The sequence below is a fragment of the Lolium perenne genome, chromosome 2, assembly GCF_019359855.2.
Source record: "Lolium perenne isolate Kyuss_39 chromosome 2, Kyuss_2.0, whole genome shotgun sequence".
Lineage (NCBI taxonomy): Eukaryota > Viridiplantae > Streptophyta > Magnoliopsida > Poales > Poaceae > Lolium > Lolium perenne.
In genome coordinates this window covers 99,885,832-99,957,920 of record NC_067245.2, presented here as the reverse complement: position 1 = coordinate 99,957,920, position 72,089 = coordinate 99,885,832, and the positions used below count along the sequence as shown (strand labels likewise).

The 72,089-nt window shown below is 43.4% G+C and overlaps 4 protein-coding genes across 6 annotated transcripts; 3 read left to right on the top strand and 1 right to left on the bottom strand.

The window, feature by feature from the left end:
- Positions 1 to 15,516: 15,516 nt before the first annotated feature.
- On the bottom strand, positions 15,517 to 17,306 carry LOC127333383 (malvidin galactosylase UGT88C3). Its single transcript, XM_051359780.1, has one exon. The coding sequence runs from the start codon at positions 17,249 to 17,251 to the stop codon at positions 15,803 to 15,805; it is 1,449 nt and encodes a 482-aa protein (XP_051215740.1). The 5' UTR covers positions 17,252 to 17,306; the 3' UTR covers positions 15,517 to 15,802.
- Positions 17,307 to 37,639: 20,333 nt separating this feature from the next.
- LOC127333382 (uncharacterized) lies at positions 37,640 to 50,559 on the top strand. Of its 3 annotated transcripts, none has more exons than XM_051359777.2 (8): positions 37,640 to 37,785; positions 38,759 to 38,869; positions 39,082 to 39,149; positions 48,868 to 48,937; positions 49,163 to 49,266; positions 49,348 to 49,452; positions 49,722 to 49,821; positions 49,965 to 50,559. In XM_051359777.2, exons 2-8 carry the CDS (start codon positions 38,786 to 38,788, stop codon positions 50,139 to 50,141), a joined length of 708 nt encoding a protein of 235 aa, XP_051215737.1. In that variant the 5' UTR covers positions 37,640 to 37,785; positions 38,759 to 38,785; the 3' UTR covers positions 50,142 to 50,559. The 3 variants fall into 3 exon arrangements, with proteins under 3 accessions (XP_051215737.1, XP_051215736.1, XP_051215738.1); XM_051359776.2 differs by having other exon boundaries at positions 37,644 to 37,785; positions 38,765 to 38,869; XM_051359778.2 differs by having other exon boundaries at positions 37,662 to 37,847.
- Positions 50,560 to 51,561: 1,002 nt separating this feature from the next.
- On the top strand, positions 51,562 to 54,574 carry LOC127333381 (malvidin galactosylase UGT88C3). Its single transcript, XM_051359775.2, has one exon. The coding sequence runs from the start codon at positions 51,652 to 51,654 to the stop codon at positions 53,119 to 53,121; it is 1,470 nt and encodes a 489-aa protein (XP_051215735.1). The 5' UTR covers positions 51,562 to 51,651; the 3' UTR covers positions 53,122 to 54,574.
- Positions 54,575 to 63,538: 8,964 nt separating this feature from the next.
- On the top strand, positions 63,539 to 64,957 carry LOC127328748 (protein FAR1-RELATED SEQUENCE 5-like). Its single transcript, XM_051355323.1, has one exon. It carries the CDS (start codon positions 63,539 to 63,541, stop codon positions 64,955 to 64,957), a length of 1,419 nt encoding a protein of 472 aa, XP_051211283.1.
- Positions 64,958 to 72,089: the final 7,132 nt, after the last annotated feature.

Below are 72,089 nucleotides of genomic sequence, written 5' to 3'. Positions count from 1 at the left end.
AGAAAGGTATGGAACACTTCCCTAGAAAGAGAATGAAGTTACCTTATGATTCTATTATTAGAACAAATTATGATGTTGATGCTTCGTCTCTTGATGTTACTTGATTCACACTTTCTGCGCCTAGCTGAAAGGCGTTAAAAAAAGCGCTTATGGGAGACAACCCATCATTTTACTTCTGCACTTTATTTTATATTTGAGTCTTGGAAGTTGTTTACTACTGTAGCAACCTCTCCTTATCTTTATTTTATTGCATTGTTGTGCCAAGTAAAGTCTTTGATAGTAAAGCCAATACTAGATTTGGATTGCTGCGCAGAAACAGATTTCTTGCTGTCACGAATTTCGACCTGCCTCTCTGTAGGTAGCTCAGAAACATCTGCCAATTTACGTGCGTGATCCTCAGATATGTACGCAACTTTCATTCAATTTGGGCATTTTCATCTGAGCAAGTCTGGTGCCACTTTAAAATTCGTCTTTACGAACTGTTCTGTTTTGACAGATTCTGCCTTTTATTTCGCATTGCCTGTTTTGCTATGTTAGATGGATTTCTTTGTTCCATTAACTTTCAGTAGCTTTGAGAAATGTCCAGAAGTGTTAAGAATGATTATGTCACCTCTGAATATATGAATTATGCACTGACCCTCTAATGAGTTTGTTTCGAGTTTGGTGTGGAGGAAGTTTTCAAGAGTCAAGAGAGGAGGATGATACAATATGATCAAGAAGAGTGAAAAGTCAAAGCTTGGGGATGCCCCCGTGGTTCATCCCTGCATATTTTAAGAAGACTCAAGCGGCTAAGCTTGGGGATGCCCAAGGCATCCCTTATTCATCGACAACTTATCAGGTTCCTCTAGTGAAACTATATTTTTATTCCGTCACATCTTATGTTCTTTACTTGGAGCGTCTGTTTGTTTTTATTTTTGTTTTTGTTTGAATAAATCGGATCCTAGCATTCTTTGTTTGGGAGAGAGACACGCTCCGCTGTTTTGTATGAACACATATGTTCTTAGCTTTATCTTTAATGTTCATTGCGAAAGTTGAACTATTTCATTCATTGTTATATGGTTGGAAACGGAAAATGCCGCATGTGGTAAATGGTTTAATGTCTTGAATAATGTGATACTTGGCAATTGTTGTGCTCATATAGATCTTGTTTAAGCTCTTGCATCATGTACCTTGTACTCATTAATGAATAACTACATAGAGCTTGTAAAATTTGGTTTGCATGATTGATCTCTAGAGTCTAGATATTTTCTGGTTGAGGTGTTTGAACAACAAGGAGACAATATAAAGTCTTATAATAGTTACAATATGTTCATATGTGAGCTTTGCTGCACCTTTTATACTTGAGTTTGCTTCAAACAACCTTGCTAGCCTAGCCTTGTATTGAGAGGAATTCTTCTCGTGCATCCAAATCCTTGAGCCAATAACCATGCCATTTGTGTCCACAATACCTACCTACCACATGGTATTTCTCCGCCATTCCAAAGTAAATTACTTGAGTGCTACCTTTAAAATTTCTATTCTTTACCTTTGCAATATATAGCTCATGGGACAAAATAGCTTAAAAACTATCGTGGTGAAGAATATGTACTTATGTGTCTTATTTCTTAATAAGTTGCTTGTTGAACGGTAACCATGTTTTCTGGGGACGCCATCAACTCTTTTACCTTTGTTGAATATCATGTGAGTTGCTATGCATGTTCGTCTTGTCTGAAGTAAGGGCGGTTTTCACAATCAAATGGTTTGAGTTGTAGGATAACGTTGCATAGAAAACAAAAATTTTCCTACGGCGAACACGCAATCCAAGCCAAGATGCAATCTAGAAGACGGTAGCAACGAGGGGGTATCGAGTCTCACCCTTGAAGAGATTCCAAAGCCTACAAGATGAGGCTCTTGTTGCTGCGGTAGACGATCACTTGCCGCTTGCAAAAGCGCGTAGAAGATCTTGATCACGATCGGTTCCGGCGCCACGAACGGGCAGCACCTCCGTACTCGGTCACACGTTCGGTTGTTGATGAAGACGACGTCCACCTCCCCGTTCCAGCGGGCAGCGGAAGTAGTAGCTCCTCTTGAATCCGACAGCACGACGGCGTGGTGTCGGTGGCGGTGTAGAAGTCCGGCGGAGCTTCGCTAAGCTACGCGGGCAATATGAAGTGGAGGAGCAAAGCTAGGGTTTGGGAGGGGGTGGCCGGCCACTCAAGGGGGGCGGCCAAGCTATGGTCTTGGGGGTGGCCGGCCCCCTCCCTTGGCCCCTCATTATATAGGTGGATCCCAAGTGTTGGTGTCCAAGTCTTCGAATAAGACCCGAAACCAAAACCTTCCATAGGAGGGGGAAACCTAGCCCAACTAGGACTCCCACCCAAAGGTGGGATTCCCACCTCCCATGTGGGGGGTGGCCGGCCCCCTATGGTGGAGTCCACTTGGGACTCCACCCCATCTAGGGCTGGCCGGCCATGGAGGTGGAGTCCCTTGTGGACTCCACCTTCCTTGGTGGTTTCTTCCGGACTTTTCTAGAACCTTCTAGAACCTTCCATAGAACCTTCCGCGACATTTTATTTCACATAAAATGACATCCTATATATGAATCTTATTCTCCGGACCATTCCGGAACTCCTCGTGATGTCCGGGATCTCATCCGGGACTCCGAACAAATATTCGAACTCCATTCCATAATTCAAGTGCTACCATTTCAACATCCAACTTTAAGTGTGTCACCCTACGGTTCGAGAACTATGCGGACATGGTTGAGTACTCACTCCGACCAATAACCAACAGCTGGATCTGGAGATCCATAATGGCTCCCACATATTCAACGATGACTTTAGTGATCGAATGAACCATACACATATATTACCAATTCCCTTTGTCTCGCGATATTTTACTTGTCCGAGGTTTGATCTTCGGTATCACTCTATACCTTGTTCAACCTCGTCTCCTGACAAGTACTCTTTACTCGTACCGTGGTATGTGGTCTCTTATGAACTCATTCATATGCTTGCAAGACATTAGACGACATTCCACCGAGAGGGCCCAGAGTATATCTATCCGTCATCGGGATGGACAAATCCCACTTGTTGATCCATATGCCTCAACTCATACTTTCCGGATACTTAATCCCACCTTTATAGCCACCCATTTACGCAGTGGTGTTTGGTGTAATCAAAGTACCTTTCCGGTATAAGTGATTTACATGATCTCATGGTCATAAGGACTAGGTAACTATGTATCGAAAGCTTATAGCAAATAACTTAATGACGAGATCTTATGCTACGCTTAATTGGGTGTGTCCATTATATCATTCACACAATGACATAACCTTGTTATTAATAACATCCAATGTTCATGATTATGAAACTAATCATCCATTAATCAACAAGCTAGTTTAAGAGGCATACTAGGGACTTCTTGTTTGTCTACATATCACACATGTACTAATGTTTCGGTTAATACAATTCTAGCATGATATATAAACATTTATCATAAACATAAAGATATAAATAATAACCACTTTATTATTGCCTCTAGGGCATATCTCCTTCAATCTCCCACTTGCACTAGAGTCAATAATCTAGATTACATTGTAATATACCTAACACCCATGGCATTCTGGTGTTGGTCATGCTTTGCCCTAGGGAGAGCTTTAGTCAACGGATCTGCTACATTCAGATCAGTGTGTACTTTGCAAATCTTTACTTCTCCATCTTCGATGTACTCGCGAATCGAGTGGTAACGCAGCTTGATATGCTTCAGCCTCTTGTGTGACCTTGGCTCTTGTGCATTGGCGATGGCACCCATGTTATCACAGTAAATGATTAATGGGTCCAATGCACTAGGAACCACACCGAGCTCTACAATGAACCTCTTCATCCATACCGCTTCTGATGAAGCCTCCGGAAGCCGCTATGTACTCGATTCTGTTGAAGACTTCGCCACCGTGCAATCGCTTCGAGCTTGCCCGACTACTGCAGCACCATTCAATATAAACACGTACCCAGCATTGTGACTTAGAGTCATCAGGATCAGTGTTCCAACTTGCATCGGTGTAACCGTTTACAACGAGCTCTTGGTCACCTCCATAACAAAGAAACATATCCTTAGTTCTTTTCAAGTACTTCAGGATATTCTTGACCGCTGTCCAGTGTTTCATTCCTGGATCACTTTGATATCTGCTAGTCAAACTAACAGCATGTGCTATATCCGGTCTAGTACATAGCATGGCATACATGATAGATCCTATTGCCGAGGCATAGGGGATATTACTCATCCTTTCTCTTTCTTCTCGTAGCCGGTCCTTGAGTATTACTCAAAAAGATGCCAGGTAACATTGGTAAGAACCAGTTCTAACTTTCGTCAATTCTAAACTTGTTTATAATCTTGTACAGATATGTACTACTGTGATAGCCCTATTAGGCGTCTTGATCTATCTCTATAACTCTTGATGCCTAATATATATGATGCTTCACCAAGGTCTTTCATTGAAAAACTATTATTCAAATAACCCTTAACACGGCTTAATAATTCTATATCATTCCCGATCAATAATATGTCATCTACATATAATATCAGGAATGCTACGTAGCTCCCACTCACTTTCTTGTAAATACAGGCCTCTCCATGACACCGTATAAACCCGAAGTCTTTGATCACCTTATCAAAGCGTCGGTTCCAACTTCTTGATGCTTGCTTCAGTCCATAGATTGAGCAGCTGAAGTTTGCATACTTTGTCAGCCTTTGTAGGATCGACAAAACCGTTGGGTTGGACCCTATACATCTCTTCGTCATTGTGGCCATTTAGGAACGCCGTTTTGACATCCATACGCCAAATCTCATAATCGAAAAATGCAGCTATTGCTAACAAAATCCTCACAGATTTTAGCTTCGCTACAGGTGAGAAAGTCTCATCGTAGTCAACTCCTTGAATTTGTCGGAAACCCTTTGCGACAAGTCGAGCTTTATAGACAGTAATATTACCATCAGCATCTGTTTTTCTCTTGAAGATCCATTTATTCTCGACAGCCTTTCGGCTATCAGGTAAGTCTACCAAAGTCCATACTTTGTTATCATACATGGATCCCATTTCGGATTTCATGGCTTCTTGCCATTTGTTGGAATATGGGCTCATCATCGCTTCTTCATACGTCGCAGGGGTCCTCATCATTGTTATCTACAATCATGACATTTAGACAAGGATCATACCAATCAGAGTGGCACGTTCCCTTGTCGATCTGCGAGGTTCAGTAGTTTCCTCGTTCGAAGTTTCATGATCATTATCATTAGCTTCCTCTGTTGCCGGTGTAGGCGATGCAGGTACAACTTAGATCGCGCTACTCTGATCAACGAGTATAGATTCATCAATCTCATCGAGTTCTACTTTTCTTCCAGTCACTTCTTTAGTGAGAAATTCTTTCTCAAGAAAGGTTCCGTTCTTAGCAACAAAGATTTTGCCTTCGGATTTGTGATAGAAAGTGTACCCTATAGTTTCCTTAGGGTATCCTATGAAGACGCATTTCTCCGCTTTGGGTTCTAGCTTGTCCGGTTGTAACTTCTTTACATAGGCTTCGCAACCCCAAACTTTCAGGAACGACAGCTTAGGTTTCTTATTAAACCATAATTCATACGGTGTCGTTTCTCCGGATTTTGATGGTGCTCTATTTAAAGTGAATGCGGCTGTCTCTCATGCATAACTCAAAAATGATAACGGCAAATCTGTAAGAGACATCATACTACGAACCATATCTAAGAGAGTTCGATTACGACGTTCGGACACACCGTTTCGTTGAGGTGTTCCGGCGGTGTCAATTGTGAAAGTATTCCGCATTTCTTTAAATGCATGCCAAACTCATAACTCAGATATTCACCTCCACGATCAGATCGTAGAAATTTGATCTTCTTGTTACGTTGATTTTCTACTTCACTTTGAAATTCCTTAAACTTCTCGAAAGTTTCGGATTTATGTTTCATGAAATAGATATACCCATATCTACTCAGATCATCTGTGAAGGTTAGAACATAACGATAACCACCGCGCGATGCTACGCTCATTGGTCCACATACATCTGTATGTATGATTTCCAATAAGTCGCAGGCTCGCTCCATCATACCAGAAAATGGAGTCTTTGTCATTTTACCCATTAGACATGCTTCGCATCTATCAAGTGACTCAAAGTCAAGTGATTCAAGTAATCCATCGGTATGGAGTTTCTTCATGCGTTTCACTCCAATATGACCAAGCCGAGTGCCACATATAAGTAGAATTATCATTAAGTTTAATTCGCTTAGCATCAATGTTATGTATATGCGTATCACTACTATCGAGATCTAATAGAAATAAGCCATTCTTTTGTGGTGCTCGACCATAAAAGATATTATACATAAAAATAGAACAACCATTATTCTCAGACTTGAATGAATAACCGTCTTGCATTAAACAAGATCCAGATATAATGTTCATGCTCAACGCAGGTACATAATAGTAATTATTTAGGCTTAAAACTAATCCCGAAGGTAGATGTAGAGGAAGTGTGCCGATCGCGATCACATTGACCTTGGATCCGTTTCCAACGCGCATCGTCACTTAATCTTTCAGCAGTTGTCGTTTATTCTTTAGTTCTGTTTCGAGTTACAAATATGAGCAACCGAACCAAGATCAAATACCTGTGTACTAGAACGAGAACCAGTGAAATGAACATCTATAACATGTATATCAAATATACCTTCTTTCTTCTTCTTGACAAGGCCGCTCTTCAGATCAGCCGATACTTGGAGCAATTACGCTTCCAAAGGTGTCCCTTCTCCTTGCGAATAGCACTCGGCATCGGGCTTAGGGCCGTTCTTAGGTTTCATAGGAGGCGTGGCAGCTTTCTTGCCACCCTTCTTGAATTTTCCCTTAGACTTGCCCTGTTTCTTGAAGCTGGTGGTCTTGTTGACCATCAACACTTGATGCTCTTTCTTGATCTCAATCTCAGCAGCTTTTAGCATGCCAAAAAGTTCAGGTAACTCCTTGTTCATGTTACGCATATTGTAGTTCATCACAAAGTTCTTGTAACTTGGTGGCAGTGATTGAAGGACACGATTAATCCCCGATCTGTTAGGAATCACTATTCCCAAGTCAACGAGTTTCTTCGCATGCCCGGTCATGGCGAGCATGTGCTCACTACCGGAGCGGCCTTCTTCCATCATCAATCTGAAGAAATGTTTCGATGCTTCATAGCATGCCACTGCCGCATGAGTCTCGAATATAGCTTTCAGCTCATTCATCAACTCATGAGGATCATGTTGCTCAAAACGTTTTTGAAGATCGGATTCCTGCATCGCACAGGATGGCACACCGAACTTGAGAGTACCGAGTTTTCCGAGTCGCGTAAACAGCTTTTACTTCATCGGATTCATTTTCTGCAGGAGGGTCACCTAGCGGTGCATCAAGCACAAATTGCAGATTTCCGCAGAGAGGAAGATCCTCACATGACGGAACCGATCGGTGAAGTTGCTACCGTTGCTCTTAAGTTTCTCTTTCTCTAGGAACCGATTAAAATTGATTGGGGACGCCATCTCTACAACATATATTTGCAATAGTTTAGACTAAGTTTATGACAAATTGAGTTCAAATTTTAATTCAACATAATTAAAAACCTAAGTGAACTCCCACTCAAAACAATATCCCTCGCATTGTCTTAGTGATCACACGAACCAAATCCACCGCACCTAAACCCGATCATCACGAGAAAAGGTGTGATTTCAATGGCGAACACTCAAAGTGTTCATCATATCAACCATATGATTCATGCTCTACCTTTCGGTATCACGTGTTCGAGACCATGTCTGTACATGCTAGGCTCGTCAAGGCCACCTTAGTATCCGCATGTGCAAAACTGTCTTGCACCCGTTATATGTACTTATTGAATCTATCACACCCGATCATCACGAGGTGCTTCGAAACGACAAGACTTGGCAACGGTGCTACTAAGGATGAACACTTTATTATCTTGATATTTTAGTGAGGGATCATCTTATAATGCTACCGTCGCGATCTAAGCAAAATAAGATGCATAAAAAGGATTAACATCACATGCAGTTCATATGTGATATGATATGGCCCTTTTGTTCTTGCGCCTTTGATCTTCATCTCCAAAGCACGGATATGATCTCCATCATCTTCGGGCATGATCTCCATCATCGTCGGCGTAGCGTCAAGGTCAATGGCGCCGTCTTCATGATTGTCCTCCATGTAGCAACTATTACAACTACTTTGAAATACTACTCAACATGAAATTTAAAGACAACCATAAGGCTCCTGCCGGTTGCCACAATACAATAATGATCATCTCATACATATTCATCATCACATTATGGCCATATCACATCACCAAACCCTGCAAAAACAAGTTAGACGTCTCTAATTTGGTTTGCATATTTTACGTGGTTTAGGGTTTTCGAGAGAGATCTAATCTACCTACGAACATGAACCACAACGTTGATACTAATGTTTTCAATAGAAGAGTAAATTGAATCTTTACTATAGTAGGAGAGACAGACACCCGCAAAGCCTCTTATGCAATACAAGTTGCATGTCGAACGAGGAACAAGTCTCATGAACGCGGTCATGTAAAGTTAGTCCGAGCCGCTTCATCCCACTATGCCATAAAGATGCAAAGTACTCAAACTAAAGATAACAAGAGCATCAACGCCCACAAACCATTGTGTTCTACTCGTGCAACCATCTATGCATAGACACGGCTCTGATACCACTGTAGGATAACGTTGCATAGAAAACAAAAATTTTCCTACGGCGAACACGCAATCCAAGCCAAGATGCAATCTAGAAGACGGTAGCAACGAGGGGGTATCGAGTCTCACCCTTGAAGAGATTCCAAAGCCTACAAGATGAGGCTCTTGTTGCTGCGGTAGACGATCACTTGCCGCTTGCAAAAGCGCGTAGAAGATCTTGATCACGATCGGTTCCGGCGCCACGAACGGGCAGCACCTCCGTACTCGGTCACACGTTCGGTTGTTGATGAAGACGACGTCCACCTCCCCGTTCCAGCGGGCAGCGGAAGTAGTAGCTCCTCTTGAATCCGACAGCACGACGGCGTGGTGTCGGTGGCGGTGTAGAAGTCCGGCGGAGCTTCGCTAAGCTACGCGGGCAATATGAAGTGGAGGAGCAAAGCTAGGGTTTGGGAGGGGTGGCCGGCCACTCAAGGGGGCGGCCAAGCTATGGTCTTGGGGGTGGCCGGCCCCCTCCCTTGGCCCCTCATTATATAGGTGGATCCCAAGTGTTGGTGTCCAAGTCTTCGAATAAGACCCGAAACCAAAACCTTCCATAGGAGGAAACCTAGCCCAACTAGGACTCCCACCCAAAGGTGGGATTCCCACCTCCCATGTGGGGGTGGCCGGCCCCCTATGGTGGAGTCCACTTGGGACTCCACCCCATCTAGGGCTGGCCGGCCATGGAGGTGGAGTCCCTTGTGGACTCCACCTTCCTTGGTGGTTTCTTCCGGACTTTTCTAGAACCTTCTAGAACCTTCCATAGAACCTTCCGCGACATTTTATTTCACATAAAATGACATCCTATATATGAATCTTATTCTCCGGACCATTCGGAACTCCTCGTGATGTCCGGGATCTCATCCGGGACTCCGAACAAATATTCGAACTCCATTCCATAATTCAAGTGCTACCATTTCAACATCCAACTTTAAGTGTGTCACCCTACGGTTCGAGAACTATGCGGACATGGTTGAGTACTCACTCCGACCAATAACCAACAGCGGGATCTGGAGATCCATAATGGCTCCCACATATTCAACGATGACTTTAGTGATCGAATGAACCATACACATATATTACCAATTCCCTTTGTCTCGCGATATTTTACTTGTCCGAGGTTTGATCTTCGGTATCACTCTATACCTTGTTCAACCTCGTCTCCTGACAAGTACTCTTTACTCGTACCGTGGTATGTGGTCTCTTATGAACTCATTCATATGCTTGCAAGACATTAGACGACATTCCACCGAGAGGGCCCAGAGTATATCTATCCGTCATCGGGATGGACAAATCCCACTGTTGATCCATATGCCTCAACTCATACTTTCCGGATACTTAATCCCACCTTTATAGCCACCCATTTACGCAGTGGTGTTTGGTGTAATCAAAGTACCTTTCCGGTATAAGTGATTTACATGATCTCATGGTCATAAGGACTAGGTAACTATGTATCGAAAGCTTATAGCAAATAACTTAATGACGAGATCTTATGCTACGCTTAATTGGGTGTGTCCATTATATCATTCACACAATGACATAACCTTGTTATTAATAACATCCAATGTTCATGATTATGAAACTAATCATCCATTAATCAACAAGCTAGTTTAAGAGGCATACTAGGGACTTCTTGTTTGTCTACATATCACACATGTACTAATGTTTCGGTTAATACAATTCTAGCATGATATATAAACATTTATCATAAACATAAAGATATAAATAATAACCACTTTATTATTGCCTCTAGGGCATATCTCCTTCATGAGTATGCATACTGTTAGAGAAGAACATTGGGCCGCTAACTAAAGCCATGATTCATGGTGGAAGTTTCAGTGTGGACAGCTAATCCTCAATCTCTTATGAGAATAATAACTGTTGTTGAATGCTTATGCATTAAAGAGGAGTCCATTATCTGTTGTCTATGTTGTCCCGGTATGGATGTCTAAGTTGAGAATAATCAAAAGCGAGAAATCCAATGCGAGCTTTCTCCTTAGACCTTTGTACAGGCGGCATAGAAGTACCCCTTTGTGACACTTGGTTGAAACATATGCTATGCAATGATAATTCGTGTTAACCCAAGCTAATTAGGACAAGGTGCGAGCACTATTAGTATACTATGCATGAGGCTTGCAACTTATAAGATGTCTTATACATAACTCATATGCTTTATTACTACCGTTGACAAAATTGTTTCTTGTTTTCAAAATGAAAATCTCTAGCACAAATATAGTAATCAATGCTTCCCTCTGCGAAGGGCCTTTCTTCTACTTTATTGTTGAGTCAGTTTGCCTATTCTTTCTATCCTAGAAGCAAACACTTGTATCAACTGTGTGCATTGATTCTTACATGTCTACCTATTGCACTTGTTATATTACTTTGTGTTGACAATTATCCATGAGATATATATGTTGAAGTTGAAAGCAACCGCTGAAACTTTATCTTCCTTTATGTTGCTTCAATGCTTTTACTTCGAATTTATTGCTTTATGAGTAACTCTTATGCAAGTCTTATTGATGCTTGTCTTGAAAGTATTATTCATGAAAAGTCTTTGTTATATGATTCATTAGTTTACTCATTATCTTCATCATTGCTTCGAATCACTGCATTCATCTCATATGCTTTACAATAGTATGATCAAGATTATGATAGCATGTCACTTCAGAAATTATCTTTGTTATCGTTTACCTACTCGAGGGCGAGTAGGAACTAAGCTTGGGGATGCTTGATACGTCCCAAACGTATCTATAATTTCTTATGTTCCATGCTACTTTTATGATGATACTCACATGTTTTATACACATTATATGTCATATTTATGCATTTTCCGGCACTAACCTATTGACGAGATGCCGAAGAGCCAGTTGCTGTTTTCTGCTGTTTTTGGTTTCAGAAATCCTAGTAAGGAAATATTCTCAGAATTGGACGAAATCAACGCCCAGGGTCCTATTTTTGCACGAAGCTTCCAGAAGTCTGAGGGAGAGACGAAGTGGGGCCACGAGGTGGCGACACAACAGGGCGGCGCGGCCTGGGCCCTGGCCGCGCGGCCTGGTGTGTGGGCCCCTCGTGACGCCCCTTGACCTGCCCTTCCGCCTACTTAAAGCCTCCGTCGCGAAACCCCCAGTACCGAGAGCCACGATACGGAAAACCTTACAGAGACGCCGCCGCCGCCAATCCCATCTCGGGGGATTCAGGAGATCGCTTCCGGCACCCTGCCGGAGAGGGGAATCATCTCCCGGAGGTCTCTTCATCGCCATGATCGCCTCCGGATCGATGTGTGAGTAGTTCACCCCTGGACTATGGGTCCATAGCAGTAGCTAGATGGTCGTCTTCTCCTCATTGTGCTATCATGTTAGATCTTGTGAGCTGCCTATCATGATCAAAATCATCTATTTGTAATCCTTCATGTTGTGTTTGTTGGGATCCGATGGATATTGAATACTATGTCAAGTTGATTATCAATCTATCATATATGTTATTTATGTTCTTGCATGCTCTCCGTTGCTAGTAGAGGCTCTGGCCAAGTTAATACTTGTGACTCCAAGAGGGAGTATTTATGCTCGATAGTGGGTTCATGCCTCCATTAAATCTGGGACAGTGACAGAAAGTTCTAAGGTTGTGGATGTGCTGTTGCCACTAGGGATAAAACATCGATGCTTTGTCTAAGGATATTTGTGTTGATTACATTACGCACCATACTTAATGCAATTGTCTGTTGTTTACAACTTAATACTGGAGGGGGTTCGGATGATAACCTGAAGGTGGACTTTTTAGGCATAGATGCATGCTGGATAGCGGTCTATGTACTTTGTCGTAATGCCCTGATTAAATCTCATAGTACTCATCATGATATATGTATGTGCATTGTTATGCCTTCTTTATTTGTCAATTGCCCAACTGTAATTTGTTCACCCAACATCTGCTATCTTATGGGAGAGACACCGCTAGTGAACTGTGGACCCCGGTCCTATTCTTTACATCTGAAATACAAACTGCTGCAATTGTTCTTTACTGTTCTTCGCAAACAACCATCATCATCCACACTATACATCTAATCCTTTGTTTACAGCAAGCCGGTGAGATTGACAACCTCGCTGTTACGTTGGGGCAAAGTTCTGTGATTGTGTTGTGCAGGTTCCACGTTGGCGCCAGAATCCCTGGTGTTGCACCGCACTACACTCCGCCACCAACAACCTTCAACGTGCTTCTTGGCTCCTCCTGGTTCGATAAACCTTGGTTTCTTTCTGAGGGAAAACTTTCTACTGTGCGCATCACACCTTCCTCTTGGGGTTCCCAACGGACGTGTCAACTACACGCATTAGTACTCGATTAATAAATTTGGTAGATAAACTCTACCTGAGCGTGTAGAACCTCTATCCTCAATAGAGATCATCAAAACTTACAGGTGTCAAAAAAGAACCACCCAACGCTTAGCTCCCCGGCAACGGTGCCAGAAAATAGCTTGATAGCCTACAAGAACACATGGTCATTCGTGCATATTTTCGTGGAAGTATTATTTCCGGTTTTTATATCGTGTCCCAACAAGGAGTGTAGGAGGATGTTTATCTGCGGTGTTTTTGTCGCACCCAAGATGTCACAAGTCTTAGGTGAATTGACTGCAAGAATTAGAATGAAAATAGTGAATGTAAATGATAGTATTTTGGAGTATTGATAATGCAATAAAGTAAAGTGCATAAAAGTAAACAACTAATAAGAAATAAACAAGTTTCTGCAGATGAAAAGGTAGGTGCGGGTGATTCAGTTCATGGTGAGTGAATGTGTCTGGTAGAATAAATGTGATAAGTGAATATGATTCTTCCAATATATATCTGAGAAGGCAAGCAACCCATAAGAGAGAAAGACTCCTCTTGGTAGATTTCATCTTCCTCCAATAATCATTTTGCATGTTACCAAATCCATGGTGCATCTATTAAGGTGGTTAAACCGGAGTAAAGCTTTAAGCTTTGTGGTTCCTTGTAATTCCTCGAGTATTGCTAGATCCTCTTTGATATCGGCAGTATCACTCGGGGGTCGCTGATTCACTAGCACACAAGTTCCTGTTTATGAGTTCTTGAGATCATGCTATATGTGCCCTTAAATTAGATAACAACATTAGGTGCACATAAACATTCATACTCATATATAATCATCTTAATCATAAATTCACAAATAGATAGAATAAAATTGGCACATCACATCTCACTAATCCCCTACATCACCCAGACCAATGGGATCTACTCACACATGGGAGGATAATAACACAATGATATCATAGCAAAGTAAATGGAGTTCATCTCGATATTACCGTAGCAAGCCACAATAGTTGAAGATAAAATCAAATACCAACCAAGATGGAATAGAGGTTTCAATCCTTAATCTTACAAGTATGAATCTCTCTCTCAGCGCAAGTGGGTTGTGATGGACGAGGTGGTGATATTAATGAGAATGATCTTCGGTGGAGTCGAAGATGGTCTTCTCCTTCTTTAGATCTGATCTCTTTTGTTCTGGCGCGAATGGTGGCTATTGCGTTGTGATTCTGGCATCGTTGCCTTCATGAAAAGGGTTTGCTTTGATATGGAGAAGGCGGCGCCATTCAGTACGGGCGGTACGGTCACCCCCGCTTGTACGGGTGCCAGCTAAAGTCCCTGGATCGGATGAATTTGGCCTCTAAATGAAATGTCTTTATTTCGTTGCAATCAACTTATAAATGTTCTCGGATCCTCCAGAAATGACGGTTTCTGAAATACATAATTCAAAAGCAAGGTTTCGTCTGGATTGCGATATTAAGATTAGTTGAAACACAAAATCCAATGAAAACCCAATGAAACCAAGAGATATGTGGTGGACAATCTGTAGTAAAAAGCATCGAAGTTTGGAGCTATCAGACATATTCATTATACGAGACACCTTGTAACCCTAGTTTGGCATAATACAATCTCGGCGATTCGCTCTTGATAATAATATTCGTTGACTGCCTAGTTTGGTTGATCGGTTTGTTGATTCGCGAGTGTCCTCCTTCCTGGAAACCCAAGTCCATCATCATGTGCATTGACAAAGTTAATCCTTTGTCAGTGTCCTTTCATCATTTGTGAGACCTGCATGTTTGTAATGACTACCACCTATTCAATGAAGATCCTTATCATTTGAACCGCAATGTTGGGGATTCAAGTAATCTCTTATCAAATTCCCTTTTTCTCCCGATATATTACTTGCTCGAGACTAGATCATCAATATCATCATACCTAGTTCAATCTTGTTACCGGAAAGCACTCTTTACCTATACCGTAACACAATATCCCTCTAACTAACTCACTGGTCACTTGCTTGCAAGCTCTTTGAGTAAATTCGTTATATCATGTATTTTGTTTTACATATTTTGTTAAAGGAATGAATTAAATGTATTTATTTACTACATAAACACCAAGATACATTGTATTGATAGCTCTTTTATCCTATAAAGGAGGAGGGGATCGTCTATTTTCCTTAAATAAGATATCTTAATTAATTCCTTTCCTTGCTACAGAGTATAATCATAATTAGATATATAGTACTTCCTCCGTACATAAAAGGATGTCTCAATTTTGTAAAATATTCATGTATTTTTTAGATGCATGAATATTTTGATAAAGTTGAGGCATCCTTATATGAATGGAGGTAGTACAATGCATGGCACTATATTTTTTCCTTACTATGGCATACTAAAAAATCATTTCCAATCGTACTATGGCTCATGAACAATTCAACCGGAAACTAGCGTTTAAATCCAATTAATTCTTTCCTTAACATGTCATTTATCATGGCATACAGAAATTATCATTAAAATCCAATTAATTATTTCCTTGCTACGAAGGAGGTTTCCGATTTTTACGTGAAGAACTCAAACTGAACCAATCAAGATTGTTGAGATGGACAACCTCTAAGTTTTCGAAGGCAACAGCCTCTTGGTCGAAGAGCTGATAATACTAGCAGTATGAGATCGAAACAGGAAGTCACACGACGCTCCTTGCACATATGATAAGCTGAACAAATTCAAGCAAAGGGATCACGATGTAGTAGCTAGGTGCGTCTCTCCTGGAGACGCCACGCCGTTGCACTTTGTACCCCTGAGAATTGCATGCCGCAGCCTCTGGAGCGCGGCGTAGGACGAGCCGCCGTCCTCCACAGCCTTCCTGCATGCCGCCTTCATCTTCATGGCCTTTTCCCTCGCCTTCAGACCCTCATCCGACCCGTCCATCAGACATCTCACCGCCCGCTCAAGGTCCTCCGCCTCCACAAAGTTGTTCCCCTTCCTGTCCACTTCCATCGCCACGGCGACTCCCACGTCGGAAACGAGCTCGAACGCGTTGAGGTGCTGCTCTGCGTACAGAGGCCACGGCACCAGCGGCACGCCATGCCACAGGCTCTCCAGCGTCGAGTTCCACCCGCAATGGGTCACGAAGCAGCCAACGGCGGGGTGAGCGAGAATCTCCTTCTGCGGGGCTCGCATCGGCCACACGAGGCCCCTCCTCTTGGTCCTCTCCAAGAACCCCTCCGGGAGAAGCTCGTCTAGGTCTGCGTCCGTCGGGTGGCGCGAGCCGGCGACAGGAGGGCCGCGCAGCGTCCACATGAAACGATGCCCGCTGCGCTCCAGCCCCGTGGCGACCTCGTGCGCCTTGGCCACGTCGAAAAAGCCCAGGCTCCCGAAGCAAAGGAACACCACCGACGCCCGAGGCTGCGCGTCGAGCCACCGGACACAGTCCTCGCTCGACTCTTTGACGCCCAGGTCGATGACTGGGCCAATCGGGTACAGCGGCGGCGCACGTCGTCCTGGGACGCACCGGCCTTGCGCTATCGCCGCGAGAAGCCCCGGCTCGAGCTCGCCCACCGTGTTAATGATGATGCCGTCGGCGTCCATGAAGCGACGGCCGTGGTACACGAACCACGCGTAGTTGGGGCTCTTCTTGTCTCCCAGAAACCCCGGGACAGATCCCGCGGGCACCGGCGGCATGCCCGGGACGTCTACCGCGCCGTCGAACGCCTGGACGACCTCGTCCAGCACAGGCAGGCGCAGGGTGAGCGCGAGCAGCGCGGCAGTGGACGTGAAGTAGACGTACGTGGGCACGGCGAGCTCGCGGGCCGCGTCGATCACGGCGGTGGCGAAGAAGTCTATGACGAGCGCGGCGGCGTCGAGATCCGCCAAGGCGGCCTTGACGTGGGGCGCCTGCAGCTGCATGTAGCGGGACTTGAACTCCTGCAGGTTGCCGGCGCAGTCCGTGGGCGGATCGACGGCGGGGAGGCGGTGGAACCGGATCCCGGACCCGGAGGCCGCGACGCGGCTGACGTGCGCGTCGACCTCGGCAGCCGACTCGGCCGTGGCTGGGCGGATGATCAGCACGGTGACAGTGAGCGCGTCCGATCCGCCGTGGCCGATCAGCCGCTTGCCGGCTTCGATGAGGGACATGAGGTGGCCGGAGCCGGGCTCGGGGAGGAGGAGGACGTTAGCGCTCGGCATTGTATCGGCCAGAGTAGAGACGAAATGTACACACGCTGTAGGCAGTAGCCACTGGACACTGGTATTGCCCAAGTAGAAGGGGCATGTCGCGATATATAGCGACGACGGAATCGTTTCTACGGTATGAGCGTGACTGACAATTGCCGAACAGCGGGGCACTTGGGTAATTAGTAATTTTCTGCGCTGGAATCGACAACAAGATCCGAAACATGGCTGGCGGGCAAGTAACGTACATGTGACAGTAAACTAACGACAGGAGACGAGGACGGTGCACAAGTTCTTCACAGCCGATTGGCTCCTAGCCAGCACGGCACTCGCCTACCTTTCCCAGCAGATTGATGGAATGCGCAGACATGCACGGACCACACGCACTGTGTGGCTGCACCGCAAGTCCGAACGTTCCACACCAAGTCACGACGCGTAGGTCGCCTAGTAGGGGAGGTCTCCGTCCATGGGATTCACGGCCCCGCCCGTGAAACTTGAATGGACTAATATGCGGCCGTGTAACGATCAGCCTGGTGTACTCCTAACTTTTTTACGGGAAAACCTTACGGGATGACGTGGAGGCCACGACCTGCTCTTAGGTGCGAAGAAAAAATAGTGGGCAGTGGAAAAGGAAAATGATCGTGTTTCCCCGGGGGAACGGAGCGTTCCGTCCTCCTCCTTCGCAAGGCGACGCGTGTCCGTGTAGGACCCACTCGTGTGGGTCGTCCATATCCCTGGCTTTCTCCCTCCTTTACCTTATCCCTTTCTAAACTAGTACTCCACAACCGCATAGGCCATGGCGCAGCGCCGCTAGGCCCAAGTTCGTCACCTGTGCCGCGCCCAAGCTAGTCGCCTGCGTCGCGCCGCCGCGCCCAAGCTCGCCGCCTCGCGACGCGCCACCCAAATCCCTCCCTCTCCCGCCTCCTCCTCATCCCGTCGCCAGCACGCCATCGAGCTACATCTCGGCGAGCCGTCCCGCCGCCGGCTTCAGGCTCCAGCACCGTGAGTGCGCTGCCCCAAACCCTACCTCTCCTCCTACTGGCGCGAGCGCGCCATGGCTCCACCTCGGTGATCCGCCCCGCCTCCGACCTCCACCTCTGCGAGGACGCCTCCCCAAGCTGCCTCTCCTCCGGGCGTTGCGACTAGCGGCCCCCATCGTTGCTACCAGCGGCGCCCTGCGTTGCTACTATGGGCGGCATGCTTTGCTGCCAGCGGCGCACGACGTTGCTACTATGGGCGGCCAGGGTTGCTACCAGCGGCGCCATGCTTTGCTGCCAGCAGCGCCCGTCGGCCGGCGTTGCTACTATGGGCGCCTGGTGTTGCTACAAGTGACGCCCGGCAGTGCTACCTTCCATCGACGGCGGTGCTACCACGCCACCTGCGGGGCACTGCCAGGGAGTTTGCATGATGCTGCAATCCTTCGTCAGCAATGCTACTACCGGCGGTCCGCGGTGCTACCAGCAGAAGACCGGGATGCTGCAAAGGTTCCCACGGTCTTCTCCGGCGACGGTGGGGCAATGTTCCCATGGAGATCGGCGGTCGCTGCAAAGGCAGATAGCGACTGCTGCTATGGTGGACAACTACTGCTACGACCACGCGAGTCGTCTGCTGCGAGGTGGCGTGGACGCCAACCTCGCCGGAGCTGGATGGCAACCTCGCCGGAGCTGGACGCCGGTCAGGGCCAAGCTGACCACGCCCATGGCGACAAGTCCAGGAGCGAGGTCCAGGAGCGCATGTGCGTGTGAGGCGGAGACCTTTTTCTTTTCGTGAGTGTGGGGCAATTTTTCCCATGTGCTTTGAGTGGTCCCGAGGACACGTGTCAATCGTTGGAGGCGGGGGATCAGAAGCTCCGATCCCCCGGGGGACGCTCAGCACTTTCCAGTGGAAAATAACGATGCTCCCATTAGAAATCTTCTAATCCCCGTCCCTTCACCCTCAAGCTATTTTTTAGATATAAAGCCGAAGGCTGGACGTCAAATTAATAACGTCCTGAACAGCAAGGATGATACATGATGTTGATGTGATAATTCTTGGTTTAACGATGCCTTGGACTCGGCTCGGTTCCGTGTTTATGTAGGCCAACATTGGCAGAGATTTACATAGTTGTTACAAGAGATAGAGAGGGACGCACAAGATCTTTATCTACATATGCTTGCCGTGAACATGAAGATAGAAACAACTTAGTTTTATCTAACTAACTATTCTATCTCTAACACCCCTCCTCGATCACAACCTTTTCTAAGGTTGAGATTGTATTTAAAAGCTTCAAACTGCCGTGTTGGTAGAGCCTTTGTGAATCCATCTGCCACCTGGTCTTGAGAAGGGATGAATCTTCTCACGACCATTGTACTTCTCTTTCATGGTGAGTTTTTCCAGCTCACTGGTGATGTGATCTGTGGCCCCGGTGTCAGAGTACCAATTGGTATCCACACCGTAGGAGGCGGCGTTTGCACCTCTTTCTTCTTCCTCCTCTTCATCTTCAGAGTATTGGTGCCAACACTTGTATGCAGGGTGGCCCGATTTGCCACAGATCTGGCAGATGATGTCGCGGTCCTTGCCGCTTCCTTTGTTGCCGCCGCCACGACGACCGCCTCCACGGCCGCCTTGCTGATGTCCCGGGCCATGCCCTTGAGCATAGCCACGACCGCCGCGATAGTTTCCACGGCTGCCACGCCGTCCGCCACGTCCACGCGCAGCAGAGTTGGCGGAGGACTTCGGATCATTGTCGATGCCGCCGAGGAGGAGATTCATGTGGTTGTCGTAGGAGCTGATCTGCGCGTAGAGCTCGGCGACGGTGATCTTGTGATCGGGGTTTGCCCCGATGGCGGCGAAGAGGGGATTGTACGGGTCGTCAAGCCCGGCGAGGAGGTACTCCACCACCTCGTCTTCTTCCATGGGGCGGCCTGCTGCTGCAAGCTCATCGGTGATCGCCTTCACCGCGGCGAAGTATTGCGCCGTGGTTTTGCCCTCCTTTTTGGTGTTGGCAAGCTGCACCCGCAGGTTGGCGATGCGAGTGCACGATTTGGCGGCGAACATGGACTTGATCGCCAGCCAGACCGCCGACGCTGTCCTCATGCCGATGCAGGAGACGAGGATCTCCTTGGACAGCGATGCCAGCAGGTAGTGAAGAACCTGCTGATCAGTTTGAACCCAGTTTTCATAATCTGGATTGCTCACCTCGGTGCGTTTACCGTCGATGGTGTCGAAGATCGTTTCCGACGGCGCCATGTTTGTTCCATCGAGGAAACCCATCAGGCGGGCGCCTCTGATGGCAGGGAGGACCTGCGTCTCCCACAGCAGGAAGTTCTCCCTTGTCAGCTTCTCCGACGTGCCTTGCGTCGGTAGCGGGCTGCTCATACCGAGGGTGGAGGAGGAGGAGCTCATGGTTGGCTTTTCGTGTTTCTAGATGTGTTTTTTTGGAAGACTAGCTCTGATACCATGTGATAATTCTTGGTTTAACGATGCCTTGGACTCGGCTCGGTTCCGTGTTTATATAGGCCAACATTGGCAGAGATTTACATAGTTGTTACAAGAGATAGAGAGGGACGCACAAGATCTTTATCTACAGATGCTTGCAGTGAACATGAAGATAGAAACAACTTAGCTTTATCTAACTAACTATTCTATCTCTAACAGTTGAACCTAGCTTACAAGACACAACAATACACACAAGACACAGGCCTACCGAATAGACTACAGCCGGAGCACGTAAACAGCCGCACGACAATTATTCGAAGACTACACAAAGGAAGAGCAAACGCCCGATCACCACCAGGAATCGACCTACACAGCTCACAACTGAGGCTGTAGAATCAGGGTAGGGCCCAACAAGAAATCCTGAGTATGCAGATCACAAAGCAAGCCTTGCCGAGGAAAGTAGAGCAAAGAGTCATCACAGAAGTACCAACACTTCGCCGCACCACCATCGGGGAGCTACCCGCCGTGCACTCCAAGACGGTGTCTTTAAGAAGAGCACGACACCAAAGTGTCGCCACCGCCCGATCCGATGACCTTGGGTTTTCACCAAGAGCATGTAGAGAGGAACGAGAGAGAAGCCTCCACGACGCCTTCAGGAAGGGGATGTCATCCACGGATGTCGCCATCGTGCCCAAATGGGAAAGGGTTTACCCTCGGCATAAACTCTCCTCCTTCTGCACAGGGTACCGACCTTCGAACGACAGCCGAACCACCGCCACGGCACGCTGCTCACCAGCCACCATGTCGTCCCCATGACCGTGGTCACCATCCAACACCTGAATCATTGGTACACCTGCATTTTACATCATCATTATTGTCACATATATGTTTAGTTTTCATTGATATATGACATCATACACCATTATTTATGCATTTTAGTTGATTTCCAGACTTTCCTACAAAGTTCCCTTCGTTGGTATTTGTCCCGCTTCGATCTTCTTGGCTCTCGGTCAATCAGTAACACATGCACAAATGAACTATTAAATGACTTGCATAAGGGTGTATTTCCCTCCTGATTGCGTTTAGTGATATTAGACTCTCATCTATTGGGTAGACAACTCATATGGCTTTGCAAAACCATTCAAGGTCCAGCTTGTGGATGTTTACTCATATGGCGTTAATGAGCGCCCCCGCTCCCTCGCCTCCCTCTGGATTATAAAAAGGGCACTATTTTATCATCTCTCACACACAAACCCTAGCGCATGTATCCCCAACCCTAGCCACCACTATCTCAAGAGTCGACGCCATGGCTGGTAGAGGCAGAGGCCGATGTCGCAGCCGTGGTCGTGGTCTTGGTCATGGCCCTGGCAGAGCTGCACGCTCGCCGTCGCCTGCGACGTCGTCTTCTTCGTCGTCGGACCTGCAGGAGGAGCAGGAAGTGTTTTTCGAGTTTGTCGTCGTCCTCAAGGACGACCCACTCGGCATCCAGAGGCTGTCGGACAAGTTCGCCGACTTCGTCGCCGGCCGCGCTGCATCTGCGGGAGGCTGGTTGCGACTGCTTCCGGTGGCCGGTGGACGTGCTCTTCAACGAGCGAGACAAGATGTACCTCCACACTACCTGGGAGAAGTTCGCACGCTACCACGACCTTGAAGCCGGATGCGTGCTCATATTCTCCTACCTTGGCGAGACCGATATGAGCGTCAAGGTGTTCGACGAGACGCGCTGCCGCCGGCACTACCACAGCGACACCGATGAGGAGGACGACTGAGTGTTGTTTCTTCGCAGCGAAAATAGGCACGAAGGTTTCTGGATGTTCTTCCTTGAAAGGACCAACATGGCTATCATCACCAGCTGGATTTTCCAGTTTGGGTGACTGGGAGTGCCTGAGAGTGTTCTTTCTTGGAAGCGAACACACGAAATCTGCGATGCCAACACTAGTTAGGTTTCATTATTTTGCAATGTTTTAATTTGTGTCAACCATGGTTCAAACTATGTATTAGTATGTGGAAACCATGTTCCAAACTATGTCTTAGTTTGTGTAAACCATATTCCGACTTATGTATTAGTTTGTGGAATGTTTCTTCTCTCTATTGAAATAAAAATGCAAACAAAGAGAGAGTATTTTAATTTTTGGGGGCGGTATTTGGGGGACGCGGCTGGGGAGCGACGTCCCCCAAACGCGGCACAAACGAAACACGTTCCTCCAACGCTAGATCTGGTGCCGTTTGGCGGACGTGGCTAGAGATGCTCTAAGTCGTGGTGGGATGCTAAGGATGAAAAAGTGAGTCTAGACATGACGGTCTAGAAGAACCTTGATGCAACTTTTTTGTTTTATCACATGCCATTTGTTCTTCTTTGTTTTAATTATTCGATGCTATGTTTTATTTATAAAAATTTCGGATTGTTTACGAATGTAAAAAAGGATATCTAGAGCCTAATGCGTGATGGCGTGCTTGTCGTAACGCATACTTCACACTGTTGGGGAACCCCAAGAGGAAGGTATGATGAGCACATCAGCAAGTTTTACTCAGTGAGAAACCAAGGTTTAATCGACCAGTAGAAAAAAACGTGACTTCTGAAGGTGTTGCTAGCTGACTAGTGGCAGGACGCACTACCGGCATCAGCAACAATGTGGAACCTGCACACAACACACCCAAAAAAATTTGCCCAAACTTACAGTGAGATTGTCAATCTCACCGGTTTTATTGAACACAAATTAAATGTATCGAGTGAAAGGAGATGTTTGCAGTAATTAAAGATAACATAGCTTACAGTAAGTAAATAGAATAGGATTGTAGTGGTTGAATTTATCTGTGTAAAGAAAAGGACCGGGTGAAAGTGCGTGGAGCCCCCATGTGTGGTTTTGGTAATTAATGGCAATCCCTATGGACTAATGTTTGCATTGAGTTATATTTGTAGGAGTGGTCCATAGGCAATGCTTGAACCATATGTTGGCTTCAAGATTGCAATAAGAAGCAAATGAAGAAGATCAAGTGCGAAGTATGTCTTGAATATGAAGATGAAGTGAGCTCTCAAGGTTAACTTCAAGACATCAACGAAATGAAGTGCAAGTTCAAGATGAGCCAACTTGAAGAGATCATATGCTTGAAGCTTGCCATGAAGAAATGAAGTGCAAGTTCAAGATGAGCCAACTCGAAGAGATCATAAGCTTGAAGCTTGCCATGAGGAAATGCTTGAACCATTTGTTAGTTTCAAGGTTGCAATAAGAAGAAATTGATGAAGGATATCAAGTGTCAAGTATGTCTTGAAGATGAAGATGAAGTGAGCGCTCAAGTTACTTCAAGACATCAACATAATGAAGTGCAAGTTAAAGATGAGCCATCTCGAAGAGATCCTTTGCTTGACTCTTGCCATCCATATGGTGATCATGGTTATGTGAAGATGCGCTGAAGAAGAAGCTCTCCCATGGTGGATTATGGGGGAGCAATCCACAAGACTTCGTCAAGCAAGCACAATCAAGAAAGGCGTTCCATCTTGTTGAGGTCAAGATCTTCATCATCGAGCTCAAGTGGAATGCGCAAGTATAAGGTTTGCTCTTGATAGGGTTTCTTTCTCACCGGTCTCATAGTGTAGTTGGAGACCGGTTTATAGTTTAGTTGCCGTACTATCAAGAGGGCTCTCGAGTGAGTAACTCGATCGTATCATTCGGAGAGAGCTCAAACCTTTGCATCCTTACATCATCTTTCTTGGTTGTTATTTGGATATTATCCATGTGATGTTTTAGAGCTTATGTTTATTCTCATGACAAGCTCTAGTTCATCGAAAACGGATTTCACATAGATCACTTGTTGAGTTTTCGAGTTTGATGATTTTCTCGGTTTCTCATGTTGAGGTGTTGCACCTCTAAAAATAATAGAAAATTACCCCCACCGGTTTCCATATTGGGTAGCTCTTGGTCGTCCTCTTTCCAACAAAATTGGTTTCACTCCATTCGGAGCTACCAATCTTGAGATATTGATTTTACAAGTTTGCTAGGCCGGATTTGAAGGAGATATGCCCTAGAGGCAATAATAAAGTGGTTATTATTTATATCTTTATGTTTATGATAAATGTTTATATATCATGCTATAATTGTATTAACCGAAACATTAGTACATGTGTGATATGTAGACAACAAGAAGTCCCTAGTATGCCTCTTAAACTAGCTTGTTGATTAATGGATGATTAGTTTCATAATCATGAACATTGGATGTTATTAATAACAAGGTTATATCATTATATGAATGATGTAATGGACACACCCAATTAAGCGTAGCATAAGATATCGTCATTAAGTTATTTGCTATAAGCTTTCGATACATAGTTACCTAGTCCTTATGACCATGAGATCATGTAAATCACTTATACCGGAAAGGTACTTTGATTACACCAAACACCACTGCGTAAATGGGTGGTTATAAAGGTGGGATTAAGTATCCGGAAAGTATGAGTTGAGGCATATGGATCAACAGTGGGATTTTTCCATCCCGATGACTGATAGATATACTCTGGGCCCTCTCGGTGGAATGTCGTCTAATGTCTGGCAAGCATATGAATAAGTTCATAAGAGACCACATACCACGATACGAGTAAAGATTACTTGTCAGGAGACGAGGTTGAACAAGGTATAGAGTGATACCGAAGATCAAACATCGGACAAGTAAAATATCGCGTGACAAAGGGAATTGGTATCGTATGTGAATGGTTCATTCGATCACTAAAGTCATCGTCGAATATGTGGGAGCCATTATGGATCTCCAGATCCCGCTATTGGTTATTGGTCGGAGTGAGTACTCAACCATGTCCGCATAGTTCGCGAACCGTAGGGTGACACACTTAAGGTTGGATGTTGAAATGGTAGTACTTGAAATATGGAATGGAGTTCGAATATTTGTTCGGAGTCCCGGATGAGATCCCGGACATCACAAGGAGTTCCGGAATGGTCCGGAGAATAAGATTCATATATAGGATGTCATTTTATGTGAATTAAAATGATGCGGAAGGTTCTATGGAAGGTTCTAGAAAAGTCCGGAAGAAACCACCAAGGAAGGTGGAGTCCCGGAGGGACTCCACCTCCATGGCCGGCCAACCCTAGAGGGGGAGGAGTCCCAAGTGGACTCCCCCAAGGGGGGCCGGCCACCCCCTCCATGGAAGGTGGAACTCCCACCTCTAGTGGGAGTCCTAGCTTGGGTAGGTTTCCCTATCATATGGAAGGTTTTGGGTTCGGGTCTTATTCGGAGACTTGTAGTCCAACCCTTGGGGCTTCCACCTATATAATGAGGGACAAGGGGAGGGGGCCGGCCACCCCAACAACCACCAAGGTGGCCGCACCCCTTGAGGCCGGCGCCCCCCTCTCCCAAACCCTAGCCGCCCCCCTCTCCTCCATAGCTCCCGCACGCTTAGCGAAGCTCCGCCGGAGTTCTCCACCGCCACCGACACCACGCCGTCGTGTTGTCGGATTCAAGAGGAGCTACTACTTCCGCTGCCCGCTGGAACGGGGAGGTGGACGTCGTCTTCATCAACAACCGAACGTGTGACCGAGTACAGAGGTGCTGCCCGTTCGTGGCGCCGGAGGGATCGTGATCAAGATCTTCTACGCGCTTTTGCAAGCGGCAAGTGAACGTCTACCACAGCAACAAGAGCCTCCTCTTGTAGGCTTTGGAATCTCTTCAAGGGTGAGACTCGATAAACCCCTCGTTGCTACCGTCTTCTAGATTGCATCTTGGCTTGGATTGCGTGTTCGCGGTAGGAATTTTTTTTATTTTCTATGCAACGTTATCCTACAGTGGTATCAGAGCCGTGTCTATGCATAGATGGTTGCACGAGTAGAACACAATGGTTTTGTGGGCGTTGATGCTCTTGTTATCTTTAGTTTGAGTACTTTGCATCTTTGTGGCATAGTGGGATGAAGCGGCTCGGACTAACTTTACATGACCGCGTTCATGAGACTTGTTCCTCGTTCGACATGCAACTTGTATTGCATAAGAGGCTTTGCGGGTGTCTGTCTCTCCTACTATAGTGAAGATTCAATTTACTCTTCTATTGAAAACATTAGTATCAACGTTGTGGTTCATGTTCGTAGGTAGATTAGATCTCTCTCGAAAACCCTAAACCACGTAAAATATGCAAACCAAATTAGAGATGTCTAACTTGTTTTTGCAGGGTTTGGTAATGTGATATGGCCATAATATGATGATGAATATGTATGAGATGATCATTATTGTATTGTGGCAACCGGCAGGAGCCTTATGGTTGTCTTTAAATTTCATGTTGAGTAGTATTTCAAAGTAGTTGTAATAGTTGCTACATGGAGGACAATCATGAAGACGGCGCCATTGACCTTGACGCTACGCCGACGATGATGGAGATCATGCCCGAAGATGATGGAGATCATGTCCGTGCTTTGGAGATGAAGATCAAAGGCGCAAAGACAAAAGGGCCATATCATATCACATATGAACTGCATGTGATGTTAATCCTTTTATGCATCTTATTTTGCTTAGATCGCGACGGTAGCATTATAAGATGATCCCTCACTAAAATCTCATGATAATAAAGTGTTCATCCTTAGTAGCACCGTTACCAAGTCTTGTCGGTTCGAAGCATCTCGTGATGATCGGGTGTGATAGAATCAACAAGTACATACAACGGGTGCAAGACAGTTTTGCACATGCGGATACTAAGGTGGCCTTGACGAGCCTAGCATGTACAGACATGGTCTCGGAACACGTGATACCGAAAGGTAGAGCATGAATCATATGGTTGATATGATGAACACTTTGAGTGTTCGCCATTGAAATCACACCTTGTCTCGTGATGATCGGACTTAGGTGCGGTGGATTTGGTTCGTGTGATCACTAAGACAATGCGAGGGATATTGTTTTGAGTGGGAGTTCACCTAGATTTTTAATTATGTTGAATTAAAATTTGAACTCAATTTGTCATAAACTTAGTCTAAACTTTTGCAAATATATGTTGTAGAGATGGCGTCCCCAATCAATTTTAACCAGTTCCTAGAGAAATAAAAACTTAAGAGCAACGGTAGCAACTTCACCGACTGGTTCCGTCATGTGAGGATATTCCTCTCTGGCGGAAATCTGCAATATGTGCTTGATGCACCGCTAGGTGACCCTCCTGCAGAAACTGAAACCGATGAAGTAAAAGCTGTTTACGAGACTCCGAAAATTCGGTACTCTCAAGTTCAGTGTGCCATCCCGTGCAGTCTGGAATCCGATCTTCAAAAACGTTTTGAGCACCACGATCCTCATGAGTTGATGAAAGAGCTGAAAGCTATTTTTGAGACTCATGCGGCTGTGGAATGCTATGAAGCATCGAAACAATTCTTCAGCTGCATGATGGAAGAAGGCAGCTCCATTAGTGAGCACATGCTCGCCATGACCGGGCATGCGAAGAAACTCAGTGACTTGGGAACAGTGATTCCTAACAGACTGGGGATTAATCGTGTCCTTCAATCACTGCCACCAAGTTACAAGAACTTTGTGATGAACTACAATATGCGTAACATGAACAAGGAGTTACTCGAACTCTTTGGCATGCTAAAAGTCTTGAGATTGAGATCAAGAAAGAGCACCAAGTGTTGATGATCAACAAGACCACCAGTTTCAAGAAACAGGGCAAGTCTAAGGGAAAATTCAAGAAGGGTGGCAAGAAAGCTGCCACGCCTCCTGTGAAACCTAAGAACGGCCCTAAGCCGGATGCTGAGTGCTATTACTGCAAGGAGAAGGGACACTGGAAGCATAATTGCTCCAAGTATCTGGCTGATCTGAAGAGCGGCCTTGTCAAGAAGAAGAAAGAAGGTATATCTGATATACATGTTATAGATGTTTATCTCACTGGTTCTCGTTCTAGTACCTGGGTATTTGATACTGGTTCGGTTGCTCATATTTGTAACTCGAAACAGGAACTAAAGAATAAACGACAACTACTGAAAGATGAAGTGACGATGCGCGTTGGAAACGGATCCAAGGTCAATGTGATCGCTGTCGGCACACTTCCTCTACATCTACCTTCGGGATTAGTTTTAAGCCTAAATAATTGTTATTATGTACCTGCGTTGAGCATGAACATTATATCTGGATCTTGTTTAATGCAAGACGGTTATTCATTCAAGTCTGAGAATAATGGTTGTTCTATTTTTATGAATAATATCTTTTATGGTCGAGCACCACAAAAGAATGGCTTATTTCTGTTAGATCTCGATAGTAGTGATACACATATACATAACGTTGATGCTAAGCGAATTAAATTGAATGATAATTCTACTTATATGTGGCACTGTCGTCTTGGTCATATTGGAGTGAAACGCATGAAGAAACTCCATACTGATGGATTACTTGAATCACTCGACTTTGAATCACTTGATAGATGCGAAGCATGTCTAATGGGTAAAATGACTAAGACTCCATTTTCTGGTATGATGGAGCGAGCTACTGACTTATTGGAAATCATACATGTAACATCCCAAGTTTCAATAAAATGAACAAGAGAGAGAATTCAAGAATCCAAAATTTGGAGCCAACAAAAACTTTTTCTCATCATATAGGACTATGCATATTAGCTCACCTTATTAAGTTATTTGAGTGTGCCTTTGCCATGATGCTTGTTTGTGTGTTACTCTCATCCTAAAACCTTAGCAATGATCACTTGATCACCCTTAGCCAAATAAAATTGAAATATAAAAGAATTTCTAAAAATCAACTTCACACACACATAAGGCCTATGCCATTTTTGCAAATACTTAACCTAGACCACTTTGGCTTGCACCATTGGTTGTAAATGGTTACTAAACACTTTTAAACACTATTGGAAGTGAAGAAACTCAAATCAAACCAAAATCAAATTCATTTTCCAAGTTACATGCAATAGGGTCACTTGTGCCATTTTTACCCTGATGCTCACTTTGAGCCCCTGGCTTTTGAGTTTTCACTTCTACCCTGGACCATTTCTTTGCACCTCATCCAAGACAACATCAAGCACTTCAACTTGCCCAAAACCACCACCCCAAAATCTTTACCAATTTCAAATGGGAAGCAAGCAAAGTTGGAACTTTCTCACATATGTAAGATCATATGCAAAATGTGATTTTGCATATCAATTCCATTTTGACCACCACCACCACCAAAATGCTCCATTTATTATTTGATTACAACCCACCAAAAAGAATTTCAAAATTCAAAAATCTTCTTCTTGCGGGCATTCTGTCGAACACCTTGCTGGCAGGGTGAAAATTGGAGCCCATACCTCATTTCTACCTTGGACTTGGTCCAACCTTGCCCTCTCTGCACCCTGGAGCCTCCCTCTCACCTCACCACACCATCACCACCACTTGCACTGGTCAAGGAGAGATCAAATGGATCAAACATTGCCATGCCGTGGCATGGCATGGCCAATTCATGCCATCTCCTCACCTGGTCAAATCCAGCATGCATCACCTTGTCATTCCCCTCCCTCTCACTCACCTGAGCAAGACCCAACACTGCCTCGACGAAAAATCTTACCGCAACGGGTAGAAAACGTCGCGCCCCGACGCGCCCAGACACGCCCATGCCGCGCCAGAGCGCGCATGGCGATCACCCTGGACGCGCCAGAGCGTGCTGACGCCCGCGCCCTCGCGTCACCACTGCTCCCTCTCTCACCGCCAGTAGACGCACAACGGCTCCCTGCCTCGCCTGGACACGCGCACGAGGCCGCGGGAACGCCGCAGACGACGACCGCGTCCACGACCGTCCGCCATGGCCCGAGAGCTCCCGTCAAACGCACCATCACTACAGAGCCCCTGCCGCGCCACGATCACGCGCGTCAGCTTCTGCAGGACACCAGTAACACGCCGCGCCCATGCCTTGCCTCTTCGCGACCTTGGAACGTCGACGACGACGATGACCCCGCTCCGCCCTTCGGCCACCTCGCGCCGCTATAAAAGGAGGACGCCTCCTCTCAATCCGAGCACACCAATCGCCTCCACTCATCCTCACAGCTCTCCTCGACCGCTCAATTTCACCAGTTAGCCACTCCACTGCTCGAATCGCAAGCTCAAGCTCGCCGGAGCCCGCGGAAGCTCTGCTTCGATTGGCGCCTCCCGGAGCGCCGCCGCTGCTCCCAGGGCTTCCTCATCTACTACACCTTCTCCGCGCCATCGCTGCACTTCGCAACGGCCTGGTACTCCCTCCGACCCCCTGCCGTCGCCGCCAGTACTCGCCCTTCTCGCCGGAGACGACGACGTCTGTCGTTCGTCCGATCCAACTCTAATCCTACGGTCCACCTCCCCCGTACCGTTTCGGTGTTTTAAAACACACTGGCGTGTGGTCCCCACACTGTCAGGCGGCCCGCTGCGCTGGACGCAGTACTGGGCCGGCCCAAGTTCTTTTCCCGCGCAAGCCCACCGATTTGAATTCAATTTTGGAAATTAGAAAAATATCTTAATCTGATGCAAACTTTGAAATTCAATAGTGACAAATCTACTTGGCCAAATTTTGAAAACTTTATATTTTTGGAAACCTTAGGAAATTATCTACACAATGCCACTGGATAGAACCCTAGATCTTTTGTAAAATTAAAATGACAAAATAAATAAGGCAGGGACTTTTCTGTCTTATAATAATTCTTAAAAATCAACCCTAAATGCTTTTTAGTTAATTCCACCTCCAATAATTCACTTTTCACTTATACTAATTGTTTCTACAAAAATATGCCATGCCTACTTTGATTGATCATGGCTTAGTTGTGTTAAATGCCCTTATGGCTATCTCTAGTCAAAGATTTTGTCCAAAACTATTAAGAAATCTTATGAGGGAGTTTCCTCTCATTTAAATCTTGTCACCACCAATTCCAAATGAAGTGGAGACTCTGGTTATTTAGGTCCCATAGGAATTGTTGGTGATATTAAATCTTGGTTATGCTAGAATTAAATGGTATGAGGTGCTCACCTCATTTAAATCATTTTCTCCAAATGATAAGTGTGAAGAGGTTGACTTGGGTCAACCTAGGTCACATATTATGCATAAGAGAAATTAAATCTTAAAAAGATAATGAGAGGAAATTATTCTCTGAATAATTCAAAGTAACATTAAGACTAGTATGAGAGGAAATTAGTTTTCTTAAATATTAAGAAAAACACATCCACCAACTTATTAGTAATGGGTGATGCTAGTTTAAGTGTGTGAACCATGTTTGTGCATAGTTTAGTAAATTAGTTTGGTGTGATGATTGTGTACTCCGTATTCGTATTTTAGACGCTAGTACCGAGGAGTACCAGGAGGAGGAGGAGGTCTACTTCCAAGAAGAAGAAGACCACTTTGATCAGTTTCCCAACCAAGGCAAGATAATACTCTTGCAAAGTGCAAAGCTCACCATGAGCAAGGCATTACCCCATTTACTTTATGCTTATGATCCTACTTCCCAGTTTTACTTTACAAGCTTTATTTACATTTGTTTTATCAAAGTACCTTTGATTTATGAATTACTGGGTTAGTATGGAGTTAGTACAAGAGTATCAAACTTAGCCTAGAAGCAAAGCAAATACTTAGCACCCCTCACACATAGTGGCTAGTGCAAATTTTAAAAGGACTACTCTAGATGGGAACATGTGTTGATGAAATGATGATGGTGAAAACCTTGGAATGATTAGTCATTTCCATTGAAAGTTTTTGAAGGTGAATATGACACTGAAGTTGACTTGGTGACTTTGGCTAAAAACTGATGATTGAGTGGATGCGATACCATTCCAATTTTTGAGTACCCCCACAATACCTGATTATGGGTAGGGCTTAGCTGGAAATTTATGTGTCTTAGTATGGGTTCCCTCTAAACAAGCGTCATCGGGGTTATGCCGAAAGCTGCCTCTACAACCAAACAGATGCTGAGATATGACGTGAAAATGAGGTGAATGTCCGGCCCAAGCCCTGTGCAGTTCCCGGGTTAACAGTTGGTTTTCACCGGGAGGCCAAGCTCATGGGGAGAGGTGCCTATACTAGGGTGTGTAAATGAAAGGTTAACGGTTGATGATCCGCGTACTGAGTTACGATTATTCAGGGTTTTATCCCTGACGGATGTAATCAAATGTTGTGGCACAAGTGTGCGACCTCTGCAGAGTGTAGAACTATTCGAATAGCCGCGTCCACGGATATGGACAATTGGAAAGGCCATTCTGTTTTCGTCATCAGAAATTATATCTTTGTGACTGGTGTTTTTGAACTTGAACTTGAACGGTGACTTTGACTTTGTATCACAACAGAGTTGTGGGAATGACACTAATGTTCCCACTTGAGTTAGTTAGCACATGGGGAGTTGTTTACAAAAGTGTTTATGAAAGAAAATTGGCTTTATGCAAATAAACTTAGAGCTTAGAACACCATTATGTCAATGCTAGTACTTACTTTAGTATTAGATTGCGAGTACTTAAAGTACTCACGGCTTTGTCCCTGGCTATTCAAATGGCCAGACTATGAAGCCGAGCAGCAGTACGAGGAGGACGATCAGCAGGACGTCTACCACAACTAGGAGCTTCTAACGTCAAGCGTTGGCCTGTGGACTAGAGAGTCCTTGTATCTTACGCTTCCGCTATGAACTTGTGTTTGTTCGTTGATCATTAGATCAACTATTCGTGTAATATGGATCATGTGATTCCAATTTGTAAGACATTATGGTTTGTAATGAATGATGACTGTGATACTTAACTATTATGCCTCGCAACAACAATTTCCTGGGATTGCGATGTATGACATAATAGGCATCCGGACTTAAAAATCCGGGTGTTGACAATACATACCGATGTGTGCGGACCAATGAGCGTAGCATCGCGCGGTGGTTATCGTTATGTTCTAACCTTCACAGATGATCTGAGTAGATATGGGTATATCTATTTCATGAAACATAAATCCGAAACTTTCGAGAAGTTTAAGGAATTTCAAAGTGAAGTAGAAAATCAACGTAACAAGAAGATTAAATTTTTACGATCTGGTCGTGGAGGTGAATATCTGAGTTATGAGTTTGGCATGCATTTAAAGAAATGCGGAATACTTTCACAATTGACACCGCCGGGAACACCACAACGAAACGGTGTGTCCGAACGTCGTAATCGAACTCTCTTAGATATGGTTCGTTCTATGATGTCTCTTACTGATTTGACGTTATCATTTTGGAGTTATGCATTAGAGACAGCCGCATTCACTTTAAATAGAGCACCATCAAAATCCGTAGAAACGACACCGTATGAATTATGGTTTAATAAGAAACCTAAGTCATTGCGTTCTGAAAGTTTGGGGTTGCGAAGCCTATGTAAAAAAGTTATAACCGGACAAGCTAGAACCCAAAGCGGAGAAATGCGTCTTCATAGGATACCCTAAGGAAACTATAGGGTACACTTTCTATCACAGATCCGAAGGCAAAATCTTTGTTGCTAAGAACGGAAACTTTCTTGAGAAAGAATTTCACACTAAAGAAGTGACTGGAAGAAAAGTAGAACTCGATGAGATTGATGAATCTATACTCGTTGATCAGAGTAGCGCAAGACGGAAGTTGTACTCCGTACCGCCTACACCGGCAACAGAGGAAGCTAATGATAATGATCATGAAACTTCGAACGAGGAAACTATCGAACCTCGCAGATCGACAAGGGAACGTGCCACTCCTGATTGGTATGATCCTTGTCTAAATGTCATGATTGTGGATAACAATGATGAGGACCCTGCGACGTATGAAGAAGCAATGATGAGCCCAGATTCCAACAAATGGCAAGAAGCCATGAAATCCGAAATGGGATCCATGTATGATAACAAAGTATGGACTTTGGTAGACTTACCTGATAGTCGAAAGGCTGTCGAGAATAAATGGATCTTCAAGAGAAAAACAGATGCTGATGGTAATATTACTGTCTATAAAGCTCGACTTGTCGCAAAGGGTTTCCGACAAATTCAAGGAGTTGACTACGATGAGACTTTCTCACCTGTAGCAAAGCTAAAATCTGTGAGGATTTTGTTAGCAATAGCTGCATTTTTCGATTATGAGATTTGGCAGATGGATGTCAAAACGGCGTTCCTTAATGGAGACATTGAGGAAGAGTTGTATATGGTACAACCCAAAGGTTTTGTCGATCCTAAAAAATGCTAACAAAGTATGCAAACTTCAGCGTTCAATCTATGGACCGAAGCAAGCATCAAGAAGTTGGAACCGACGCTTTGATAAGGTGATCAAAGACTTCGGGTTTATACAAGGTCATGGAGAGGCCTGTATTTACAAGAAAGTGAGTGGGAGCTCGTAGCATTCCCGATATTATATGTAGATGACATATTATTGATCGGGAATGATATAGAACTATTAAGCAGTGTTAAAGGTTATTTGAATAATAGTTTTTCAATGAAAGACCTTGGTGAAGCATCGTATATATTAGGCATCAAGATTTATAGAGATAGATCAAGACGCCTAATAGGGCTATCACAGAGTACATATCTGGACAAGATTCTAAAGAAGTTTAGAATGGACGAAAGTAAGAAAGGGTTCTTACCTATGTTATTGTGCAAGGTCTTGAGTAAGACTCAAGGACCGGCTACGACGTAAGAAAGAGTAAGGATGAGTAATATCCCCTATGCCTCGGCAGAGGATCTATCATGTATGCCATGCTATGTACTAGACCGGATATAGCACATGTCGTTAGTTTGACTAGCAGATATCAAAGTGAGCCGTGAATGGAACACTCGGACAGCGTCAAGAATATCCCGAAGTACTTGAAAAGAACTAAGGATATGTTTCTTTGTTATGGAGGTGACCAAGAGCTCGTTGTAAACGGTTACACCGATGCAAGTTGGAACACCGATCCCGATGACTCTAAGTCACAATCTGGGTACGTGTTTATATTGAATGGTGCCGCAGTAAGTCGGGCAAGCTCGAAGCAAAGGCACGGTGGCGAAGTCTTCAACAGAATCGAGTATATAGCGGCTTCAGAGGCTTCATCAGAAGCGGTATGGATGAAGAGGTTCATTGTAGAGCTCGGTGTGGTTCCTAGTGCATTGGACCCATTAATCATTTACTGTGATAACATGGGTGCCATCGCCAATGCACAAGAGCCAAGGTCACACAAGAGGCTGAAGCATATCAAGCTGCGTTACCATTCGATTCGCGAGTACATCGAAGATGGAGAAGTAAAGATTTGCAAAGTACACACTGATCTGAATGTAGCAGATCCGTTGACTAAAGCTATCCCTAGGGCAAAGCATGACCAACACTAGAATGCCATGGGTGTTAGGTATATTACAATGTAATCTAGATTATTGACTCTAGTGCAAGTGGGAGACTGAAGGAGATATGCCCTAGAGGCAATAATAAAGTGGTTATTATTTATATCTTTATGTTTATGATAAATGTTTATATATCATGCTATAATTGTATTAACCGAAACATTAGTACATGTGTGATATGTAGACAACAAGAAGTCCCTATTATGCCTCTTAAACTAGCTTGTTGATTAATGGATGATTAGTTTCATAATCATGAACATTAGATGTTATTAATAACAAGGTTATATCATTATATGAATGATGTAATGGACACACCCAATTAAGCGTAGCATAAGATCTCGTCATTAAGTTATTTGCTATAAGCTTTCGATACATAGTTACCTAGTCCTTATGACCATGAGATCATGTAAATCACTTATACCGGAAAGGTACTTTGATTACACCAAACACCACTGCGTAAATGGGTGGTTATAAAGGTGGGATTAAGTATCCGGAAAGTATGAGTTGAGGCATATGGAGAGAGAGCACTCTCCCGTTCTCACACAAGCCGTGAACCGCATTTATCGCCCACGTGCGCACGGGAATACGCTGCACGCACACAGGGTGGCCACCTGGGTTATGGCCCATTAACGTGGTGCATGGTCTTTTCCGGTTTTTTGAAGGTTCTAGAGAACCTTCTATTTCTGCTTCTCTTATTCTTTCGGTTATTTTCATTTTTTTGGGAATTTTCATTTTTCTAACGTTTTCCATTTTTATTTTTATTTTTGTTTGTTTTCATTTCTGATTTAAAATTCTAAACCTTTTTAAAAATATGAAGAACTCTTAAAATATGAAGAATTGTTTAATTTGAAATTTTTTCTCATTCAAATAAGTTTGAAATGCAAGCATTCTACAAATTTAATTTTTTTCATGTTTGAACAACTTTTAAGATTGAACATTTCTAACTTTGAACAATTTTTCGAATTTAAATAATTTTAAAATTATCATATTTTTTACTTTGATTTTGTTAGTTTTTTTTTCAAATTTGGACCTTTTTTTTAAATTTGAAAATTTTCAAATATGTTTTCTTCAAAATGTGAAAGGTTTTAAATCTAAAATTTTGTCAAACAAAATAAAATAATAGAATAAACCTGCCCAACGACCCGTTCCTAGGTTAGCCCAATCTTACGCATGAGGAAGGCACTCGCATGCATGCACGCACACAAGCGATGTATAGGGGCGCCCGGGGGAAAATCTATTTCTTGTCTTGTTGGAGGGTGGATTAATGCCCACCCGCGGGCGGGAGCGAGCGCGCCGTGGCCCATATGATTCGGGTCTTTTCCTTTATTTTTGGTTTTTCCTTTTTGATTTTTTCTGCTTTGGTCAGTTTTCGGTTTCTTATTTTTTTATTTCATTTGGTTTTTATTTTTTATATTTTTCAGGTTTTCCATTTTCCGCTGTGAACATATTTTCCAAATTCGACCAAATTTCAAATTCGAGCAAATTTCAAATCGAGCAATTTTCAAATTCGAGCAATTTTCAAATTTTAGCAAATTTCTAAATTTGAACATATTTAACATTTGAACAACAATTTCTTTAAATTTGAACTTTTACAACTTTGAACATTTTTTTATAACATGAAAGGTTTCAAATCTGATTTTCTTTCAAAAAAAAACAATAGAAAAAAATCACAGAAAAACCTTTCCTTGAGCGGCTGGGCCGGCCAACAGGAAGGCGCTGAGGTTAACCCACGGCCCAAACCTCACGGGTATGTGGCCCATTAGCCTCGCCACCCCACCTGCTGGCCGGCGCACCCTCGCCCACCGGTTGCTCCGCCGAATCCGTCGACCGCGCACCAGCGGCCGCCACGACGAGCCGATGACCGACACATGAATCAGCATATGGTATTGCTCCTCCCCCCCGCAATCCTTAAGGATGCAGTAAAAAAAGGGTGATATATTGTGAGGTAGGGTAGCAATTTGATGATTTTCGTTGCTTTCGTGAAATCGTAGGGGCGCTAGGGTTAGGACGTAAATGGTTTCAATTCCGTTTTTTCGAATACCAGGAAGCAAGATCCATAGGTGAAGCGATTATGCCCCAGCGATGTCTGCATCACTCCCGCTCCATCTTTGATGGTGTCTCGAAGCTTTGGATTTGGTCTATTAGACCGCTGGCTGTTGGTTGCAGGCTAGAGTAGTTGCTGCCTCAAAATTTTTGTTATTAGTAGAAAAAACTCTATGTAGCAAACAGAATGACCCCCGATCAAATCAGAGGTGTTTTGGCCGACTGGTTGATATAAGCTATAGCTATACATTGCCAAGTAAGAAATTTTCAGCAACTGAATGATGGATGCATGTTTCTACTCTACTTGAACATCAATATGTCCAGTGAAGTGTTTGACTAATTATTAATAGCATGTGACTTGAAAGTGAAAAATAAGTTTGGTGAACTGAATGAGGGTTTGATGCCTTTTTCATGACCTTGTCAGCTTGATTGGCTTTGTGGATTGGATAGTTTGTGTTCTATGGTTGAGTTAGATGTTGAAATAGATTAGGAGAGTAGCTGGTAGAACAGGTAGCAGGGGAAATAATTTTGTTGCTACTTCCCACCGGCCTCCGGAATGCTATGGTCGCATGGCATAATTATACCCTGCAGGATATTCATCTGTGTGCCAGTTTGAAAATTCTCAGATTATTGCTAATCCTACGTCAACTCTTGTTTAGTACCATCTACTGGTCCTAGGCTCCTAGCTTCATGGGTTTGACTTCGTTCTGCTTATGCTTTAAGGGTGACATCTGTTTGTTGATGGTTAAAGAGAGAGTTTAGTCTGTTTGTTGGGCATAACATAATATTTTCCTCTTTGTTTTGATGATTCAGTGACAGTCTGTGTTAATCATTTTGACCATGGGGCTCAGCAAGGTTGAAGTGAACCTGAGAAGGCTGCTTGAGGCAGCTCCTAGACAGCAGAATCAGGCCAAGCTTGTCCATGTAAGCTAAGATTCTGTTATTAGCTCATTGCTTTCTTCTAGCCTAAATGAGGACCATTTTTCCCCTTATTATTAAAAGATTTATGAGGAAAACTAGGTGATTTGATATTGCCAGTTTTTTTTTTTTCAGTTTTCAACAATGAGAAGCGAATTGTGCTAGTCATCATCAATTTGTATGTATTGTGCACGAAAACTGACAGTCTCCAATTGTAGTATGTAACCACGGCCAGGGGGCTGTTGGAGCAGCTCGGAGCAGAAAGTACACCTGAAGGGTTATCAAGGTACTCATGTGTTTGTAGGTCTCGTATAGCTTTGCTAGATCTACATAATTCCGCGAACTGTTATCCAGCTAATGTTTGTTGAGAATGCATAACTTGAGAAAGAAACCCAACTGGTAATATTTTTTCGCGGAAACGCAAAAGATTTGCGTTTCGATGCATTGATAGATAAAGAAGGTTATATGTACATGCCCCCCATGGAGGGGCAAACACCCCGCGCTACAAGAAAAGAGACCCTATTCTAGGGGAGTAGAAGGCGAACACCCCGGGCTCCCGCGTCCGCCCATTGCCGCGCCTCAGTCCTGGTGTCGTCGAATAAGGAGGGCACCGACGGCTGTGCATTGTCGAAGATCACAGCGTTCCGATGCTTCCAGATCCACCACGCCGTGAGCATGATGATCGACGAGGTACCCTTGCGCAGCTGGCGGGGGGTAGTACGCACCGCCAGCGACCACCACTCCGCGAAGTCGCCCTCCGACGGAGGTCCCGAGGTGGATTGAATCCACGAGAGGACCTCGAACCAGATCGTCCTGGAGAAAGAGCACCCTGTGAGGAGGTGCGTCATAGTCTCCTCAGCCTGATCACAGAGTGGGCATCTGGGCGCATGCGGAAGGCCCCGACGTGCCAGCCTCTCACCCGTTCAACACCTGTCCAGGCAGGCCAGCCAAATGAAGAATTTCACCCTCGGAGGCGCCCAGGACTTCCAGTTTAGCTCCCAAGATGCTGAGGTGATCGCTCCCTGGAAGAGGGCCTCATAGCAGGAGTGGGAGGTATACTGGCCATCCGTCGTCCATCGCCAGGTCATCCTATCTTGTTCCGTCGAAAGTTGGAACCCTCTTAGCCTGCCCCATAGCCGCACGTACTGCCACATCGCGAGGGCGCTTGGTGCTCCTGCTATGTCAGGGATCCAAGAGCGATCGAGCAGCGCCTCGCGAACCGTACGCACCTTCCTGCGTCGCTTAGGTACCAGCGCGTAAACCTCCGGCGCCATCTCTTTGATGGATCTGCCGTCCACCCATCGGTCCTCCCAGAAGAGGGCGGACTCACCATTGCCCACCACCATCGAGGTGGAACCCAACTGGTAATATGAGAAGAACGCGACTCATAGTTCGGTATAAAACTTTCATGCACCTCATCTGTCTCTTATTTCATGATTCTTGTGCATCCAACAAGCTATCAATTAATGATGTTGCACAGCACTGTGCATTAGTATCGGTATAGACATCCATAATTTTGATTCTTCACTGTGTGTCAGGAAATTCTGGAAGTGGGTAATGGAGTGTTGGTTGCTAAATATGAATATTGAATTTGCTGAGAAATTTAGTTCCAAGAATGCTAATAACTCAATGAAATCAGAACACTAATACCAACCAAAACTAAATTCAAGAGTAGTAGATTTTAGGAAATGTGTGGAATACTTTTACAGATGGGCCAGTCCAAAACTCCAAAAGAAAATTAAAGTTGATACTCTACCTGCAGACTTGAGGCTGGAAGAACGGGAGTTGGCTATTTTTTCTACCTAGAACAAGGCCCTTGCCTGCGGATTCCTAGGGGTGAGATGGCGCAGAAGTCAGAGCATGCAGGATGTCGCGACCCCGGAGGTCAGGGCTAGACAAACCCAGATATCACATCTGGCATAAGCCTAACCTAGATCTCTAGGGCCTACAGGGTGAGAATCGGTAACACAACAGTGACTCTACGACTCAAAGCAAATATATTACAACTCTTAGCAGAGTTAAGATCCAAATTTATTACACGCAGAGGTCACTGACCACAATTCAACAAGCAACGGAAAGCAAATTATGTTATCTAGATAACAAGACTGCAAAGGGCCTAAGAGGCCATAACATAAGGCGACGTCCCACCCATAAGTCTCAGTGCCGCCGCCCGAGGAACTCCGATCTACTCGTCGACGTCGAGGTAGAAGCCACCATCAGCTGGAGGAATTTCCTCTGAAACAAAGCATGCAAGGCTGAGTACAGGGACTCAGCAAGACTTAGTACAACCTGTTAGCAAAGCGGGTATGCGAGGCTTTATGTGGAGCTTATTTTGCGGAAAGCCAGTTTTCCTTTGTAAACAGGAGGGAGCAGAAGCTCGTCTATTCAGACCATTTTCAAAAGGGGATAAGAGAGCGTTAACAACTCTAGCTCTAATCTCATCATGTTGAATCCACCGAATCTTCATCATCACCTGAACCTATCACCTAGGATCACCCCTCGACACCCTGAGAAGGGATCCTTATCACACATTGACATCAAGTTTTACGATTAGGTTCAAGTTGTCTATGATCACAGAATCCATCACCAAGTCGTCCATAACCGTGGACACGGCTTTTCGAAAAGATTTACCCTGCAGGGGTGTACAACTTTACCCACACGCGCCGACCGACTCTTAGTGCCACTAGATTAACACACTTCCTTAGTGTGCCGGCAGAGGGTGGTCGACCAAAACCTTTCCCTTACTTCGCCTATTCCATGAGTCAAACTAACTGGGGAGCTCCGTCATCGTAGGTAGCCACTCTCCGAGGCGGTCCCGGTCATTATGCGCAGGAGATCCAGTTCAATGCCTCCAGCATCCTTCACCCCGGCCACGCCCTGTATGATGCACTTTGAAAACCTTTTCCACCTTTCCCCATGCGTATGGCAAATGGAACTCGCAAACTAATTGACTCATGGGTAAGCTAGGTAAGTTCGGGCCAAGGGGTTCCCATGGGCCCCGTGTGGTCCGTACGCTCGCCTTGGTTCCGAAGGCGAGAACTCAGTCCTAGTATCGGCGAGAACGAGTCAAATCACCACATACCCATGTGGCGGCCCATCCAAGCCTTTAGCATGTTTATTAACATCATCTCTCGATCTTACCACGTCATCCCGACAAACTAGGTTCATTCGTAGCTCGATTCATCAACCTGGATGGATCAGACTTCAATGCCTAAGCATGGCTAAGCATATCATATATAAGGCTCTAGCGATGCGATCAAGCTCAACCTAGTTTCTTTGGGAGCGGTGGATCAGAACTTTAGGCTACAAGGATAGATTGTGCACACATAGGATATCTACAATCACGATAAAACATATTTGAAGTGTATGCAATATGTAATAACCTAAGTAAAAGCATTTCGAAACCATATATGAACCAAAGGTTAGGGCTTGCCTTGTCCCTCGTTGTTCGGTGTCGCTTCTTCGGTGGCGTTGATCTCAGGCTCGCGTTCGGTCCCTATCGAGAAGAACCAAATACCGGAAAGGAAGAGCACAATCAAGACAGGGTACAATGCAATGCACATACCATATGATGACATGTCATATTAAAGGGGTTTGGGTAACCCTAGGTGCATCGATGGAAATTAAGGGGGTTCGGCATCGATCCCGACATAAGAGAGGGGTCAAAATAGGGTTTCTACTAAGGCTCATATTTAATTGGTTCAAAGATGTATGAAACATGGATAAACAATTAGGAAAAGTTTTTCTGATCATTTTGATATATAATTTTATATTTTTCGGATTTAAAATGAATTACTTATGAATTTCCAAAATTTAATTCATTTTAAAACAATTTCTGAAAATTATACAAAAATAATAAAAGTTTAACAATTTGGACCCACATGTCATAATTTTATTATTTTCTAAAATATTTCCTAAATTATTAAAATCCTGACAAATGGGGTCCACCTGTCATAATATTTCCTATTTAAAGAAATACATAACTGATTATCAGAAAATACAGAAAATAGAAAAAGGCAATATGGCGTCAGCATGACGTCATGCTGACGTCAGCCGGCCATGAGCTCGAAATTGAGCTCTGGTTGAGGCTCAATCGGGCGATTCAGGCCGCGATAGGGCGCGCGGGCAGGGGCAAAAGGTGCGGGGCGACGCACTGAGCAGTTTGGTGGCGGCGCCGCCCTTGATGAGCGGCGGAGGCCGGGGCAGGTGGCCCGTGGCGGCGACGATACAGAGGGGGAGAGGGGAAAGCGAGGGGCTAGGGAGGAGCGGCAGCTCACCGCGAGCAAGATGGCGTGGTCGACGGTGGCCGGGGATGCTCGCCGGCGCCGGAATCGACGGTGGCCGGCCGTCCCTGCAAGCAGTAGGGTTAGGGTTTGGGGGGTCACGGGAGAGCGCCGGAGAGGGGAGAGTGGGGCTAGGGTTTAGGGCGGCCGCGGCGGAGCTACTTGTAGGCGCTAGGGGGCGGCGGAGCTCATCCTGGCCGCCGGCGCCATCGAGCGGCCGCGCGCGCGCCAGGCAGCAGCTTGGAGGCGCGGGGAAGACGACATTTTTCCAGAAAACCCCCTGGAAAAACTGTTGGGCTGGCAAAGTGGTGCGGCTGGGCCACTTGGGCCGTTCTGGGCTGCGGCCAGAGAGAGGAGAGAGGGAAAAAGAGATGGGCTGCGGCCCAGGGGAGAGAGAAGAGGGTTTCTCTCTATTTTTTTTCCCTTCTCTTTTTCTAGTTTTCATTTCTCCAAAACTAAACCAAATTCAAATCTGTTTTTTAATATAGTTTGAACCTCAATTCTGACAGAGAATTTATCAAACACACATGGTCTTATTGAATAACAACAAGTCCATGTTGCTTAGTTTTGAAAATCTTGAGAGATTTTGAATGGAGAAGAAACATAGAGAGATTTGCATAATTGAAAATTATTAAACTTTGATGCAAAATTTACTCAAATGCAAACTACATGCATGAGATGCACATGATCACTCATTTATTTAGATATAACAAGGTTGGGATGTTACACAGGATTAGCTAGGCACTGGCTGTATACCTAGCACTCGGTTTAGGCTTTTAGTCGCTCTATTATCTTTTACTTGCAGTTTTCGACTTATTAATGTCTTTGAGATGCTACTTTGACCATTACATATTACGACTTGACATTAAGATGTACTATTACAATAATATTATATTCCCTCCAGTCGTTTTCAACTGACGCGGAGGAGTTCAGTGCATGCACATAGATTAGTGCAGTGACCGCGTCAATTAATAGGGACCAGAGGTAGTACAAAGTAATCTAATTGACGAATGTGATTTAGAAAGTTGTTATATCAATCTAGGTTGTTTTAAATCATAAATCTATTGGTGCACAAACTTTTGACAGTTTGATGGCATGAATTCTAGGACGGCAAATAAAAAGGCATCGATGGTATTTCATTAGTAAATCTAGCTGTCACATCTTAGAAGAGCACTAAGCTCCCAGTGTTTTGACGCTCTGTGGTTGATCGAGGGCCCACCACAGTCTTGTGGACCTACCGCCGACGTAATGTTCCGCGTGCAGCACTTCCTTGGAGACGCGTGGACGGGCCCAACACAGTCTTGAGGTCGGTTTGCTGCTGTCTTTGAGCTTCATCCAGTCTCTCTCCATGTGCTTCTTGGCCCGGCGGCGGTTTCCATGAGACCTGGTGGCGATCGATCTCATCTTCCGCATCTGGCTTTCTGTTCGCGGTGACCGATGCCGCATCGACGAGGCTGGCCGGCCATCGGCGCCATTCGTGGACATAGTGCCACTCGACATCTCCCCCCGTGTCTGGATTTCTGTTCAATAGCGCGTCGATGAGGCACGCCGCTGCTACGGACGCCGTTTGTGGACCTGGTGGTGTGCTAGACCGCTCCCGCCCGCATCTGGTCGCGGTTCCGTGAGGGAGTACGCAAGTTCGTTCGCACGGCTACCTGCTCCAAGTCATGGTATGCCCGGTGGTACTCAGTCTCGCTCCCCTGTTGTGAATCTGATATCCTAGGCGCGTATGCACCAAGCGCTATTACCACCTTCGACCATGTCTTTCCCCAGTTTAGTAAAGCATGTCTCCCAAGTGCACACCAAGTGTTTGTAAGAATGCATGTTGATAAATGTTGCACAGTGTAAACTACACGGAGAGGACTGGAATCTCGCACCCTAGGAGTGAGCACTAGGTGGGTTTCCGTGACAGTTACCCTTCCCTGCCCAGTTCGCCCGAGATCAACCATGGGCGACAGGGTGTTGAAGTCGCCATGGGGTTTCTGCCCTCCATTTTTGTCCTCTTCCCTCCTACAATAGAATGGGTCCCTAAATCTTATCATCGTTTCTCCAGGTGACTTTAAATAGACGAGTTTATTGGGTGGATGGACCAGAGACACAACACTTCATGCGTCCGAAAAGTTTACCAATTCTCTCTCAAAAAAAAAAAAAAATTACCTGTTCCAAAATGAGTCTGGTAAGAGGTTCCCCTTTTGTAAGTTGAAGTTACATAGTTGCATCTGTTTCTACTTTATTGATTTCCGTTCATTGAGTAATTTATTACACAACTCGATTTAAAAATTGATCTATATGGCTTGATTGTAACTGACTTTGGATGCTGTGGAGGCCAAAGAAAAAACTATATATGAAGCATATTGTTGATGATGAATCAACAGTAGGTTAATATTCTACCGGTAATTTTACATTTAGCTGTCTCGCTTGAACTTGTGTAAATTCCAAGGCTACTAATTATTTTAATGAAAGCATATATCTACCTCAGGTGTGTGAGTTACTGAGTGATCCTATCCTAAAAAAGAAATCTTCTAGATTTTGCTATCAAATGCTGGAGCCCAGCCCAGGTGGTATTTTGGTATGGATGTCTAGGATGCTAGAGAAGGTCTTCATACAAATAGTGATGTTAAGTATGTTATTGCATTACCTGCTTTATGTCATAATACCCTATTTAAAATACACTTAGTCCTATTTTCAGTTACTAAGTAAATATTTAGAATATTAGTTGTTCTCTGCGCCAAATTACTTTCACCTTTTCTCCACAATTCGCTTCCTTTTTATAATTGTAGGTCTATCCCGTGTAGTTTAGTATTTCTGTAAGCCACCATGATTTACTAGAACCACACCGGTAAGTATTAGATGCTCATGTTGCATTATTATTGTCAAGTTATGGTATATTTGCATGATGAAGATGGTTGTGGCATCCAGTCAAGTTCCGTTAATATCGTACAATATTGTTAGTTGTACTATCGATCGAATTGCAAAGTGGTAGGTGTTACTGATCCTATAGCAGCCATGTAAATTCCTGCAAAGGTTGTTATCATATTTTCCGCATTAGTGTCTCTATTAAAGTTCACTTAATCTTTTCACCCGAACTATGCATATTTGTTTGATTTCACCTAGAAATATATTGTTATTCTCTAGATCTCTTTTGAATCTTTTCACGTGTCCAACATGTCTTAAAATCTTCTTCTATTGTTGGCGGCAATCATAATGTTTCATTGGTCCTATTTACCTCCTTGCGTGTTGTGCCCATTCTAGATAATGATAATGGCTACATAAGTCTCTTCCATACGCTTGGCTGTTTTTCATTAAGATATATTCCTCATGTTTCAGTAGGTCACGCTTAGTTTGGTCTAAATATCTCAAGGTTGTCAGTAACTTTTTTTAGGATAATTAGGCCATACATATCAAGAATGACCAATTTGTGATGACAAATGTATATCAGCATTGCTATTCAAATGCTCACTAGAAAGCCTAGATTCGTCAACTAATAAAACAAGATATTTCTATAAAACTTCAATGATCTTAGGGGAATACTTATATGGAACCCACAAAGTGCAACTATTGGCATATAGGTAGAGAGTATGTGTGCCAGGATTTTTTGTTGTATTGTATTGCCTGATGACGAATGATTATGTACATAGTGCACTTTTTTTTTAAATCATTGTGTTCCCTCTTCTATGTGAAATATTTTGGTTTGTGAGAGTAGATGACATTATAAGATGCTCTTAGCTGAGCTCCATAGAAGTAGGGAGTTGTTCTCCCCCGGAGGGTCTCATGCATGCTAGCTGGCCCACCTGTTGACGGGGAACTATTAGTTTCGTTTGGGCACATATGTCGGGGCTTCGTGCCGCTTGCGAAGTTTGGCAACAGGTTACATGTGCGTGGTTGCGTGGCATGTGGAATAGATCGGTGGGGTTCTGCGTGACAAAGAAGGATGTCCTTGGTTTTCCCAGTTTAGTCAGTTTGTGCGGTGTCCTCTACGCTTGGTTGGGTGCTGTGATTTGCTCAATAGTTTGCGTGTGAGACTATGGGTATGGACTATGGACAGATTGGATTGACGCCGCTGCTCCTGCCACCGAGCTGGTGCTCAGAGTTCAGAGGACAAAATTTCCCTCTCAGACAAATATTTGTATTACAATAAAGAAATTATGTGAGATGTCACAGAATGTTGTTCTTGTAGATACCTTTATCATATCCATTTCAGGGTTCAAGGTATTTTTTATGCTACTATTACAATCAGATTTGTCTCACTCACTCATGGTCCTAATCTATAGACCTTGTGATCTCAAGTTGGATGATGTTTTGAAGTTGTGTGCCCATGTTATAATATGGTGAACTAATTAATAATACCGAGACAATTAGAAATGAAGCCCCAATAACGCTCAATGGCCACATGTTATACTTTTCAAGCCAAAAACGTTATGTTCTATCGTTTCGGTATGCATTACATAGACCATCTATATTCAAAGGAAGTTAATGTTTAATAAATTTGTATCTCATGTCTTGCGATCTTTGTGTCATCGATCTCTCAGTTTTAGCAAATAAATTAATCATATAACTTGGTATTCTTTACTGCCAATTAGCTTTGGAACAGTTTGTGCCTCCTATTCTCATAGCATTGTTGAGAATGGAGCTCTGATAACTATTGATGGAGGTTAGGGTACACCTAACTTCTAGCCTTTGAGATTTCTTCTTAACCTGCTTTTCCCGATGTTTACATTTCGAAACCTTTCTCCTTGAATTCAGTTATATTCTCAAATATTACAAAACAACATCAGTGATGTATCTCCATTTCGAAAAAATCAGTGATGTATCTGATATTCCCCTTTTCTGTCCAAGAGGTTACTTGAAGGGCTTGGGTCTTGTTTGATGCTCTGTTCAGTCACACCATCATTTCCTTTGAAAAGAAGTATGAGAAAAGGACATTGTTTTTGTTGGTGTTTACCAAATTATTTTAGTCTGGAACTTTATGTATACGTGTTTTCAGGAGTTGGTTAGCTTTGGTATTTCTTTTTTAGTTAGTGTTTGTTGTATATATTGTTTGTCCGCTATATTTGTCATCAGAGTTTAGTTTTGTATACACATTTACAATTTAGTTCGCTTTATTTTTTTCCAGCGGATGTAACACTTTGCTGCTGGGAGTGGTTTTATTTGCATAAATATAGACCAAAACTACATCCGATCTAATATCTCACATCTGAACCAAACATGTAAACGATAACAACAAAGAATGGTGCGGCAAGACGCGCAAGGTCCTTCTAGTATATGTGTAATACCTATAACAAAACAACATATGGTAGCTGTAGAATCTCATTTTGAAAAAGAAGAAGATGGTGTACCTGGTGTGATATCCGTCAGAATCGATGCTGTATATAGACATGATAACAAAATATCACCTTATGTACTGTATTATGTCTGTTCACTGTTCTCCTTACGTTCCATAATTACACTTCGTATTCTATGATATCTCCTGTAGTATAGCCTAGACCCTTTTTTTTCTTAAATATCAAAGCTATAAGTTTTCATGTCTTCTGTCACTTTACATCCTGCACTTTTATGGTTAATTTTTGGTTACTGCTTGGCTTCTACCCCAACAATCTTACTGCTGGATAGTCGATCGAGCAGAGAAATTATCTAGCTTTGTTGAAACTTGTTTTGCTGCTTATTGCTCGCATTTTACTTTTTAAGATAAGAATAACATTCATGATTGTTTTCTTGATTCAGTGTTTCAAAAGCTAAGCCTAGCGGATATTCAGAAATGATTGAAGCATTAGCTGCCACGCTCTTTGCTCCAGTACGTTTTTATCGTGCCAATTCCTGTTGTTCATTAATGTTTTAAATTCCTCCATTTGTGCTTCTATCATGTTTAACTTTGTAGAACTAGATACAACACAATATGTCAACATATGGTTTCTCAAGTTCTTCATGTGAACTGATTTCTCAGATTAGTGCACGCTACCATTAATCGTATAAGCTAGCTTCTAGATTCACTTTCCTTGCTATCATGTTACTCATGCAGCCAGAAAATGAAAAGCTGGCTGATGAAATCAGAGGAGAGTCTTGTCAAGGAGATCAGATAGAAAGTACGATAACCTTGTCATCAGAATTGCGGAGGAGATCAACGTAACTTGATTTCCCCCCATATTGTTTGTTTATGTTATATTTACAATTACAACAAATGAACTGACGGAAATAATTAAACAGAGCTCATTTTGAGATTGAACCAAACAGTCATGACAGAAAACAAAGTTATGTTGGAACACCAATTAAATTGGATGCAGACGCTCAGACTCGCGTTGAAAGGCAGAGGTACGTTCTTGTCTATTTCCATTTTTCTCAAAGATTCTTTTTGATCTCAGCTTCTTGTTTAATGCTCTCATTATGCTTATATATGCACATTGCTTGGTTGCACATGGTTGACACTGATGTTGCTGTTATGAAAAGCTGAATTTATAATCAGTACTCAATGCAATTTTCTCTCCCTTTAAGAGCATGCTTGAAAACATCAGGCTTGTGCAAGATCAAGCGATGAATATACTGGTTTTCCTCTTACTGGTTTGGATATTCTAACCGCACAGAGAGCTGCAAGAAGATTTGACTGACGAAATGGTTGAGTTAGCGCACCAACTAAAGGAAAGTAGCCTTGTAATGAATCAGTCTGTGCAAGAGACAGGGAAGGTAGGCTTTTCTGCCGCGTTGGCGTTTTTTCCCCTGTGGATAAAGTTACCTTATCTTTGCAGTTTGCACATTCAACGAATTACCGTTCCTTTTCTGTTGTATGTTGATTGAGAATGTTCACTTGCTGGTTACCGCTGTCGCAGATACTTGATTGCACAGAGAGGGCTGTGGAACATAGCTTGGCAAGCACCAGTCGATCGACCGCACACGCATCAGAGGTATACTCGCGGCATTCCAGGACAGGTTGTGTCCAGTGGCTGCTCATCATCATGATGGCTTGCATGTTTGTCATGGTAGTTCTGCTCATACGGGTCACCTGATGTCACTGCCGCTGCTGAGATCATGCCATCAGAAACGGTTCTGACATGACATATATTGACCAGAGCGAGCACCCCCTGCGCTTTCGTTATGATTATTCACACGACGGGGAAGCAATGTATACTTGTTTTGTTTGTTAACTGTGAAGTGTACTACAGTTCCACTTGTCGTCCCTCCGTCTCATCAAACTTGTCTTAGATTTGTCTAAATTTAGCTGTTCCTACACACTAAATGGTGTGTAGATATGTCCAACATTTTGCAAATCTAAGACAACTTTGGGATGGAGGGAGTATTATACATGGCACACTTTTGTGATTCGCCATCAGTAGGTGAATAATCAGCCGACACATGCATTGTACCCCCGTACAACAATAGAAGCCTAAATTTGGTGTGCTACATAAGTGCATATGACATGGACTATTTGCCTTCATCGATTCAAGTATATCTAGAAAGTAGAGGTTAGTGTTATCTCTACAATCAATATTAAGATGATATATAGGTAATGGCATCTTTGGTTAAGGTTCAAGCAGTCCGTCTCACCCGTCCAACACCTGCTAGTTCATTCGCCAAAAGGATCGCCAGACTGATGCTTATTAGTAGTTCGTATATCCCTCCGTCGCCCTCATCTCTAATTTCTGAATCGGTTCATTTTCACCGATCTGGCCTAGCTAGAGTAGTTGCTTCATACAAATCGTTGCCCCAGCCGACACGTGCCGGATTCACCTCAAAATTCCACAGGGGTGAGGATAAGATGTGTCTGACCGGTGGAAATGTTTTGGAAAGGCAAAGGTGCGAGGACTAAAGGCAGACCACCAAATCAGCACAATTAACGTGACAGCTAGGAGATCAAGATAAAAAAAAAGACATGATGTTGGTGCACGAACGAGCTTGGTCTAACTTGGCGTGCTGCGCACCTCCTGTGGCATCATTTGCCGACTGCGACAGCTTTGAAATTATGTCTTTGCATCTTTGAAATTATGTCTTTGATTGTGTCCCTAAGCACAATAACAAGATGTGTGAAACGGAAAGTTGAATGGTGTTGCAAACGACAGGAGATACGAGACTGCAAGCGAGTAATAGTGAGCTAGCGCTGCCGCTCAGTTGTTCAAAAGTGTCTTTCTAATTGCAAACGAGAAACAAGCGTCTGTTATACTTCCTTTTAAAAAAAGCTTTTTTGCTATATTCCAGTCAGAATTTACCCTGATAAACGGGCGGCTATCAAAATGTTGTTCATTGCAGGACTCTTCTCCGAAGTCACTATCGAATCCGGCAACTTGTCGTTAGAGGAATGGTTTGGTCTGCATAGTTCCCTAGAAATTGACAGCGAGCTCGGCTACTTTTCTAAAGTTTTCTCTAGAATACAAACTACTACTTGTCTAAAGTTACAAGCCTATAAGTGACAAAGAGTTACATTCACAGCTACTCATAGATTTAGTTAGTGCAGTGGAGTTAGCTGGATAAGCACCTCACACCAGTGAGTAGTAGGGTGCTAGCGAGCAACGTGCCAGTGCAATGGCAGCTACACCGACTCCCACGCTGGTGCTCCTGCCGGAGTGGGGCGCCGGGCACCTCATGTCCATGATCGAGTCCTGCAAGCGCATCCTCCTCGCCGGAGACCGCGCCTTCTCCATCACGCTGCTCGTCATGCGGCCGCCCACCGCCGAGGCCACCTCCCAAGTCGAGGCGCATGTCCACCGCGAGGCCGCCTCCGGCCTCGACATCCGCTTCCATCGCCTCCCCGCCGTCGAGCCTCCAGCCGATGCGGCGGGAGTCGAGGAGTTCATCGCGCGCTACATCCAGCTCCACGCTCCCCACGTCAGGGACGCCATCTCGGGGATGTCGTGCCCCGTCGCCGCGCTCGTGCTGGACATGTTCGCGTCGCCGATGGTCGACGTGGCCCGCGAGCTCGGCGTGCCGTCCTACGTGTTCGTGTCGTCCACCGGCGCCATGCTCGCGCTCATGCTGCACCTGCCCGTTCTGCACGAGGCGGTCACCGTGGAGTTCGACGAGGTGGAAGGGGAGGTGCACGTGCCCGGCTTGCCGCCGATACCGCCGGAGTGGATGCCGTGCCCGGTGGTGGACAAGAAGAGCCCCAACTACACGTGGTTCGTGCGCCTGGGCGACCGCTTTATGGACGCCACGGGCATCATCGCGAACACTGCAGACGAGCTCGAGCCGGGGCCCCTGGCGGCCATCGCCGAGGGCCGCTCCGTGCCCGGGCACCCCGCGCCGCCGGTATACCCCATCGGTCCCGTGCTTTCGCTTGGAAGCAAGAAGGACTCTACCGGGCCGCCGCACGAGTGTATCTCGTGGCTCGAGGCGCAGCCGCCGGCGTCGGTAGTGTTCCTCTGTTTCGGTAGCATGGGATGGTTCGAGGCAGCGCAGGTGGTGGAGATTACCGCCGCGCTGGAGCGGTGCGGCCACCGCTTCCTGTGGGTCCTCCGGGGACCGCCTGCTGCGGAGTCGGGCGCCGGCGCGCCGGACGGATCGGAGCACCCGACGGACGCGAACCTGGAGGAGCTCCTCCCAGAGGGGTTCTTGGAGAGGACCAAGGGCAAGGGCCTCGTGTGGCCGGCGTGGGCGCCGCAGAAGGACATCCTCGCCCATCCGGCCGTGGGGGGATTCGTGACGCACGGCGGGTGGAACTCGGTGCTGGAGAGCCTGTGGCACGGCCTGCCCATGGCGCCCTGGCCTCTGTACGCGGAGCAGCACCTGAACGCGTTCGAGCTCGTCAACGACATGGGCGTCGCCGTGCCACTGAAGGTGGACCGGAAGCGGGATAACTTCGTAGAGGCAGCGGAGCTGGAACGAGCGGTCAAATCCCTGATGGGCGCCGGCGAGGAGGGGAGGAAGGCGAGGGCGAAGGCCGCGGAGATGAGGGACGTGTGCCGCAAGGCCGTGCACAAGGGCGGCTCTTCAGAGGCAGCGTTGATAAGGCTCTCCGAGGCGCTTCACCAAGGCGCCGCGCTCCCGAACATGTGAAAACATGTCTATAGTCCTACTATATCTAAGCAGTGTCAATAAAGGATAGTGCTGAGCATCCTCCGGAGGATATTTTCCCCGGAACCTTCAACTCCCCTGCCCGACACGTGTCCTCCGGGATCATACCCATGTGCAGCACTCAACTCCCCCGTGCAAGGAAAATGAAAAACAAACGAATCTACAGACATGGTTGACGTGCGTACTACAAGAGCACCTTCGTTCGCCCCGCACACGAAGAAAAGCTGACGCCGGCGGCTTGCAGCACCGCGGTGGCGCTCGATGGCGGGCTTGCAGCACCGGCAGGGCACTTTTGCAGCTCCCATGGCGCTCATTTGCAGCTCCGGCGGAGCCGACGTCGACGGCTTGCAGCACCACGGTGGCGCTCGACGGCGGGCTTGCAGCACCGGTGGGGCACTTTTGCAGCTCCCATGGCGCGCGTTTGCAGCTCCGTCGGAGCGGCATCGACGGCTTGCAGCACAGCGATGGTGCTCGACGGCGGCTTGCAGCACCGGCGGGACACTTTTGCAGCTCCCATGGCGCGTGTTTGCAGCTCGACGAAGCGGACGTCGGCGGCTTGCAGCACCGCGGTGGCTCGACGGCCGGCTTGCAGCACCGGCGGGGCACGTTTGCAGCTCCCATGGTGCACGTTTGCATCTCCGGCGGCATCGACATCGGCGGCTTGCAGCACCATGGCCGCGCTCGACGGCGGTCTTGCAGCACCAGCGTGGTACTTTTGCAGCTCCCATGGCTCGCATTTGCAGCTCCAGCGGCATAGCTTTGAAGCTCCGGCGGCGCAGCGCCACCACCCTCCCCGGGAAGCACCTCCCTCTTCTAAGAGAAGGCAGCACCGCCGCCCACCGTAGGTAGCATCATTGGCTGCCACTCGTAGCATCGATTCCACCGATTGCAGCGCCGCCACCCACCACTGGTAGCTGCGCCGGCCGCCGCTTGTCGCATCGCCGCCCTGCCACTTGTTGCCCTTGCAGCAACTGTGGTTTGCGAGCACCACCGCAAAATCAAGATGGGGAGCAGCGGGCAACGCCTTGGTGCGGAAAAACGACGGCGCCACGGGGGAGAGAGAGGGATGGTGGCGCATTGGCGAGATGGGAGCGGCGGAGCTGGTCGAAGTAGAGCTCCGGTAGGAGACATGGCTTGCGAGTTTCTTGGTGGCGTGAATGTAGGAGAAAGAGATGGGGGATTAGTGTGGACGGGAGAAGATGAGGTGAGAAGATAAGGTAGGTGGTGGGTCCCACCACACATGGTCAGTTCTTTCTCTCAGGGACGCGTGGCGCATGGTCAAGGCAGCGTGCGTTGTATCCTCTCGAGGAAAACGAGCATTTTCCGTCAATAAATGTCATTTTTTGTCATGTGTAGCACCTAATATAAGGTATTTCAAACTAAAGACTTACCACATTTGTAAAACACAACATTATCTACATCTAGATATTTTTTCACCCAATCAAGTTGCTCTATAAGGTCATGGCTTGGCAAGAACAAATTTGTAGATAGTTTCTAAAAGTCTATTTGGCCAAACTCTTTCCCAAGATTTTGATATGACAAAACAACCAAAACCCTAGTTTCGAACCAAAAGTCAAAAGCCTTCAAAGCCAAGCTTTTAAAAATTTATGTGGAAGTATGAGATAGCATATCCACATTATTAGAAGTTTTTGACTTCAAGGATTTCATTAAAATTATTCATTTTCTTTCTTTTGAAAACTACAAAGGAGAAACCAAAGAAGCTATTTTCACAAAACATTATCTTGGACTAAGTCTCCATCTATATAACCTTGATTTAAAAATACTCTAATCACTAATTTCCAAAATTTTGTTGATTTAAAATAAAAAGGGAATTTATTATAGGTCACTATAATTATCTATGATCAACTATCCCATGTTTTCTTGTATGTACCAAATTCCCTGGAAAACCATTGTGTAGCCTTCTCTTGGAAAGTCCCTTTACCCAAATCACCGTTGCCGAGATCATTCTCAGAGCATAGGCTCATCCCTTCTTTTCTAAAGATGGTTTTAATCTAATACCTTTATATTGACTTTGTTGGATTAGTAGCATGTTAGTTATTTCTTATGTTTCTTGTGTGATGCTTGTGCTCAATCCTAAATGTGTGCATGAGAATTCTTTAAAATCCCTAAACCCCAATAAATTATGAACCAAAATCGGACCAGAATTATGTCACACCAAAAATATCCAGTATTGGACTAGAATTATGTCAATCTGAAAATATTGGACCAGAATTATGTCACCACAAAAATTATGGACCAGAAAAATGTTCAGTATTGGACCATAATTATGCTAGTGGACCACAAAATCATCAATCATGTATTGGACCAGATTTATGTCACCCCAAAAATATCTACAAACCTTTTCCCTACTTAATTAAACCCCCTTTTGTTTTCACTATTACTCTAGAAACCCTATTTCTCCATTTAAGCTATTTCTTTGCAAAACATAAAATAATTAAAAATAGAAAATGAGGTCTATATATGATGCCACACCATTTCCCACTAGAAATATTTTTATAAAGAATTTTCCTATTCTATTTTCTTTATTTACAAAAAGGGTAGAAATGGTAATTCTATCATTTCTTCCATAATAATTTAAAAAAAAAATCTGGAAAAAATCTACAATGCTCTGATACTATCATAGAGCATAACCAGACAAAAAACCCTTGCCATAATTTTCAAAAGATAACCACAAAGTCTATTTCAGCAAATTCAAAATATGGATAAAGAGGTGACCAAAAAAATTGAGAAAAATACCTAAATTTGCAGGGAAATGATCTATATAATAACCAAAGTTTTGACAAGAAAAAACACACTAGCACTGTGGAAAAAATTGATTTCAAGTTCAAGTTTGTTTTGGACAAAAACTGGCGTGCCCCCTTTTCTTCCCCTCTCTCAGTACCCCCTCAAACTCACCCATTTACCCCTATTGCTAGTTATATGATGGTTAGCATCACATATCCATTTTACGCCCTATTTAGAAATGTGAAATTATAGGATGGGAACCCCACAAAGTTTTTACCCAAAATGTTTTCTTCGAAAACCTTGTGAAGGTGGGTTTTTCAGAAAAGAAAGTTTAAAAAGGTTGGTGTTAGTCATAAGAAAATGGTGGAATTAGTTTTCAGAAAAGGAAAAAAAAACATTGGTTCTAAGTAATTCCCCAGATCAATATTTCCATGCAACCACAATAACATGAAATGGGACCGGGTGTAGAAGAGTAGTTTGTTTGTTTAGCTTGTTTATACCAACCACATTGTAAGAGCATGTCTAATGGAACCCTTAAACCCTTATAGCTATAAGGGTCGAGAATTGGCAAAATTGGAGAGGTTGGAGGTGTGAAAAACACGAGGCATTTAGTGGAACCCTTAAACCCTTAAATTTTAAGGGTTGAGTCAAATAGTGGAACCCTCAAACCCTTAAATTTTAAGGGTTTGAGGGTTCCACTATTTGACTCAACCCTCAAACCCTCATCACAGTTTCATATCACAAATATCACAAATATCACCATAAACATCAAACAATAATCATTCTAGTTATTATTACAACATCAAATAGTACTCTCAAGCACAAGATAATCATTCCAAATATTACAACAATGTTTTTGGCAAAATAAAAAAATTGTTCGAAGCAAATAGGAGTTGACAATGAGTGTTTGCATTCTCAATCGCACGGTGTGCTTCAAGAAAAGCTTCTACACGATTGGGGTTCCTTTCTGGTTGCACACGGGTGCCAACATTGTCATAGAAGCAAGGGAGGTTTAACCCTCTCTCATCCTCTATGATCATGTTGTGTAGAATCACACAACATGTCATGATGTCCTGCAAGGTCTTCTTGTCCCAAAAACGAGCTGGACCCCGGACTATGGCAAACCTTGCTTGCAAAATACCGAAAGCTCTCTCAATATCTTTGCGGGCTGCCTCTTGTGCCCTTGTGAAATGAGCTTGTTTTTCTCATCAATAGTATGAACAAAATTTACAAAAAAAAGGGGGAAGAAAATACCTTCGGCGGCGTCGGGGGAGAAGGCTGGGGGCGGGCCGAGCGGCGGTGGCGGGGAGGCTGGGGACGGAGCGGCGGCGGCGGGGAGGCTGGGGGCGGCGGCTCGATGCGGAGGAGGGAGGAGGCCGGGGCGGGCCGAGCGGCGGTGGAGGGAGGAGGAGGAGGAGCTCGGGCGGAGGAGGGAGGAGGAGGAGGAGCTCGGGCGGAGGAGGAGCTCGGGCGGAGGAGGGAGGAGGCGGCGGAGGCCGGGAGCTAGGAGCGGCGGCAGGGAGGCTGGGGGCGGCGGCGGGGCGGAGCTCGATGCGGAGGAGGGAGGAGGCGGCGGAGGCCGGGAAAAGGTCCGGCGGGGGGAGGAGGAGGTGGGGGTGCTCGATCCGGTGGCGTCGGCGGCCGGCGAGGGGAGGGGCTGGGGCGGCGGCGGCCGGCGGCGCGGTGTGGAGGTGAGCTCGGGGAGGGAGGAGCTGAACTGCTTCCCGCGTCCGTTGTGAACGTGTAGGGGTCGGAGCACGGGTCGGGGCCTCCAACCCTTACCTGTACAGGTCGGGGCACGGATTGGAGCCTCGACCTCTAAATTTTTTTAGGGATTTAGGGATTTTGGGGTTCCACTATATAGCATTTGAACCCTTAAATCCGTAAAAAAACGGTTGTATACGGATTTAAGGGTTCCATTAGACATGCTCTAAGGGGTGCACACTCCGAACGCACGGAACTGGAATGGCTCATGTGCATTTGAATATGCCACGGGGTACAGCTATGAGCTCTCACCGAAAATGCACTACAAGAGGTAGTGGCATTCCAGATGGTGACGAATACGGGTCGTGGCGCGTACGTTAGGAGGGCTTAAACAGTCTTCAGTTGCACCCTAAAAGGGATTTGGAACGCGACAGATAATTGACCGGGCCTATCCGTGCACCCTACATCCTCTTTCGGTCCAGCGCATTACAATAGAGTGTCGGACACCCCCAGCCCGTTTCCGCTTGTGGTAACTCGGCATACCACTGCATGTAGTCATTGACATAACACCAGTTGCGAAGTATTAATCTACAAAAATTACATCTCTCAGAGTGGTACAACAGAAATATAGCTGGTCCTCTATTCAGTGACTTAAAATTACAAGCCATATATGTACGTCATAGTTGAGCTCCTCCGAGGTCTGTGAGAGAGGATAACTGTAACTCAAGTTTGACTTTATCTAACTTTCGAACAACTGGTAATAGTAAACTAAATACCATGACTACTCGAGCAACGTTATTCTATAAGGTCCGGTGATGCCCGACTAATTACTAGGTGTTGCTTCTATGCTTCTGCTTCCTTGCTGGCCTCCTCGTTATCGTACGCGATCGTGTAGTCCACCCCTCTCAACTCCTCCAGTCAGGCCAGGTTCCTCTGGAGGACGTTTTAGAGGACACGACTGGAGATGCTCTTAGATCTGGAATGCTGTAGGGGACTTCTATTTTCCTTAGTTTCTTTTATCTTTTTTAGTTGTATGCATTCGTACTGCCACTGGGTGGAGCATTTGTTGCAGAGGCTAGATGTAATTTTTATATCTTTTGATATTAATATATTTCCTTTATCGAAAAATTACCGCTGCTCGCTACACCCAAAATCATTGCGGTAAGGACCCTCGCTTTGGCCCATAGCGTTTCCCCCACAAATCTCACCTAAATAGTTTTCCACAGTGCATACAACGTCCACCAACTAGCTAACATCACCAGTACATAAACCAAAAGGTGGGCAGCTATTAATTATATGATGTCGCCTGCTCAACGGCTATGCATATACAGGCCAAGGCGATAACCATCTTAACAAAGAGAGTTACGACAACAATAAAACGGAAAATGGGATTTAATCGGAGTGGGTCAGATTTTGCTATTGTTATACTATTTTAATCCATATTTTCTTGATAGATTTAAAACAGATCGGATAATGATTATACGAATTTTGATAGCGATACACTAGACAACCTATTCGGGATGGAAATGAAGCAGACACGGCCGCACAGGGTAAAAACACAACTTATATAAGTTCGCATAACTCTTGAATGAGTTTAACAAAATAATCATAAAATAAATAATATAGTATGATATAATGAATAAATATAACATAACCATGTGAACAAAGAAGGTTCACATGGATGCAACAACATAAACACAAGGGCAAAGATAACATGAAGGCATTTTTTAAGAGCGTAGTATCATAACAAGTTTGGACTACATAATCATTAGAGTGACTACGTAAGTGTGCGCTATTGTTTAGCGAACAAACTTGATAACTCACTAACCGCTAAATATGTTGTATTAGCTTCGAAGTCTAGGATGATAATCAAATTATTTGGATAAAAATCACTGGATAATTCTCAATAATTTTGTATACGGATATCCGGATGCTATTTGACATACCATATCCTATTCCATTTGTTGACAAGTTCGAAATCAGATATTCTTATCCATTGGATTCGGCTAAACTAGATATGGATTCTCCAAAACGGTTTTTTTTTTAAATGGCGCTATATCCATTTACAACCCTAGATTTACCAATATTTATAATCCACCCATATTCACAATTTTGCATCCAATGGAAAATGAAATGATAATTAAAAAATTACCGTCGTGCTTCTGAAACAATATTCCTCCAGCTAGTCATGTCTGCTACATGTCGCCGTGAGCCATGTTATATGTAGTTCTACTTTTGTAGAACATTTTTTTCGGTTAGTGTACGTCTTGTGGGATATCACAAAAAATAAGGGGGCACCTGGAGCTTAGTCGACTGAGACTTATTAAATCTCAGTCGACTGACATCATCACGTTTTGTGTGACAAAATTGACTCGCACATCCAGCCCGAGATGGGCCTGTACAACATAATTTCGGCTCCCTTTGGGCCTGTACAAATTATTCTTTCTTTCTTGACGCTGTTTCTTTGGGCCTGTATTACTATTGGGTCTTGTTACCTGTCATTCTTTCTTGACGCTGAAGAAAACTTGTTGTGGAGAAATAGATCGTATGCCAAAAGTACCCCTCAACCACTCCCTTCCATCATCCTCTCTCTCACGACATAGCAGTGCAATTACTCTGTGAACCCCCGATGAGAAAGAACAGCAGATCAGATCTGACGAAAAATCATGAGTATCAAAGATGTTCTCCATAATTCCTTCTGGTCTAAAATCACAGATCTGAGTACCGAAGGAGGATCAAGTACTTACCCAGGTCAGACAACCCATAAATCCTTTTGTTCAAAAAAAGTTTCTCATGTCTTCTCTTGTTAGAACCTGCACGAAAATGATGAATGAAAAACATAACTATGCTCCTTTATTTTCTGTAGTTCCATTTGATGCATCAGAAAAGACTTCATGCCAGAAAAGAGGAGGATCAAGTAATTACACAGGTCAGGAAATCCTTTTGTTTAAAAACAGATTCTCTCTTCTCTTGTAAGAACCTGCACGAAAATGATGAATGAAAATGGATCTATGCAACTTTTGTTTTCCTGTATTTTTTAGTTCATGCATCAGACAAGACTTCATGCAGCAGACAAGATTTTTCCACTGATTTCCCAACAGTACAAACTGACGGAGAATATAACAACACATACCAGAGTATGACATTAGACAACTTCATTCCTGATGTTTGCATCTACCTTGTTGAAACATGTTTCTTTGTATATATTTGCGGAGCCTGACAAATTGTAAATCTCTGAACTATTTCAGGTATAATGCAGAACTATGGAAATTATTTGATAGGATCAGAAACACATACAGTACAGGTAATGCAACTTGATGCTACTGTATTGTTGCTACTCATTGGCTACTGTCTCTTTAGATAGTAAGAATTGACGACCTAGTGTAGCTAAAGTTCAAAGGCAAGAAATAGACAGATGCAACTTTATTTATTTGCTCTCATTCCCGAAAAGAATTTCAAGATGCCTAAGAAACTAACCAAACCAGATGTGCTCATATATGGTTAGGTAACTACAGAACGAATGTACGTATTCAGTCATTTACCACCAAGTCTTTCCCATTCTTCTTTGCACTGGTTAGCGGGGAGCACACGACATCAGGGTTCCCATACTGGAACTGCAAAAAATATCATAGGCTCTCAGCAACTCAAAAATTAGATTTTCAATCGTTGTGCACAACATTACAAATTGACAGTTTGTACCGTTGTGGCAGCTGCATCTGCCAGTAAGAAGAGAAAGTCACCATCATTTTTTCAACTGCATGTACAAAAACCAATTAAATGAACACCAAAGCGAATGATGTGAAGTTTACAGCACACAAGTTGATTTGATTACATGAAATATATTGGTGGCCAATTTTTATGTTCAAAAGTAAAACTGCACCTCCTAAATCATACTAGTAATACACATAGGATTACCGTCTGTGCTCTGAACAAATCCTTCAGCGAGTAGCTATCCGACTGAAGCTGTTCATCAACAAGTCTAGTTGTTTCCTGAAGCGTAGCTTTGCATTCAGGGCCAGCCGACTCCCCGACCTGTGTAAAAATGACCGCACATAACACTAGGATCAGAAACACATACAGTACAAGTAAATACAACTTGATGCTAATATATTGTTGTTATAATGGCCCTTGTTATAATACATTTCATTTTTTTTTGGGACTTGGCATGCATTCACATTGGGCATTCTTTTAAAAAAAGTACGGGCTTAGTTACCTAAGATTTTATGTTTTGTCACATTCATATGTACAAACTAATGGAACTATGTTTGCCAGTTAAGGTAAAATTCACCTTGAAATCAGAAATTAATACTTTGAAGCAATGTTGAGAAAATCGCTTATCGGGTTCAACTCGGTCGGCTGACGATTAGCGATTAATAGGCAAATCGGACGATTAATCGAGCGATAAATGAGTTAATCGGACGATAAATGAATTTATCGGCTAATCGGTGACCACTGAATAGGGATTAATCGGGCGATTAATCGTTGAATCGGACGATTTTTTGAACAGTGCTTTGAAGTAGCTTTGACAAAATTGCTATTGTGTGCAGCAATTCTCGGATGCTGGTGTGCGCGAAAAATCCGCGAAAGGTTCCTGCAACAGTCATGAAGAAGCAGACACTCTGAGTAGCTTGTGAAAAACTTTACAAATAGAACATCTAAAAAAATAGCTTTTACCACCTGACAGTATAAAAATCTTGTCTCTGTATTCTTGTAGATGAATTTCTCACAAGATGGAAGCATGTCATACACTCAGATGTTGCTAGGAGTAGAAAGCACAGAAGATTATTACAATCATTTTGTCCAAGGTCCAATGGGTGCTGAGGTATTAAAATTGTTGTTTTGACATTGTATATCAAGAATTTATTTGTATTTCGTTCTTCTCATTGCAATATTATGTTTAAAAAATGCAGAACAAATTATTCATGATCACTGGTAGATATTCAGATAGCAACAATGGCATGTCTCAAGAACACCAATCAATCATACATGACACAAATATGGAAAATTATTGTGGTTGGAACTTTCAGAATATGACATCAGATAGTGGGAATCAAGAAAGGGTTAATCATGAAGATCCAATTGTTGAAGAAGATAATGTTCATGTTTCCTCTCAGACAAGCAGTGGCAACCATTCAAAAGAGAACCCAAACAACATGGCTCCTGAAATTCATGATTCAGATGATGAGATTGAAGAAGCAGCACCACATTATGACATATTTGGTGACGATCTACCTAGTGCAAGCAGTGAAAGTCGCGAAAATCTTGGCAGCAGTAATGATGAAGAAAAAACAACAGAGGGTGAACTAACAGAAGAAGATATTGTTACTTTCCTAGAGAATGAAGAAGCTAAATCAGATCCAAAATCAAGCAGTCAAGAAGTTCGGGATCATCATGCTCCTCACCTTGATATGCAATTTCCTTCTGATGATGCAGCTTATAAGTTTTTCAATGAGTATGCTTCAATATGTGGATTTTCTATTGCCAAGGAAGGAAATTACAGGGCACACCCGTGTGACATTTGTGTGCAACCGTGCAGGGAAGCCCGTGGATGAAGAAACTCTGGAAAAAAGAAGGAAACAAAAAAATTTAAAGAAACAAGAGAGGACAGGAGTTGTTCCCGCAGATAGAAGAACAAGGAGGAATAAGATAGAGCACACAGGCTGCCTAGTTAAAATGGTTGTTTCATTAAAGAATGGAAATTGGTTGGTAATTTCACTGCACCTTGAACATAACCATGAACTGAGTCCACCGCAGGAGACAAAATTCCTGAGATCCTATAAGAGCATGACCGAAGATGAGCAGTTGTTCATCCGCACATTTGCCTCTGTGAAGCTTCCACCAAGGAAAATGATGTCGATCCTCTCTTACCTGAGAGGTGGTGATGTACCTTACACAAAGAAGCATGTTAGCAATGTGCAAACAGCAATAATAAAAGTGCAAGCTAAATGACATGACGCAGGTCCTTGATTATTTCCGCAAAAGAAAAGAAGATGATCCTAGGTTCTACTACAATTTTAAACTTGGTGAGGGCAAGAAAGTTCTAAGTCTCTTCTGGTCTGATGGAAACTCACGGAGGATGTATGAGTTGTATGGAGATTGTGTCAGCTTTGACACAACATACAAGACCAACAGATACAACCTACCGTTTGCTCCATTCGTAGGTGTAACCGGACATGGTCACACTTGCCTATTTGCTTGTGCAATTATACAGAATGAGACAGCGGAATGTTTCACTTGGTTATTTCAAGAGTTCCTTCATTGCATGGGTAACAAATCTCCAAAAACAATCATAACAGACCAGTGCTTATCTATGGCTACATCGATTCCTCAAGTGTTCCCTAAGACAGTTCACAGAAATTGTTTCTTCCACATAAGGAAAAAGTGTGATGAAAAGTGTGGTAGATCATTTGCTACAAAAGCTAACTTACATGCAGAAGTGTCAGATATTTTATGTAATTCGCTGACCATTGAAGAATTTGAGTATCTTTGGCAAGATATGGTTCAGAAATATGATGTTGGACACATAAAATACTTCAATGCAATGTGGAAAAACAGGGCGAAATTTGTCCCTGTATACTTCAAGAAGGATTTCTTTCCTTTTCTTCATTCTACAGCTAGAAGTGAGGGTACTAATTCAGTTTTCAAGGACAACGTTGGTTCAACATACAGTGTTATAAGTTTCTTGGGTGAGTACCAGAGGATCACTAAAGATATCGAGGAGAAGGAAAGAGAGCAGGATTCAATCACAAGAACTACTACACCTGATTACTGGGTGAAGAGTGAAATTGAGTATCAGGCTGGGAGAATGTACAACCGACAAATATTTTACAAGTTTCAGAGACAGCTGGGTTTTACAGCTAAACTACATGTTGATGAAATTATTAAAAATGAAAGATATGAAGTCTACAAGACAAGAATGCTTGCAGAAAATGACTTCAGGTCTCGGAGGTTTGTTGTACTGGTTAATCTACCAATTGAAGACTTCTCTTGCATTTGCTGCAAATTTCAGAAGGATGGTATACTTTGTAGCCACATACTTCGTGTACTTGTAAATCTCAACATTTCAGAACTACCAGCAAAGTACTTCATTGAAAGGTGGAAGCCACAAGATAGGAAGGTAGTGAGAGACAAGCAGTACAATGTACCTTTGGAGCTCACAGAGAAGAACCGGCACCTCAGGTTTACTCTGTTGACAAAAAGGCTGGTTGATATTGCATCTGAAGGTTCGCGTGATAATGAACGTTATCTCTTGGTAGTAAAAGAAGCTATTCAGATAGAGGCAAAGTTAGATGCAATAAGTACAGCTCAGGAAGAAGCAGACAAGCAAAAGAAAAATGGAATCAGACAGAGAACATACGTCCTGATGTAGTTGATGATGGTTTCGGTGCAACCATTGAGAACCCTGATGTAGCTAAACCAAGAGGAAGGCCTACAATAACAGGACGGCAGAAACCTTTAGTTGAGGAATTCCGTTCAAAGCAGAAAATAACGTGTAGCCATTGTGGATCACATGGGCATAATATTGCAGGTTGCAACATGTAACACCTAGACAAGTCATGTTTTCTGAAGAAGACAACAAGCAAGAAAACTTCAGGTTTAACACTTACTTACTCTATCATTAAAAAAATGAGAAGTAAAAGGTTTCAAAATTAATATGCAAAAGAATATATATTACTGTGTCTTAATTTCAGTATTAAACTTTTGCAGCTCCTAATTCAAGTAAAAAAGCGACATACTACTGGCAGCACAGAGAATAGCAAATCGAAGAAAAAATCAAAGGCGCAAGACAGTCCACTTGTGCTCTGAGGGCTTGATGAAGTGAAGCATGCAGTTTGCATTTCCAAATTTTGGTGGAGAAACGATTTGTCCATAAGGAATCTATCCGTATTTGTAATTTAACAAAGTTGTAATTTATAGAATGTGTTAGTCATTGGTTTCAGAATGCTTCGTTCAATTGCAATTAGGTTTGTTGCATGAATTTTATGACAGTTTATTGCATGTAGTGACTGTAACAACTGGCCTATGTTTTGCTAAAAAGAAAGAAGGCGTGATGTGGACCGCTATGTTCACGTGGGAGTTTACAGGATCATTGTTAGCTTCTCACAGCTTTCGTTAACAACTTATATATACATTGTGATTGATACTGATAACCATAAAAAAGCAGTTACCTGCAATTACAAATCCAGGTGTCAGTTAACCTAGGAATTATGACAAAAAATGCCAATAAAAAGGTATCAACACTGAAAAGAGAGAGAAAACATAGCATTGGAGTACAAAGAAATGTTTTGTATATAGCACGGGTGCTTAATGTAGACGCATAGTACAGAGGAACCAACATGTGCTATTGTTGCAAGGGTAAAAAAGCACATAGCACATGTCTTCGTCTTACCATAGACAGTCTGTGTTCCTCACAGACACACTCTCTCCCCTAGGACATTGCAATACTGAAAACCCGCCAGCAAAAATCAAGGCCGAACCTAAAAAAGAAAATTCAACCAAACAGAATAAAAAATGAGACTAGACCATATACCATTGGAGTGATTTTCAACGGGAAAACTACAAAAGCTAGCTTATAAAAAAGCAGTAAAAAAAGAAAATGGCTTGTGCCATGTATTTGTCTGATATATATGAAATGACTAATATGAAACAACTACACATATACCATGAAATAAGCAGTAGAAAAAAAAAGTGTACCCTGTTGTCTCCGTCGAAAATTAACCACAACCTGCATTTAAAATGCTCAAGTGCAACACAACATGCATGGTAAAAAATGCCATGGACATGAAACATGCATCCTATAGTGTCAGATTCAGTTCCCAGGTTCCATTATGCTATTCAAAATAGGCACAGGGCATTCTCGTCTGACAACTAAAAATAACGGTCCTCTTAATTCATAAATTGTGCCTATATGATGACATCCTGGTTTAAGTTCCCCTAAACACATGAAAATACACATAATTTGCACTACACATAATTTGTTTTACATAGTGAATTTTTTTTCACCAAGAAGTACTAGAAGATCCCAAAAAAATCATGTTGTAGTGGTTCCTCCTCCTTTTCCCGGGCTTGGAACCGGCTATGCATTTTAGTAATGACATAGGCGAAGCTCCCCACCCCAAACAATGAAAAATTGAAAAGAATCCCCGGCAGAAAGAAAGTCTTCAAAAGAAAGAAAAACATTGAAGAATAAAACATAATTTGTTCCATGAAAAGAGTTTGAAAATTTCTCACTTCTGCTCAATAAAATAGGCGATATTTGAAAAATAGGAAGTGACACTAAGAACAGATGGAAAAGCGCATGTGAATGATCAACAACAAACATCAACTGAAAAAATATTTTGAGAAGAATTAAAATGTCTAATGCAAAAACAACGCAATTCAAAAACATGTGACTAACAGAATACCAACAGAGTTCAAAACATGTGAGTGATCAACTACAACAGCAACTGAAAAATATTTTGAGAAGAATTAAAATGACTACTGCAGTACAGTTCAACAACATGTGACTAACAGAATGTCCAGCAGAGTTCAAAACATGTGATTGACAGAATATGCAGCAGTGCACATTTTACAAATATGGCAACACTTCATACAGTTTCAGCGGATTAAAAAGTTCAGCACTAAAAAGGTACAGATAGCGCAGCGGGAAAGAAGTGCAGAATAATGAAACATCTGCTACTCCCCCCTTGATTTTCAGCACTTCACCCCTTGTGTTCAGTGAAGCCATGACCATCATAGATTGAACTGGATTACTGATCTGCTATTAATATTAAAATTTGAGTTATATTTTAGACAAAACTTTTCAATCTTAAATGTGATTCTTACAAATGCATGCTAATGTCTTACCCTGAGTAAATGAGCTGTTGCAAAATCATTTCTTCACAAGAGTATGCTTCTTGCATGACTATATGAATACAAACATTAAACAAAAGGTAAGAAAAAAAACAAGTAAAAGATATTCTTATGTAGAGATGAAGAAGTTACCTCCAAGTCAAATGTACTTATGAAATCCATTTCTTCTACTTCAGAGTTGTAATCATTGAACAGAGTGTCGATAGCAATTTGAACACGGAAATCTGGTATATCACTGGCTGGAAAAGAACATGAATTGGGGTTCCTTGTGCAATATCGTTCCATATACTTGATGAGGAAAACTCCACAATCATTCCTAATTTAATAGTTTAAATAATTTTAGCAAGACCATGTCATAGAAGACAAAAAATCAGAGAACAAACAAAACTCAATGAAGGTGAGTAGAATTGTACGGTGTTCTTTGTTTTGGCAAATTTGGGTATGCTTTGCCAAATGTTTCGAAATGCATATCCTTTAGTTTACACTCAGCCCATGTTTTCTTGAAATTTGTAATCTGGAAAGCATGAAAAGGGAAAAATGCATGCAAAGATTAATCAAAAAATAATTAAGAATATAAAATGAATAACATCATTTATTAGGAAAAATATGTAACCATGGTTTGTATATGGCATACCATCATATCATCTACTTCTCTGTGTAACTCACTTGCTACTCCGCAAAGTGAATCCATGAACAAGAATTTGCGTACTCTCATGTCAACAGTAAATAGAAACCAATGACGATTATACAATGAAGGGAAGTGAATCTAATTGGAATAACAACAAATAAAAAATAATTTTAGGATAAGGTATATTGATTATGAAATAACATTATAGAGCTAAAAATAACAATGTAATACTTAGTTTACAAAACCAAATGAATAATGAAGTGACATATAACTTGCGTACCCGTTCTGATAGGTGCAATTTCCTAGCTGAGTCCGCACCCTGGAATCCTTTGATTACGTTTTTTGCCATATTTTCCTCATATATTCATTAGGCCATTTTTCAAGGAAATATTCCTGATAATGAACAATAAAATATTTCCATTAAAAGTTATTAACAAGGAGTCATGCAATACATAATAAAAGAGACAATGAAGAAGCCACTGTAAACATTTCATACCGCTGTTGTATGGAAAAAGAAATTCTTTTGCGATTTCTTTGGATGGTTATCCTTGAAAAGCTTTCTACAATAGCAGTTGATGACCCATGCTTCTACCCATCCCTCTTGTTTCATAGAACAACCAAGCTGTTTTAGTGACACTCTACAGTTATTCATGTTTATACTCCATCTACTACAAAAAAACAAAGCAGAGAACAATTAGTTGACATATAAAACAATGATATTTCTTACAGCTAATGATTAACATTATGAAAATACAGAAAAAGAACATGTAAGCTTGTATAAGTTGTACGTACTCGTGGTATTCTGGATCATCACATAATGTTGTTATTGTTTCGTACAACTTCATCTCATGAGGTCCATATTTGGTTGATATTGTGTTATTAATTTCAAAAGGTGAACAAAGAAATGAACTGCGGTTAACAACTCGCTTTGGAGGCTTATTTTCCTTTCCTCTTGAAAAACTAGTACTCCCGAGGCTCAAACCAGCATTGTACAGATTATCACACAAGTCAGACATGTCATTGCAAAAAAATTTGATGTTTCTTTCACCCAGGAGCCGTGCTTGTGATGCTGGTCCAGAAGGATTACTTGATCTCTCACCCATAAACTGTACTTCTGGTGATGTTTCGACAGGTTTACATATCTTTACACCCATGAACTGCACTTCAGGAGAGTTTGGTGGAGTTGCTTCTTCATTGCGAAGGTTTTCGTACATGAATTCTACTTCAGGATTCATCTATGAAAAAAAATGAACAATTAATAAGTTACATATGACCAAATAAACATGGCAACTCCACATCAATTGCAAATAATAGTTATATTAAAATTCTGATCAATTGCAATCATAATACACCAACAAAATGAAATTTCCTAACAGTGGTTGAAACTTTTTATAAAGTTTCAGACATGCCTACATTTTAGCATAGCTATAAATTTTCATTGACATGCCTAAAATTTTGGATCCAGTTATACTTTACCTAACAACTGTACTGCAAAAACTTGTTAAATCAACACAAAAACACCCCCAGTTTCGACCTAGTTGAGACTAGGCATAATGAACTAAGTTTCAACCTGGTTGCAACTGGCCATTAAGTAAAATAAAAGTGTACAGTAATACACTTTGCAATGATAATTCATGTGCACTAAGGTTGCAAAAAAGAAGTACTTGTTAGGTACAGTATAGAACACATGGAATTAAATATGAAAAGACAATAAACTTACAAGTTGTCTCATCTTTGAACCAATATTTATAGGACTATCATCAAAGTCATCTTGGAACAATTTTCTTCCTGCAATGTTAATTCTTGCATTCTTTTCAGTTTTTTCCATAGGTTGGGAAGGCTGAGAAGGTTGAGATGGCTACAGGAAACGAACCAAAAATTATTTGGGATTAAAATTTAGTTATCTTATTTATTTGTATGATAAAAAAATGTGCTAAAAAAGAACGATGAAAATTCTCACATCTAAATCAATAAATTCATGTTGTTCTGCTTGAAAATTGTTGCAATGCTCATTTCGATGTGAGTAGCTTTTCTGTCGTTGAGCACATTGTATAGAACTAAATTCAAAGTCTGTGTCTGCATTGTGCTGCAAAAAATTAAGAGAACAACAGTACCACATTATCGAAAAAATTGAAATTAGGAGCATAGAAAGAAATGGAAAAAGGGAATTTTAGGATAAACTGAAAAAACCTTGTAAGCTGTCGATTCATTTTTGGGAGGGCAACAAACATAGCTGCAGTTTGCCTACATGAGAAAAATATGAAAATTAACCAAAAAATAGAAGTGGTTCTCCCTAGATCAGGACAAATATGTTCAGATTAATACCTCATTTTGTTGACCCTCATTTTGAGCTTCATTCTGTTTAACCAAAAAAAGTTAAAAATAGAAACAGAGTCAATAATTAGATATGCGTTATTTACAATCAGTTTTCCACTAACAGAAACTAGAAAATGAGCAAAAAATTAACATAGAAAAACCTTATGCTGATTTATCAAGTTGTAATGTAGTGGCCTCCGTAGTTCTACTTCATCGATGAATTTGCCGTTATCATCATGCCAGTCGACCAATCTGAATGAAGGAATTGAAGGATCCAAGAAGAAATACTTCTTACTAGCTTATGTGAGGTTTTCTTCCCTGCTAACCGGAGTATCTGGTTTTGATCCTTTTTTGTCTTCCTCTGTTACAGCGGTATGCGTAACCACTAGTGCAGATGCACATTTAGTTGACTCTGTAAAAAAATATAAGCCAACCACGTGGAAAATTCAGAGAACAACAGAAGAAAATTAATGGAAGCATTTATATCAAAAATGAAATCAGAAACTAAAGACCTTCATGACTTACCTTCATTGTGATGAAGTTGTTTTTCATTCCCTTGTTCCATTGGTTTCAATGAAGTTGAATTGATACCATCATCATCAGATGGCGTATGATTCAAGCTTAAACTTCTTCCTGGTGTGTGATTTAAGCTCAAAATCGATGACTCCCTCACATTACTTTCTGGTTGTTTGTTTGGAAGATCATTTCGAGCCTATGGTCGCAATGCAATTAAAAACATATGTTAATACCAAAAATAAACAAGAACAGAACATTAACAAAGATAAATAATCGGTACCTCGGATTCAGTAGTAAAATTATTCATATAAGACTCTGTGTGATTGTGACATTGCTGGTCATTATGTTTGTTTGAAATGTGTCTTCTCTTTCGACGAATAAGATCTGATATTACATATATTGTGAGGCAACTAATTAATTGGTAACAACAAAAGTATGTTGTCTCTTAGGGAAAATGTTGGTAACAACAACAGAGAATTATACCTTCATTCTCATCTTCTTCTTGGTTACTACCTTCAGTTTCCAGAACTACAGTAGTTTGTGATGGCACTGTTTTATTTGTTTTCCCAAGTATAATTTTCAAACAATCTAGCACAAGAGTTTGAGCCTTGAAAAATGTTGGTGTGTCTGCATCTACCATGTGGCTCTGGAAGGAATTGTAAATTTCATTTATCATCTACAAAAAAGTTGAAACACGAATTACTTATAAAAGAATTGGAAAGACACAAATCCATAAGACAAGCACATCTCAAAAATCTGATAATGCAGAAAAGAATGAGTCAAATTTACTCATAAAAATATAAGAAAAAGACTCATACATCATAGGTCATACTATCAGCAGTTACTTTTTAATCTCCTTTTTGAAGCATAGAAGATCACTCGCATTATCTAGCCTGTATCTAGTAGCTTCTGCATAACATGTCTGTGACCAATCTTTTATCTGCAATCATTTGGCCAAAATTAAGACTATCATAATACATTACATGAACACAAAAAAGGCAAAATGAATGGATAGCCAAACTTATGATGTAAACCAAAACAAAATAGTGATGTTTATAACAGAAATAAGAAAAAAGTGTTACGAAAACTTACAGAAGTAATGCCATAGATTCCGTCTGTTCCCTTATCGAGCTCACTGAAATGTTTAATTAACTTCCCTTTCCAAACATAAATCCTTGGAATTGTTGAA

Excerpts from the sequence above, each read along its gene's own strand:
- LOC127328748 (XM_051355323.1), top strand. The coding sequence starts at position 63,539 with ATGACGCAGGTCCTTGATTATTTCCGCAAAAGAAAAGAAGATGATCCT.
- LOC127333381 (XM_051359775.2), top strand. The coding sequence starts at position 51,652 with ATGGCAGCTACACCGACTCCCACGCTGGTGCTCCTGCCGGAGTGGGGC.
- LOC127333382 (XM_051359776.2), top strand. Across the intron at positions 38,870-39,081 it reads ATCAGGCCAAGCTTGTCCAT|TATGTAACCACGGCCAGGGG; the intron begins GTAAGCTAAGAT and ends CTCCAATTGTAG. Across the intron at positions 49,822-49,964 it reads CTGTGCAAGAGACAGGGAAG|ATACTTGATTGCACAGAGAG; the intron begins GTAGGCTTTTCT and ends CCGCTGTCGCAG.
- LOC127333383 (XM_051359780.1), bottom strand. The coding sequence starts at position 17,251 with ATGCCGAGCGCTAACGTCCTCCTCCTCCCCGAGCCCGGCTCCGGCCAC.